The sequence below is a fragment of the Oncorhynchus kisutch genome, linkage group LG15 (assembly GCF_002021735.2).
Source record: "Oncorhynchus kisutch isolate 150728-3 linkage group LG15, Okis_V2, whole genome shotgun sequence".
NCBI lineage: Eukaryota > Metazoa > Chordata > Actinopteri > Salmoniformes > Salmonidae > Oncorhynchus > Oncorhynchus kisutch.
In genome coordinates, this window is record NC_034188.2 from 31357063 (window position 1) to 31428090 (window position 71028).

Here is a 71028-nt window from a genome sequence, read left to right on the forward strand (position 1 = left end):
TTGTGAGGTACAGAGGCTATATTGTTGTCAAGCCCCCCTGCTCTGGCCTGCCCCTTTTTACAGTGGCATGCTATAGAGCACAAGGGACCATCTGGTAAAATCAACAGCCAAAGGAAAAAATGATGTAGCGAAATGCTGCCTTGTGTTTGACAGTTCTACAGTGGTGCCGTTGCTTATTGGCTGTGAAAACAGTAGGACAATGTTGATTGCCATACCCTTCCCCCTTCACACGCCCGGACGAACTCCACGTCCTGTCCCTGACTTCTGTCTAGTGTCGGTCTGTTCATGTGGAATGAAGGAGTCATATGAACTGAAGTAATTTTTCCAATTAGGAGGAGAGGGGATGATTGGAGATGGGAGTGAAGATAGGAGAAAGACTACTGAAGTCAGTGTGTGAACACTCTTTCCCTCATTGACACCCCGCCGTGTGTGTGGGTGTGTGGTGGATGTGTGTGCTTTCATATTGGCTTACTGAACTCTCATAACTCCACTCTCAGTGGGTTTCTGGTTTATAGAAAAAAACAGACAAATAAATGCACACACCTTAACAAATAGGCACGAGTGTACAACCACTTTCACACAGACAGCGACACATCCCATCTGGCTTTCTTCCACTACTGTCTGACTAACCAGACTGTACAGAAAGGCTGACAGATTAAAACATTTAAAAATGGACAAGCCCAGAGTCTGTGGTATCAGTAGCCTGTCCTCAGCCTGTGCTCAACTGTGTGTGTGTGTATGTATGTATGTGTGTGTGTTTGTGTGCATTCACAGCTGGTTTTAATATAAGTGGGACTGACAAGGCAAAAAGGCTCTGCACTAGCCAGAAGCAAGAAGGGGGAAAGGGATTCTGGTAGGCTTAAAAAACAGAGGAAAAAAACATTTTTAAGTCACAACCCCCCTGCCGGTGAACAGCCTTACACATCTATCACTTTTATGATGTTGACACACCTATTACCCAGAGTGCCTGCAGAGGGCCTCTGAGAGAGAGAGAGGGAGAAAGGCAGGAGGAGGAGTGTGAGAAACAGATAGAGCCCAGGCAAAGGGGAAAAGAGAGATGGCTCTCCCAGGGCCTCAGAAATCTCTAGAAAGACAGTCCTCCGCTGCACCACATCACAGCTTCCCTGCAAAGAGTCCCAGCCAATGTCAGGGGAAGCTGGGTACGGCAGCTAGACTCCCCCTCCCCATTACCACCACCACAGCAGCATAGCACAACACCCCAAGAGATGGCCCAGCTGAACCGTGTGGTTCCGTTTCTCTTGGTTGTTAACCCTGGATCGGGGCCCACTCTAACACACTCGACTGACTGACCGCACGTGCCCCGGCTCATGCAATACCGCAAAGTTATTCATCCTGAAACAGTTTTGAGTAGCAATGCTTTCAACAGATGCTGCTTCCCTGTGTCCAGGTCAGTTTCTGGTTATCACCTCACAGTTCAGACCCCTCTCATGACCATCTTGCTCGTCTTCCCTCTGTGTGTTCTTACTAAATCCACTGCCAGACAGAAAACTAGAAGCTGCCAGACAGAGACATGAGCAGATGCATGGAAGGACAAGTAGTTTGGTTTAAAAAGATTAAGAACGGCACTAGGTTTTAGAATAATTCCAGGGGCTTGACGTTTATCGCCAACGTCAACTGGAAACCTGGAGTTCCCTTGGCTATGCGTCATAACCAGATTTTTCCAAAACAGACGGGAGAGAACATATCGAATAATAACAGCTCAACCAAACATTATGACTCAATCATCACGACATGCAAAGCATTTTATATGGGGTCTAAGTCTCAGACAGAATCCAAGAGGCCCAAACTTATTTCCAACACCGGAAGCAACATTAATATGACTCTTTGAACACATTCTAAAACCAATCTGGTGACCGATTACATTTTAGTTATCCAAATCCACATACAGTGATCCATCAGTCACTCGTTCTTATCCTTTGTTAATGTCATTTATGTGATACCGGAGAGTAACTATCAGTCTACGACTTAACCAATTCATTGCAAAAGAACCTCTGAATAATAGATAACGCCAGTCAATCATTATGAGTCAGAGGAAAACTGTTTATATAACAGCCAACATCAACATTTTGCCCTTATAGGATGGCAAAAGAGGTATTAATCTTACCAGTATGGAACTTAACCAGATGTTGGAAGAGTAATATGCCTCAGCCCAGGAGGACACAGCGAGAGTATTGAGTATCTACACAACACTGCCACCCAGAGGTAAGCCACGTGCTTAACTACAGTGTTGGGGAAGATACTCTGAAAACATCATTCAAGCTACCAATCACTTCCCACTGAAAGAATTTAAGCTACCCTTTAGAAATATGGTTGACTTTTTAAAAATGACTTTGAAAAAGTAGTTCAAAACAGCCAAACTATTTCCTGAAAAACAAATCTGCAAGAACAGATCACCTTGGGGTCTTACGTTAAGAAAATTTTTCAAATGAGAATAAGGCAGGTCTGACGACAAAATAAAGGAAGTGATTGCCTACTTCACCTATGTTTTAGCTAAAATGTAGTGTTGTTCCAGTAGTTAGCTACACGGCAAAAAAGTTACGAACTATTGAACACACTACCTAGATTAGAATTTAGTTCAACTACCACCAAGCTACTGCAAAATGTAATTAAATTACTAGTTGAACTACATGTAGTTCATTACTCCCCAACACTGCTTAACTAACTTGATTTCTACTCCCCTGTTCCTTTTAGTAAAAAAAACAAGTAATATTTAAAGCTGTTTATTAATTTACAATACCTTAAAGCAGATCACTTTTTATTTTTTACATTTATTCACATTGAGATAAATTTCATAGCAGTGACATTGGTTGACAAACACTAACCAAAAGACTCACTCAAAGGAAGGAACCACACTGTTTCCATGGAAACCACAGCCACCCAAGACCAATCTGCCCTCCTACTCAACCACCTGCTTAACTATATCCCACAGTTCTCACCCACACACTCACTCAGTATTTAGGCGCACGAGCACACACCTGACAAAACACACACCCATTACTCACTCTAAAACAAACTAAGGCTGGGTTTACGTAGGCATCCCATTTCTGGTATTTTTTTCTCCACTAACCGGTCTTTTGACCTTTCACATAAGATATTTTTGGTCAAAAAAATACCAAGGCCAATAACTGAAATATATATATCCGAATTGGGCTGCCTGTGTAAAACGCAGCCATACTGTCGCACTACCCAGACATTTCCCCAGCCCATCCACTAACACACAGAACATGATCTACATTCCCAGACATATACATACAACCCCTGGAACAAAAAGCATTCAATTAACAGGAGTCAGACAAAAACAGAATAAACAATACAAGATTTTAAAATATACAATATTAATATGATTACAGAATGAATCAAAAAGGCAAAAACAGACAGCATCCAAACAAAAGATGGTAAAAATACATAATTTCCTCATTTTCCAGTTGCTCCCTCCCATGCCTCTAGCCCTTATGTCCTGTAGGAAGCCCTCCCACCACCACCTCACGGTTGACTGGCTCCTGGCGTCGATTCCCTTACTCCTCACTCAGGTCAGACGGGGAGTGGCGAGGATACAGGGCTTCCTCAAGAGACTGGGTGTGGTACAGTCTAAACGGTCATGTTGATCAGAGACGTAAGCCATTCAGAATGACACAAAATGGTCACTCAGAAGCACTCCTTCAAAATATTTTCACTCAGTTTAAAAAAGGAGAAAAAAGAAAAGAAAGCAAGGCTTTACAACCATGGGGAGGACACGTAGGAGTTAGTTTAGATTCTTCTTCTAGCTAAACCAGTTCATCCTCAAGGAGGTGATCCAACATGACAATGTCACATACATCCACTCAGGTGTTGACACAGCTGTCCATTTACAATTTTGAACTCTTCCTCTGTGTTGGTCCAGGAACGAACATGTGTGGCCCATGGCACAGAAAGATGCACCACTCCAGTCCACTGGTGCTATGGCAGACTAAACACTCCCTGCCAGTATGAGGCAACTACTGTACACAGTCTACATCGGGTGGGGGGGACGGCACTTTGTATAACAGTAGGAAATGAATCTCTTCCTCTAAGACGGGAAGGGAAGATTAAGACCATACATAAAACTTACAAAGACACACTTTCAAATAAACAACCCAGTTAAGTGCCAAACCCGTGGGAACTTCCATTTCATTAGCAGAAAGACACATGGAGCAAACTATGCCGACTCTTCAGGGGTAATGCAAACAACTGTATGCACAGTACGGGTCAAAGTTCCAAAGAGTTTGTTAGTGTTTCTTTGTAAGGTGAGTCTTCAAAACCTGTATATCCCCCCCCGGCTACACAGGATATATGCTCCTCCTGGGTAACCACAGATATTATATGTACAAATTCTTACCATGATTTTACAACAGAGAGAAGGAAAGGCAAAATTTGGTAAAAGGGTGAACAAAAGAAAATCGATTTGAATAAATTGGCATGAAAAAAAACCTACATAATTCCTAAGCCACAGATTGGGCCAGAGTGCAACAAACACGTGCAACAGACCGCCCGCTGACAGCTCTGTGACCCATCTTCCTGTGATCTCCCCAAATCCAGGGTTGACGGGCAGACAGAAGCCGAGCATAGGATGAATGTGGGGGAGGGGAGTGAAAGGATTGTTGTTTGTTGTTTTTACAAGAGCAGACAGCAGTTGCTCTCTGTGATCTTCTCCCGGTTACGCTGACCTACAAAGAGGACGATACAAAGAAACTTGACATCAGACAACGAAAGAGAAAATATCACACCAGGCTTTCAGGTTTAAAGGGACAATAAGGCCTACAGCTGTAGTAATTACAGCTCAACAGTGTCCCTGACACTGGTGTTAAGTACTTAAGTAAAAAATACTTTAAAGTACTACTTAAGTAGTATTTTTTTGGTATCTGTACATGTATTATTTTTTACAATTTAGTTCACTACATTCCTAAAGAGAATAATGTACTTTTCACTCCATAAATTCCCTGACATCCAAAAATTACATTTTGAATGCTTAGTAGGACAGGAAAATGGTCCAATTCAAGCACTTATCAACAGATCATCCCTGGTCATCCCCATCTCCTCTGAACTGGCAGACTCACTACACACACATACGATTTGATAATTTGCAAACGAAGTATGTCACATGCGCCGAATACAACAGGTGAAATGCTTAGGGAAATGCTTCCTTACAAGCCCTTAACCAACACTGCCGTTAAGAAAAATAAGTGTTAAGAAAGTATTTACTCAAACTGAAGTAAAAAAATAAATAAATAGAATAATAAATCATTAAAGAGCAACAATACAATAACACGACTATATACAGGGGGTACCGGTACAGAGTCAATGTGCGGAGGCACCTGTTAGTCGAGGTAATATGTACATGTAGGTAGAGGTAAAGTGACTAATTATGTCTGAGTGTTGGAGTATGCCCCTGGCTATCTGTGAATTTAGAAAATGGTGCCATCTGGTTTGCTTAATATAACAAATTTGAAATGATTTAGACTTTTTATACTTAAGTATATTTCACTAATTACATTTACTTTTGATACCTAAGTTTATTTAAAGCCAAATACACTGCTCGCATTACGTGCACTACAAAATATATTTAGAAATCTATATTATTCAATTATTGCACCCACACTGCTCACGAGCGTCTGCGTGGCCAAGGGCTAAAATAGAAGTCAGTTCTATTTGTGACACAGATCACACTGCAAGACCTGCCTCTCCCATCTCCTCATTGGTTTATAGAAGCAGGTACCCAGGTGCCATCTCCATACTGGTTTTACCCACGTGGGTGACTGAAAGACGAATGAGGTCAGTGGCGGTAATGCACCTAATTTATGAAAGTTGCCAATCGCAATATAAAGTCAAGAGAAGAAAAAGACTAGAAGGAGGAGGGATGACTAGAAACAAGTCGGTTGTATTTGTATTTTACTGGGTGACTTTCAGTTGTGTCATTTTATATTAAGGTATTTTTACTTAAGTAGACAATTGGGTATGTTTTCCCACCACTGGTCCATGACAGCTAGGTGATGAGATGAGTCAGACAACCAGAGAGTGCGAGAGAAAGGTTCTCACCATGGGAGTTAGGTTCTGGCAGGGTCTCTCTGGCAACCAAGTGCATGACAGTTGTTCGGCCAGGGGGCAGCTTTAAAGCTTTGAAAACAAAAAGGACAGACAATGAACAATTCATATGCAGAATATATAATCACAAGATAATCCTCTTTAATTTTGGAATTAGTAAGCATGCTCAGAATGTCCATTCTAGGGGCCTCCCGGGTGGCGCAGTGGTCTAAGGCCACCAGAGACTCTGGGTTCGAGCCCAGGCTCTGTCGCAGCCGGCCGCGACCGGGAGGTCCATGGGGTGACGCACAATCGGCCTAGCGTCATCCGGGTTAGGGAGGGTTTGGCCGGTAGGGATATCCTTGTCTCATCGTGCACTAGCGACTCCTGTGGCGGGCCGGGTGCATTGCACGCTGACCAGGTCGCGGTGTTTCCTCCGACACATTGGCTGGCTTCCGGGTTGGATGCGTGCTGTGTTAAGAAACAGTGCGGCTTGGTTGGGTTGTGTTTCGGAGGACGCATAGCTTTCGACCTTCGTCTCTCCCGAGCGGGAGTTGTAACGATGAGACAAGATAGTTACTAACAATTGGATACCACGAAATTGGGTAAAATAAAAACATTTTTTAAATCTTTGATGACATGTCCTCAACTGTGGCACGTTTTAAATCAGACTTCATTTCAAAGGACATACAGTATTCCCTAGTGTATTTTAGCCCGGTAGGATGGTGTGTGTATGTATGTATGAATGCATATATATATATTTAAAGGAGGGTCCATCAAGTACCGCCAAGTGTGACGCTGCCATGCAGGAAGCGTCCCTGGAAGATGAGGCGCAGGATGCTGGCACTGCCCACCTGCTCCTCCTCCCATCCTGATGCAGAGATGAGACAACATTAGAGCAACACTCAGAAGCAGTCTAATATCACTAGCGCCAGACAGCCACTCAGACAGACTTCCTGCAGTGGTTGAACACACAAACATGGCTGCCATCGTCAGTGGTTTGAAGGTGGAGTGTGGAGAGCCAAGGCATTGTGTAACAACTGTCCCTATAATAACTGGAATGTGGTCCCCGTGACAAGAGACAGAAAGCATGTTTTTAAATCCGACCCAGACTAAGAAGAATTAAGAAAGTTGCAAATTTACCTGATTAATTCTGCAATACAACTCAATATAAAAAGACAGTGTTGTGGTTGTTCGTTCCCTTATTCACGTCCCAAAATGCACAAACTCACCCAAGGGCCAGTTATCAAAGACATGCTTGGCGATGTCCATGGCTGAGTCGTTGGGGGAGAAGATGAAGTCTTGTGTCTTCCCACTGACCAGGATAAGACGCAGATTCACCTGAAAAAAAAAAAAAAAAAAAAAAAAAAAAAAAATCGCCAAAATAAAACATCTTAATAATCCTACACATGGCTCTACAAAAATCCCACAAAATTTCAGAATTATACAGTCTACACTTCCACCCCGTCGAGCAATGGGAAGCATGTAGCTTAGCCTAATCACATGGAATCCTTCCGTTTTCTCTCACCTCAAATGACATGAGATGACCCTCGGAAGCCTGCACCGAAATTGACATTCCTGTCTAATTAGATTTCTCTGGTGCAGATCTCTGCCCCGTTTGACTGGGCTGCTTCCTTCAGAAAGGACTGAGCTCGTTGTGAAGTGAGCCCCTATAGCAGAACAATGCACAGATAAGGGTGGAGCTGGGGGGGGGGGGGGGGGGGGGCCTTCAGCACTGTGGGCAGCTCCTCTCTCTGGGCTGTCGGCCTAATGCGATAACCCCAGGTGTCCCAGACAGCCCTGGGCCCCGTTATTAAATTTACATGGCCAATGCGTAACCCAGGGGCATAGCGGTGTGTGTGAAGGAGGGAGGGGGCTGGGGAGTTTTCCCTGCTCTTCTTTGTACCCACCCAGTTCACTAAATGAACCCATTTAAAATAAATTGAAGCAAAAATGTGTTGGCCATGCTGTTGCACTAATTGTACTTGCAACTTACGACATCTTAGCCTTAAAAAGGCAAAAAAAAAAAGAGAAAAAAAAAGGGACCATTTCATCTGTTAGTCAGTCATTCACAGAATCCAAAAGGAAGTTTATTTTTAGGAGACTTGGGTAATTGCATTTTCTTTCATAGATTTCAATCGCTCCTTGGTTTAAGGATTACATCATCAACATGGTGTTTGCGCAGAGTTTGGCTGGGAATAAATGCTCTCATTGAAAACCAAATGAGGACAACAAATGAAGGTAAGGCAGGTTGTTCAGGGTTCTGCAATGAGTCAAATCCCAAATGCCACAGAGAATAAATGAAGAACCCCCCCCCCACACACAACTAATTATGTGGTGAACTATGATTTCTCCAAAATAATAAGTATGGGTATTGAAATCCATTTGGGAAATAGGGAAAGAAACAGCATTTCACATGAAGTAGTGCAACTCAGAGGTTACTGTCAGATGCTCCATGTAGGCTATGTAAACGGCATCTATTATAAAGTCATCAATTCAACAATCATAAAATATCCGCTACCAGTAAGTAGCCTTAAGCATACACGTAAGCTCCTACACAGGAAGAGACCCCTGGCTCATAGCCTTCCCTCCTGCGGTGGCAGCAGCCCCAGGTCAGGACCTCTAATAGTGAAAAAAGCTCTGAAGCATCATTAGCCTATGGCCGGAAGCCACACTCCACCCCTCTTATTCTCTCCATCAGTTGACAGATCGTAACACGCTGCGCACACAAACTTCATCAGAGTAGATATTGGTATCCCACCACAATCCAACAAATGGCTTGGAAATCATGACAAATATCCTACCATTACAAACACTATCATATTTTGGATACCAATATCAAAGTTATGGTAAAAATGTAATGGGTAATTCCCCCACATAATAAAACATGTTAATTTGTCCCTAAACTTTCTGGTGGTAAATCAGGGAAGCCAGAACAAAGAATCTGTGCCACAAGGTGTATCGTAAGGATAGTCCTACACTGAGCTGTTTACAAACACGCCAACCCTACTAAGCAGAGGAAGCCCCTCCCCCTATGCACTGCATAACCTCTGAGTGGGGTTAGATACCAAAGTCATCATTAACAAGCCCCCCCCAGCATCCCTTCAACCCTTTTATCCTCAACCAAACAAAACAAACTCGAATCTGCCTAGCCGCCCTTGGTTCTTTTTTTAACCATCAAGGAAATCCTCTTAGACTATCCAATCAAGAGAAACTAACTTCAAAAACTCAGCTTTGAAGTAACAGAAAAGGTCTGTGCAACACATGTATGCATTGGAAACAGAGAGGCACTTTTTGCTAAGGCCGTATTGCTACTAAGTCACTCTGGATAATAGCGTCTGCCAAAATATCAATGTAAATATGAACAAAATATTTGCAGAAGTGGACAATAACTCTAGAGCACTACAAGCTGGCATTGGTACAACAGGGCAGGCAGCCTAGAGTAGCCTATCAGCCATTTCATTGATTTGAGATCGTTTGTGATTTCAAATTGACTGGTTCTCCTCAGTCACAACAATCAATCTCCTCTTCATCCCTGATTTAACACAACAGTGCCATGGACAAGGTCCTTTGCCTTTACACATGTCAACTGGGTTTGTTTGGAGAATAACAGCATCCAAAATGGGTGATTTTGTGATAAGACAATCAATTAAGGCTCACCTCTAAAATAAATGTGGGTCAATCTCAAAATGTAGTTTGACAGATGGTGATTACAGAAACAGCTATTCTGTTTGTGAGAATAGCTGTACATTGGGGCTCCCGAGTGGCGCAGCAGTCTAAGGCACTGCATCTCAGTGCTAGAGGCGTCACTACAGACACTGTGGTTCGAATCCAGGCTGTATCACAACTGGCTGTGATTGAGCCCCACCGGGAAGCGCACAATGGGCCCAGTGGTGTCCGGGTTTGGCCGGTGTAGGCCGTCATTGTAAATAAGAATTTGTTCTTAACTGACTAGCCTAGTTAAATCAAGGTTCAATTTAAAAATGGAAAACATAAGATTAATTGTAACCATTTTAATAGACATACGGGGCACAGCATTGGATTTTATGCAGTAAGGATTGTGTTGGGTTGCAAACTCACCATATCGAGATCCCTTGCAGTTGTCATGGTTCTGAAGCCGATCTGAACAGAACCGAGTGTACTGCGCTTCGCTGGTTGAGACCAGGCCAACCCCCTGGCATAAAGAGCACTGTGTGCGTTTCACTACTCTCACCCCTTTACTTCTCTGCTTTCAACAGCCTAGCACCTTCTCAAGCGCGCTGTCAACGTGAACAAATCGGTTGCTATATTCGCCCGTTCGTGTGATATCTGCGAACGATGGAGGCTAGAAGCTTATCTGCCCAATCAACCACCGTCTAGCAATCATACACTCACTGCTAGACAGTCGCTATTTAGCTAGCATTTGGCTAGAAATTAGCTAGCTAGCTTGCCAACACGAATACTTAGTTAGCTATTACAGTCACAAACACATTAGTTAGATGGCTCTAACTAAACTCGTTGCTTTAACCTTGACGAGTTTTACTGAAAACCCTCCACTACTGCTTGACAATACGTAACTAGTAACATGGCTAGCTAGCAAGGAGCTAAGTTAACTAGCTAACGTTACTTCTGGGTTGTGGCAATTTACAAGGTTGGTTTCTTGAAGAAAACATATACTTCCCTAACGATTACGTTTGATTGAAGAAGCTCATGACAAATGTTAAGTTAACGTATTAGCTAGATAGTTACCTGGCTAAAATCAAAAAAGCTAGCTAAGGTTAGCTGAAAATATCGGACTGCGGCAGAAAAGCGGAACAGAAAAGACAAACAGCGATATCTCTACTCTTAATCTTACTAATAACCTCACAGTTTCGAAGACTGTACCAGTATAAAACAAGTACTTAAATATTTAGCTCCGCATCCCAACGGTTAAAAGTATCCAATGTTCGAGGGTTTCTTTTGGTCAGAAAACCATCGAACCTAGCTGCTGCTTGTTGAAGAATAATGGCAGGACATTTAAAGACACAGGAAATCAGCTGGTTGTCAACATAGGAAACGAAAATACACCACAACAAAGTATGTCTGGGAGTTGAAGTCTTGCCATAAGATTCCATTTTGATTGAACAAGTTATGACACCAAGGCAATAAACAACATACATTTGGATAATTTGTGTTGAAGCCACCTTTTACAGAAAGTCGGGGAAATTATACTTAAATTAAGCCAGAAATCAGTTTTCATTTTGGATGATTCAAATTTACTTACGAAACATTTATACACAGTACTTTCTCTTGACACATTTACAGATATAAAATAGTTTAAATAGTACATGTTCTCATGTGTAAGAATACAAATGGTCATGAAACTGTCAGTACACAATCTATGTAATTTAGTTAAATACTGTTCTGATGACCTCAAGGTTATGTCTGTTAAAAGCAATGTTTGTAAACATAATGTTGTAACTTACTCCACAAAACATTGTACAGAGACACTTGTGTAATCTGCAAGGCTTTGCAACGTGATGCTGTAACAAGCTTTGAGCCTTTTGGAACCATTTCAAATGGTTAAAGAACTGTAACAAAACAAGCAGGCCAAACAGAAATATAATGTATAATTAAGCAAGAAGGCCTGTGGTATGTGCACGAAAGAGGGTCCAGTACGCACCACTTAGCTAGCCATGGTAGGGAGCTGGCCTCGAAACCTCGACCTTCTAGCCCGAGGTCCGGCGCACTATCGACTCTGCCGCAGAAGCATGCTCGTGTGGCACAGTCGATTTCCGCGCTTACTCCCTCCTTTCAAAGAGCGCGTCCTCGCGCTAACTTGTGACTCTACGTCTTACAGGAACGCGCTCACCGGCCAAGCACAAACAGCAAGGAGCAGGTATTGAACCCTCGACCTTCGAGCCCGAGGTCCGGCGCGCTATCGTATCGCAAAAGCATGCTCATGCGGCAGAGTCGATTTCCGCGCGTATAAACCCAGGGTCGTTACACTATATTGTCAATATAGCACAACCACCCGAGGTGCCTTATTGCTATTATAAACTGGTTACCAACGTAATTAGAGCAGTTGCGTCATACCCATGGTATACAGTCTGATATACCATGAGTTTCAGCCAATCAGCATTCAGGGCTCCAACCACCCAGTTTATATTTTACGAATTGAAAGGGATTAGTAAACTGCTATACACATGTACTTGAAAGTAAACAGTTCAACTGACAAAATAACATTGTAAATGCTCAAAACAGAGAGAATGGAGAAAGTCAAGCACAAACGCTATTCATTGTTAATGAATAACCTCTAATCATAACCTCTCCTTTCAAAGTTGTTTTTTAGAAACAATGACAGTCTGAAAATATCCCCACTTTCACTCACAGCTATTTGTAGGTTGTTTTCTAGCCCATTTTTCAATAAGACCGGACTGTCTTGACCTTAAAATCTTCATTTGATACCAATAATAGCGGATATCAATTGTAATTGATAATCTGTGGAGACAATTTCCACATCAAACAGGCATAGAATACAAATGACAGTTTCATACCCTTGAAGTGAGCAACTGAAATGTAGACTGAGGCACATAGTTAAACAGCAAAAAGTTGATGTAAACAAACACCACACAAAGTTTCTATAAACAAAACTTGACGGAGGCTGGTGGGCTTTTCAGTTCAAGTTATTACTACATTCAGTTAGACACTCAGAGTTAGCGATTAAAACCCAGGCCCCTCTTTCAATGACACAATTATACATGGGAACCAGTCAAGTGGGTAACATGTACCACAAGCCTAAGACCTTCGAACAGAAATGTAACCTGAAAGCCTTTTAATGCAACTCTAGAAATTATACTAGGTTCATGTATTGGAATCCCTTCTCTGCCTTTCACCAGTGTCAGTTTTGGGCTGAATATACAATCCCCCCCCCCTCCCCAGTGTACCTTCCTACAGACATCTCTCTCCATTTGGTAGAGTTTGTATATCATCATGGTACAAAAATAAGTTATTTCTCTCATAACACAATCTCTACCTTTTAGCCTTTGAGAGCATAATTTTAAACCGAATAATTATTTGGGCAGCTCTTAAAAATAAAAAACATTTGAACATACATAAATATATATATATGTCTCTAACAAAAATATACATGCATGTTTCTGTATAAATATTTAAACAAAATTATATAAATGATTGTTTAAAAGAATATTCAAAATTTGAACTTTTGGGTAAGGACTGTCAATTCTGACAATTTAATTTAATTGTCAATCATCTCTCTATAGTGCAGACAGTGAGTTCTGGGGTTGTTTGACATTCTGCTTGGTATTGCCTGTCCTCAAAGAACACAAATAAAACCATAGTGATTGACCTACATGGACAGAAGGACACGCAACACCACGTACACTGTTGATGTGCTTACTGACTCACAGGGCAAAGACACTAGAGATCAGATGTCATTTGGGGGAAAATGGCTGAATTGAAGCAGAAACAACCAGGCACTAGAATAACATGTTAAAGTGGAGAAACTCTGTATCCTTACCATTTGTAACCACCTAAATGACATCATCATTGATACAAAGAACCCTTTCAACATTTAGATATGCAGAAATGTGGCAAGTTCATGTTGACAGAGTATATACAGTGCATTCGGATAGTATTCGGACCCCTTGACCTTCTCCACATTGTTACATCCTTATTCTAAAATGGATTTAAAATAAATTATCCCCTCAATACCACATAATGACAAAGCAAAAACAGGTTAAATTTTCTCTTTTTTTCCCTAAAATTTAAAATAATTATCACATTTACATAAGGATTCAGGCCCTTTAATCAGTACTTTGTTGAAGCACCTTTGTCAGCGATTACAGCTTTGCGTCTTCTTGGGTATGACACTATAAGCTTGGCACACCTGTATTTGGAGAGTTTCTCCCATTCTTCTCTGCAGATTCTCTCAAGTTGTGTCAGGTTGGATGGAGAGTGTCGCTGCACAGCTATTTTCTGATCTCTCCAGAGATGTTCGATCAGGTTCAAGTCCGGGCTCTGGCTTAGCCACTCAAGGACATTCAGAGACTTGTCCCGAAGCGACTCCAGCGTTGTCTTGACTGTGTGCTTAGGGTCGTTGTTCTCTTGGAAGGTGAACCTTCGACCCAGTCTGAAGTTCTGAGCGCTCTGGAGCAGGTTTTCGTCAAGGATCTCCCTGTACTTTTCTCCCTTCATCTTTCCCTCAATCCTGACTAGTCTCCCAGTCCCTGCTGCTGAAAAACATCTTCACAGCATGATGCTGCCACCACAATGCTCCACCGTAGGGATGGTGCCAGGTTTCCTCCAGATGTGACGCTTGGCATTCAGGCCAAAGAGTTAAATCTTGGATTCATCAGACCAGAGAATCTTGTTTCTCATGGTCTGAGAGTCCTTTAGGTGCCTTTTACTGAAGATTGGCTTCCATCTGGCCATTCTACCATAAAGGCCTGATTGGTGGAGTGCTGCAGAGATGGTTGTCCTTCTGGAAGGTTCTCCCATCTCCACGGAGGAACTCTGGAGCTCTGTCAGAGTGATCATCGGGTTCTTGGTCACCTCCCCGATCAAGGCCCTTCTCCCCCGATTGCTCAGTTTGGCCAGATCTAGGAAAGAGCCTAAGTGGTTCCAAACTTCTTCCACACAGTCAACTGTGGGACCTTATATAGACAGGTGTGTGCTTTTCCAAATAATGTCCAATCAATTGAATTTACCACAGGTAGACTCCAATCAAGTTGTAGAAACATCTCAACGATGATCAATGGAAAAAGGATGCACCTGAGCTCAATTCCGAGTCTCATAGCAAAGGGTAAATAAGGTCTTTTTTTTATTTTTTATAAATTTGCTAAACATTTCAAAAAAAATGTTTTTGCCTTTTTCATTAGTGTGTAGATTGATGAGGGAAAACATTAATTTAATCCATTTCAGAAGAAGAATAAGACAGAAAGTTAAGTGTCTATTGTGGCACAATTCCCAGACAGTTAAAAAACAAACAGATAAGAATGTGCTCCTGTTCAAGGCTTGCGTCATATGTCGTTGGGGCAAATACCATCTACTCTACCACTATTCTCCTCTAAGGCATCCTTCCTTCCACCTCATTGTCATCCTCTGCCAGGAAGTTGGGGCTCTTTGATCGGAGGACTGGCTCAAATTTACCGCGGTTGGGTGTGGCCTCTGAGCTGTTCTTAATCCCGTAACCAAAGTAGATGATAAAACCTAGTAGAGAGAGGGAAGAAGGAAGGAAGAAAAACTGATTTAAACAGTGATAAACTACAGCATGCCAAAGGTAAACCTCACTGACGCACTGTACTCGCGTAACACAAAGTTGTGTAACAACACAGATAGGCGCAAGAGGCAAATAAATAATAGGGGTGGCAATCTCACTAACCAATAGTCATCCACACTGCAAAGCGACACCACGTTGGCCCATCCAGCTGCATCATGAGGTAAATGTTGACAAAGATACTGACCAATGGCAACACTGGGAGTAGGGGTACCTGAAGGGAATCAAAATGTGTATTTTGTACATTAAACCACACACTGGACATATTCAAGTCTAACAACTACAAAATATTTTCTAATTCACTTTTATGCGAAGAACTGATGATCCAAGTACAGACAGACCAATTGGTTACCAGGAGAATGAGGAAGACTTTAGTAAACGGGAACTGGTTTCTCAAGAAAAAGTACGTGAAATGAGTCATGTGACTGAAAACTCCCATCATACCTTAAAGGTGAGTGACTGTCTGCTCGGGGGCTGTCTCCATATGATGACCACACACAGGAAGGAGAGGAAGGCCAGTATCGCACATATGGTGACCCACACTGGGTGGCCACTCACCACCTCTACCCCACACACAGACAGCACTATGCACAGCAGGGTGAACACCACAGCTAAAGAGAGAAGAGATTGTTAACTTAGCATGTATAGTGGAATCTTATTAAATCATTTCAATGTATTCTCTCATTTGCATTATCAGACAGCTGCTTTCAGTATGCCAACCCTCTCAAAAACGGCTCACTTAAATATAGCTTTAAACACCATCAACACTTCACCCTGTCAAAAGGGGGAGACTCACAGATGACAGCGGTAGTGATGTAGACGATGAGCCCGGAGGTCTTGGTTGGGACGTCACAGCTGGGCACCAGCAGCATCTTGAGGATGAACCGCTCCCTGAGGGGCCTGGTCTCCCCCTCACTCTCCTGGCCAAACTCATCCCCACTGTCCCCCTCTGCCATGGCTGCCCTCTGCAGACCCACCAGCTCCACCAGCTTCTCACTGGCACCACTGACACCCAGGGTGCCCGGTTGGTACCTGAGAACAAATACACATACAGTTGAAGTCGGAGGTTTACATAGACCTTTCCCAAATATATTTAAACTCAGTTCTTCACAATTCCAGACATTTAATCCTTGTAAAAAATTCCCTGTCTTTGGTCAGTTAGGATCACCACTTTATTTTAAGAATGTGAAATGTCAGAATATTAGTAGAGAGAATTTTTTATTTCAGCGTTTATTTATTTCATCACATTCCCAGTAGGTCAAAAGTTTACATACACTCAATTAGTATTTGGTAGCATTGGCTTTAAATGGTTTAACTTGGGTGAAATGTTTCAAGTAGCCTTCCACAAGTTTCCCCCAATAAGTTGGGCGAATTTTGGCCCATTCCTCCTGACAGAGCTGGTGGAACTGAGTGAGTGCTTGGGGTCATTGTCCATTTGGAAGACCCATTTGCGACCAAGCTTTAACTTCCAGACTTGATGTTTTGAGATGTTGCTTCAATATATCCACATAATTTTCCTCCCTCATGATGCCATCTATTTTGTGAAGTGCACCAGTTCCTCCTGCAGCAAAGCAACCCCACAACATGATGCTGCCACCCCGTGCTTCACGGTTTGGATGGTATTCTTCGGCTTGCAAGCCTCCCCCTTTTTCCTCCAAACATAACAATGGTCATTATGGCCAAACAGTTCTATTTTTGTTTCATCAGACCAGAGGACATTTCTCCAAAAAGTAAAATCTTTGCTCCTATGTGCAGTTGCAAACCGTAGTCTGGCTTTTTTATGGCGGTTTTGGAGAGGTGGCTTCTTCCTTGCTGAGCGGCCTTTCAGGTTATGTCGATATAGGACTCGTTTTACTGTGGATATAGCTACTTTTGTACCCGTTTCCTCCAGCATCTTCACATGGTCCTTTGCTGTTGTTCTGGGATTGATTTGCACATTTCGCACCACAGTACGTTCATCTCTAGGAGACAGAATGAGTCTCCTTCCTGAGCGGTATGATGGCTGCGTGGTCCCATGGTGTTTATACTTGCGTACTATTGTTTGTACAGATGAACGTGGTACCTTCAGGTGTTTGGAAATTGCTCCCAAGGATGAACCAGAGTTGTGGAGGTCTACATTTTCCCCCTGAGGTCTTGGCTGATTTCTTTTGATTTTTCCATGATGTCAAGCAAAGAAGCACTGAGTTTGAAGATAGGCCTTGAAATAAATCCACAGGTACACCTCCTATTGACTCAAATTATGTCAATTTGCCTATCAAAAGCTTCTAAAGCCATGACATCATTTTCTGGAATTTTCCAAGCTGTTTAAAGGCACAGTCAACTTAATGTATGCAAACTTCTGACCCACTGGAATTGTGATACAGGGAATTATAAGTGAAATAATCTGTCTGTAAACAATTGTTGGAAAAATTACTTGTGTCATGCACAAAGTAGATGTCTTAACCGACTTGCCAAAACTATAGTTTGTTAACAAGAAATGTGTGGAGTGGTTGAAAAATAAGTTTGAATGATTCCAACCTAAGTGGATGTAAACTTCCGACTTCAACTGTAGGTAGAATTCAGTCAACCCTTACTTTACTAGTTACGTTGACTGAGAACATTTTCATTTCAGCAAAGAGTTGGATATTTGAGGAATCAAATGTGTTTGTTCCTGACTCTTAAAAAATAAGAAAAAAGTGTGTTAGCTAAAATCCTCTGTGCTAACCTGAGGATAAGCACGCACACAGCCACTAGTGTGTATGCCAGGAGAGTTCCTATCGACATCAGGTCCACCAGGGCTGCCAGATCAAACAGGAATGCCATCAGGGCTGCCGAAAGAAAGAATACGTTTAAATTCTAAGCAGCATAGAGTAGCAGCTAAACAGTTGACAGAAAACGAAATGTTGGTGCACAAAGGAGATACTTAGTAAAGCATGAGCTAAGCTTACCTGCTACAATACCCGACACGATGGTGGCTAACAGGGGGGTCTTGGTTTTGATGTTCATCTTTGAGAGGAAACGGAAAAGCAGGCCGTCCTCAGCCATGGCATAGATTACACGGGGCATGGGGAACATTGAGCCCAGTAAACTGGACAGGGAAAAGAGAGAAAGACTCAGACACAGTAGTCGCCATCACACAGAGGCCAGCCATGTCGCTGGACAGTCCACAGACACTGAATGACCCCGAAATATAAGTTAACACATGAAACAAACACTTTTGGGTTCATATATTCCCCATCATAATTTGTGTCCGTTCCTTTGCCTGCAAATAATTACAAACAAAAAATGAATTGAAAGCACAGCATATGAAAATAAACATCTGTTCAAACCCAGAAATAAATATCTAACCAAAAATAGCCTGCCATCTGGGTGCCTTTCAACCTTTGATAGAAGTGCACACAAGGCCATGAGGAAGTCTCTATGGGAAACTGTCTGTCAGTCACCTGGTGGAGAGTGCACAGAGGGAGCCCACAGCCACGATGTAGCGGGCAGGGTCCCAGTGCACATACTTGAAGGCCTCTGGCAGCGGGCTCTCTTTGTTCAGCAGGTAGTAGGGCATCATGAGAGTGAGGGCTGCAGACACCCCGAAGTAGGCAAAGAAACAGATGAGCAGAGAAGCCACGATACCGATGGGGATGGAACGCATGGGGTTCTTGGCCTCTTCACCTGTGGAAAAAGATTGAGACGGTTTAGATTTGACAGTTGTCAACCACAGGTACATTTTACATGGACTTTTTAGCCATTAAGGGGATGCTCTTATCCAGAGAATACATTTTCATACGGGTCCCCCGTGGGAATCAAACCCACAACCCTGGCATTGCAAGCACTATACTCTACCAGCTGAGCCACACGGAACCAAAACATTAAGAACACCTGCTCTTTCCATGACATAGACTGACCAGGTGAAAGCTATGAACACTTATTGATGTCACTTGTTAAATCCAGTTCAGTCTGTGTAGATGACAACATGGGCCAGCATCCCTGTGGAACGCTTTCAACACCTAGTAGAGTCCATGCCCTGACGAATTGAGGCTGTTCTGAAGGCAAAAGCAGGGGGTGCCGTGCCACTCAATATTACGGGGTTCTTAATGTTGTGTGTAAATCATTGGTGTCAAGAGACGAGAGGAAATTGCCTACTTGTGGTTGCGATGCAGTCGAAACCCACAAAGGCATAGAAGCAAGTTGCTGCACCAGAAAGGACTCCACTGAAGCCGAATGGAGCAAAACCCCCATTGCCAAACTTCTCTTTAATAATCCTGGACAAAGAAAGAGCAGGGGACTGGTTATAATTATTGTTTAATAAAGTTATTGAAGTAGGCTGGAAAATAAAGAAAAACGGCAAAGAGAAAGATAATAATTTCATATTCAGTCTTCAGGAAGAGAACTGGTATCCCTAATGGTTGATGTCTCTAAAGGAGTTAATATATTTTTGTAAACAGGCTCATATATTCAACTACTCCCTTGGGCTGATTTTAAAAAAACAATCCTGCCTAATAAACCACTCCTCATGAACTCTTCTGTCTGTCTGCGGCTGATTGGTGACTCACTCTGTATCAGTGATGTTGGATGTGTTGACAAAGTACTCGACAGTGAGGTTCCAGTTAGTACGGTCTCCCTTCACCAGTCCTGAGATGATGACGAAGCCCAGCACCACCAGGTTGACCCCCGTGAAGATCTTGTTCACCAGGGCCGACTCACTCACGCCAAACGCCAGCAGGCCTGTGTGGGTGTTGGCAAAGTGTCAGGGCCACAGACGTGGGCAGCGACCAAGCACAGCCAATCATAATGCTACACTGAATGGGAAATCTTCGCATGCCCTAAGGCAGGAATGAAGAGCCCTATTATTGTGGCTGTATTTTCGCTGAGGGTGTGTATAATGCTTTCAAATGTCTTCAGAGTTATGTTAAATGAGAGCCTCACCAGTGAGCAGCAAGATCAGGATGAGGGCGAAGAGGTCTGGGTATTCAGCCAGAATCTTCCCAGGGACCTTGATGGACATGGAGGCTCTGAAGAAGTTTGAGATCTTCTGTTCAACCAGGTTGTCAAAGGTGGAGCTCCAGGCCCGAGAAACACTGGCTGTGCCTGAAAGAGGGAGGGAAGAGGAAGGGAGCGAGAGGAAGAGATTTATAATGACAGAAGTTGGAGTCACACTTTCAAGGGCCCTTCTGTCAAGAGGCAATCCTTCTAGAGGACAAATCTGCCTGTAAAACCGCTTCAGCTCAAGTCCTCAACAGAATCTTAATTATTCAACTTCTCAGAATTGCTGATCATCTCAATTGACTGTCTTGGGTATTGCAGTAATATCCCTGCTTAGAGTTATGAGGAAAAATTTCAAGAGATTTATCATTGCTCTCATATCCTGTTTCAACCTCAAATGTGTTTCTTGCAACTTTATAAGATACAAACAAATCAAACGTTCCCTCCCCCCCATTTTGAATCGCATCCCTTCGTAATCTCAAAAATCCCTCATTTTCTCTAACTCCCACTTCTGACTCACCTATGACATAGGAGAGGATGAGGTTCCAACCAGTGATGAAGGCCCAGATCTCCCCCACTGTCACATAGCTGTACATGTAGGCTGAACCAGTCTTTGGCACACGGGCACCAAACTCAGCATAACACAGACCAGCAAGGACGGAGGAGAGCGCTGCGATGAGGAAGCAGATCACAATGGCTGGGCCGGCCTTCTCCCTGGCCACCTCTCCAGCCAGCAAATAGACGCCGGCCCCCAGAGTGGAGCCCACCCCCAGGGCTATCAGGTCCAGTGTGCTCAGGCAGCGGGCGAAGTGGCTCTCTTCCTGGTTACAGTCCAGCGCTCGCCGCCTGAGCAGCATCTTACCAAAGGAAGCTAGCTTCTCAGCCATGGTAGGACAGCAGGTCACCAAGTCAAGAGGAGATGAAGGATCTTCTTACAGCCGGCTGGGGAGGAGGAGAAATAAATCAAATACGCTGCATTCAGAAAGTATTCAGACCCCTTGACTTTTTCCAATTCTTCTTTACATTACAGCCTTATTTCCCCTCATCAATCCACACACACACAAAATCCCCCATAATGACAAGCAAAAACAGGTTATTAGAATGTTTTACAAATTTATTCAAAATAAAAAACTTAAATATCATATGTAAATATTCAGACCCTTTTTTAAAAACCTTTATTTAACTAGGCAAGTTAGTTAAGAACAAATTCTCATTTTCAATGACGGCCTAGGAACAGTAGGTTAACTACCTTGTTCAGGGGCAGAACGATCTTGCAACCTTTCGGTTACAAGTCCAAAGCTCTAACCACTAGGCTACCTGCCACCCCATGCTATGAAATCAAATCAAATCAAATCTTATTTGTCACATACACATGGTTAGTGACAAATAAAATTTGATTTGATTTGATTTGATTTCATAGCATGGGGTGGCAGGTAGCCTAGTGGTTAGAGCTTTGGACTTGTAACCGAAGAGATTTGAGACTATGAGACTTGAAATTGAGCTCAGGTGCATCCGGTTTCCATTGATCATCCTTGAGATGTTTCAATCACTTGATTGGAATCCAACTGTGGTAAATTCAATTTATTGGTCATGATTTGGAAAGGCACACACCTGTCTATATAAAAAGGTCCCACAGTTGACAGTGCATGTCAGAGCAAAAAAACAAAGCCATGAGGTCGAAGGAATGGTTCTTAGATCTCAGACATGATTGTGTCGAAGCACATATCTGGGGAAGGGTACCAAAACATTTCTGCAGCATTGAAGGTCCCCAAGAACAGTGGCCTCCATCATTATTAAATGGAAGAAGTTTGGAACCACCAAGACTCTTCCTAGAGCTGGCCGTCCGGCCAAACTGTGCAATCTGGGGACAAGGGCCTCAGACAGGAAGGTGAACAAGAACCCGATGGTCACTCTGACAGAGCTCCAGAGTTCCTCTGTGGAGATGGGAGAACCTTCCAGAAGGTCAACCATCTTTGCAGCACTCCACCAATCAGGCATTTATGGTAGAGTGGCCAGATGGAAGCCACTCCTCAGCAAAAGGCACATGACAGCCACTTGGGAGTTTGCCAAAAAGGCACCTAAAAGGACTCTCGAAACCAAGATTCAACTCTTTGGCCTGAATGCCAAGTGTCACGTCTGGAGGAAACATGGCACCATCCCTATGGTGAAGCATGGTGGTGGCAGCAGCATGCTGTGGGGATGTTTTTCAGCGCAGGGACTGGGAGACTAGTCAGGACCGAGGGAAAAATGAACGGAATAAAGTACAGAGAGACCCTTGATTAAAACCTGCTCCAGAGCGCTCAGGACCTCAGACTGGGGCGAAGGTTCACCTTCCAACAGCACAACGACCCTAAGCACACAGCCAAGACAACGCTGAAATGGTTTCGGGACAAGTCACTGAATGTCCTTGAGTGGCCCAGCCAGAGCCAGGACTTGAACCCGATCAAACATCTCTGGAGAGACCTGAAAATAGCTGTGTGGCAACACTCCCCATCCAACCTGACAGAGCTTGAGACGATCTGCAGAGAAGAACGGGAGAAACTCCCCAAATACAGGTGTGCCAAGCTTGTATCATCATACCCAAGAAGACAGCTCACACACACACAACAGGAGTGATTTTGAAGGACAAGCCCAGACACTGAAGAGTTTATCACGGCCCAATCTTGGATGAAGGACTGCTTTAACTCAGCGACATTAGTGGGTTTTCAAGCATGAACTGCTCATTCCAAGTCCTGTTACAACTTCTCAAATTGGAATTAGGTCTGGACTTTGACTAGGCCATTCCAAAACTTCACATTTGTTGCTTGAAAACGAGCAGTTCATGCTTGAAAACCCATACATGTCGCTGAGTTAAAGCAGTTCTGCATGTAAGAGTGGGCCAAAATTCCTCCACAGCGATGTGAGAGACTGATCAACAACTACAGGAAGCGTTTGGTTGAAGTCATTGTAGCGAAAGGTGGCACAACCAATTATTATTATTGAGTGTAAGGCAGCAATTACTTTTTCACACAGGGGCATTACTATTTCAGATCCAATCAAAATAAAAGATAGACAGTCAGGGAGATTTTTTTTTAAACTAAATTAATTTAGCATTTTGTTATTTTTGAGCAAAAAAAGAAGAACATTATCCATGGCAAAGTGCATAGAATTGCAGGAAACTAGCTTTAAAACAGCAACAACAAAATAAATCTCAGCTCCATGGCAGAATATGTAGAATCACAGGAAATTCGATTTAAGACAGCAAAAAAAGAAAAGGAATTGGCCTAAAAATGCTAAAATGTCCGATTTTGCCACGACAACGGCCAACCGAGCTCATTGGCACTCTCCACTACCATGACAACCATCTAAGGCCCTTTTTGATCCAGAAACAAACCTGATTGGTACAGATCTGTACCTGGGAACAGAGCTCATTAGAATAAAAGCCAGTGTGTAGAATAATATCCAAACATGCAAAGGAGGATATTACATTTTTCTACCTGTTCAAGATACATCACCATGAAGAGAATGACATTCATAATTATGCATTTCTGTACAGAACAGGGACCCATGATGTCATTACCGGGTGTTAATCTACTTCACTTAGTAGTTCAATAACCAAAAGAGATTTTTTCAAACTCAAGGTGTCATGTTGTAGCTGACACACCATTCTTTCTGACAGATATTTAACTGAGCTTTTGGAAAACGTGGTCACATAAAAAAGTAGGAGATTTTTCAAAAATTCTGTTTCCCAATTTTACATCTGCACTGTTCTTTAATTAAATGTGTTTTTGAAAAATGTTCATTGGGAACTGTTAAAAGTAGTCATTGTGCTTAGAGTTGTATGGTTTGTTTAACTTTGCAATCAATTGTTTTTGTTTGGCATACTTTTAAAGCGAAAATTAGGAGGTTCAGCGTCATTCTGTTAACGTGGAATTGCCCACATGCGTCCTGTGTAAAACCCCATTCTCTCTACAGATCTCCACCTGATACTAGGATAACCTGCTTCTAAAGGCAGGCTGGCTGAATAGTGAATAATGGCAGGCAGCCATTTAGGCATAGACAGTGACAGCTCTGTCCCGACCTCTGGCTGGTGGTCCCTCACGGGAAGAAAGCCATGCAGTAGTGCTGACCAGTACCCTGACCTTGGCAGAGACCATAGTGAATCTGAAACACTAGCTAAGGGAGAGATTTAAGAACCCCATTCATTTGCAGCCAGAAGAAAAACTAAAATAGGAGAACAAAGAAAATAAATAAGAAAAGAGAAGAGGGGGGGGGGAATAGGAGGAATGGCAGCAGCGTTGGCAAAGAAAGCATGGGAGAGAGAGACAGGGGAATGGAAAAACCTGATGAAGGGCCTCTGACTTGACACACCAGACCGATTTAAATTTTAAAGAAGCATAAGAAAAATAGAATCGCCACATCCAACGGTGCCCAAAACAGCTACCGTTAAACAGGAAGGAGTAGTCTAGCTGTCTAAGCCCACTGTTAGGGCGCCATGGTTGGACATAATAAAGCTCTCCTGTCTGGCGATGGCTTCAGGTTGATCCTAGGCGCACACACACACCGGAGAGGCCATGCAAGTTTAATAAGGTCGAGTCTGGGAAATACACCTTATCAGGAGGAAGAGAGCGTCTATGTCAACTCAGTTTGGCTGACAGAAGATAACGCCTACAGGGAACACAGACTACACAGGTGACTGCATAGCATACACACATATCTCAGGTCGTTGTTCTCAATCTGTAGTGTACAGACTATAGACGATGAATGCAACAAATATGCATAACTCAGTCACCAGTTACTACACACACGGCACTTACCATTTGCTAACCATTTGAACAGTAACATATGGCTGACAATAGGGATACAGTCAATGGGATTGCAAGGTCTGCTTGTTTCAATCTACTAGAATCAGTAGGCTGACATACTAGCCAGGAGAAGTTGAGCCAGCCAGACTCTGCGATCACAACTAGGCCTAAATCAAGCATAGAGTTGGCCTTTCTCCTCCATTAAGAGGATAATCGGCAACGTTACGTAAACCTAACCTTCTCGGAAATAAATTTGCCATGACTATGGGCTCTATTCAAGCTGTAAAGCGTTACAGATTCCGCGATAGAAATGTAAAGGTAATTTCCCATTGAGCCGACATATGCAGCGTTTACCGTGAATGAGGTCTCTGCTAAAGCGGGAACATTGCTTTTAAATCTCAATCACGCTGTAAAACTGAATTTAAACGATGCGGATTGAATAGAGAGAGCACTGTTTGTGTAGCCTAGAAAGAGTATGGCGTAGTGTGTGGGCTACACTAACCGAAGTCTTAGAAATAGGTTGTGGGAGCTGAAATAATGAGTCGTTCTGGTCATGTATAAGCAGGTTTATTCTCAATACAATTGTAAAAGATAGAACCAACCATTGTAAACCGAATTTATGACAGAAAATCTGGCCTAGGTGCCAGGACATTTCCGAGTTCAACAACGTTACATTGTTGTCTTGCCATGACTACAACAAGTTGTTCCATGCTCACAAAGAGTTTTAGTAAATAAAGAAAAATAAGTTCTACAGTTCATGATTAAATTTAAACAAGTTAACAGGCCACTTTCAGAAGACCAAGCATCATATGAAAATGGAATCCTTTCCGATGTTTGCTAAGGAATGAGACAGGGCATAATGTTCAATTTGCAGGTCCTGGAATCCAGGACGGGTGTTTCCATGGTTACCTCGCTTCACTTCATCTGAAATGACACCAGTTGGTGCACACTGCATTTGCTATTCATCAGATCCTTTCCTCCAAAAGGGCAATCTAATTATGGGCCATGATGACAACAGAGCATCAGCAGCCACAGCAGCCAGCTTTCTTTTTACTAACGTGCCCATGTCTCCACAATAACGCAATTCACCAAAAGGCTGAAAGATCTTCCGGAGTGCCCATTCTATACATGGTTAACTCTTATAGTAGGCTTATACCATTCATTTGATCACTTCCAAGAGAACTGTTTACCTTATCACCCTACCAACACCACCCTCTCAGCCCGGGGGCACTCACAGGTCTCAAGCAGATGAAACTTACTCAGCCTGGGAATCTCTCAGCAGGGCTCTTTCACACTAGTCTTTCCAGTCACAGTTCTTACTAAAACACGCAAACATGACTTGGAATCCCAACAGAAGGTAGGTGTGGTGGTTAGGTTTCTTGGTTGAAAAAAAAAAAAAAAAAAACTACAGAAATGTTCGACACCGGGAAAAGACATGCCTCAGCAGGTAAATATGAACATAGTTATGCAAACCATTAACATAGAGCCAAGCATTCCACAATAGAAACCGTCAGTACTGCGTTTGCAGATTAAGCAGCAATAGGATATCCAAGGCTATATTTAGTTGAAATATATTGTAGTTGGGGGTACATTATTACCTAGCTAGGCAGGATTAATTACATTCAAGAGTGAACGGACTACAGACTTGCACAGAGTAATGCAGAGGTCAGTGTTTTTACAAGGGACAAAGTAAACAGCCACCCACCTGATTCCAGGGGTACAGATTGCTAGAAAGGTCAAATACATAATGGTCGACACTCAAATATTAATCTAGCTAACTACATAAAACGACAGCCTGATTTACGTTTGGGTTCAGCTAGCTATTGCTGACGATGCGAGTCAGAGCACGCGAGTTTTGTAGCCTGGCACAAAACGTAGTAGCGCGTGGATTGTGGTAGCCATGCTGGGCATCGCGAAAATGTCCAGCAGACCAACCAACAACTGCCACATTCGTTCCAGCTACTGTTATTCACTATACATCTCCCTATCTTGAATGACTGAGTTCATTGATTCCTATCGGTGAGCAGTCGCATTTGGTTCACATAGCTAGCTAATTCAATTTACATTCGATGCCTTTGGTAAATAACTTATAGCTACATACCTGAGGAATTGATGGGCACAGAAATAAATTCTGCGATCAGATGGAACATCTGTCTTTACAGTCTGTAAAAGGTGTGACTAGAATATGACTACTCTAAGTGGCACAACCAATGTATTTTATTTGGCTAACAGTGTAAACATCCCGCCTCTACTCAACTCTCATTGGTTGTCATCCGGGGAAATAGATTAATTTCATTTGTCAGAGGTCATTGGAATGTAAGCAACGTCAATACCTTTTAAAGGTACAAAGTCCACATGGAACTAATTACATTTTAATAGAACGGACGTCTATTTATCTACTACAGTGTAGTAGTACATTCAGTTCCTTTTTTTAAAGTCACTATTACACTAGGTATGGCTATTTCCATCTGGTCTGGTCGCTTTCTTGCCTTGTCCTCTTCTTGACCACTGGTTTGAAAGATAACTGAGGAAAGCAATTTCCACTAAATTGGTGAGAGATTATTGGGCCATAATAAACAGAATATTTTTTAAATGAGGAGACAACCACCGTTGATAGATTTTCAGTGGTTTAATAAACTAACAGTACATTGTGGTCAACAAATTTAAATCAGAAAAAAACAGCCTTTATGCATTTGAATGGTCAAAAACACATGAACATAAAACACCAATGAAATGGTTGGCAACTAGCCATCAGTTTAGTTGAGGTGAGGCCGAGGATGTTTCAGGAAACATATCACAATGAACCAGAAACTGTCTTTGGTGCTTGATTTACAGACATTTCCGGCTACATGAGCCTCACCCCACACATTAAACAGAAGCACCTAAATACCGAATAATATTTCCTTCTAAGACAACCCTGTATCTGCGAGTGTAAGCAAAATAAGTATCCTGCTCGACATTCTTGTTATTGATTGAGCTTTATTTTACCAGGTAAGTTGATATCAAATATTCTCATTTACAACAACCTACAATAGTGTTGCAGTAGAGGAGAGAGGTTGGAAATGATTCAAGAATCTAGGTTGGGAGTTTTCCCAACACATTGGGGTTAAGATCCCTACTATTACATCAAGTGCAATGGAGTCTTTGATGACCATTGAGGTGGTACGAATGAATATTTGTCCCCAAGACTTGACCCTGATACTTGGCAATTTGTTCTATTACACTATGGAATCATTCCTCTATCAAGAATCGTAAATAAGTTGTCAAGTAATGTAAAAATAATCTTAATGGAAAGTAATAGAATGCTGTGTGTTGGTGAGTCAGGTTGGCCAGGTTTCCCTTCGGAGATCGATCTTTAACTGAGAAACTGGTTGCTCAGGGGAAAGTATTTTTGGCAGACTCATTTTCACATGAGAAATGTACACAATTATATTTCACCAAGCAGAATTAATGAGTTAGGAAGCCAACTTGTGTTACTAAAACAATATTTTCTCATTCCAAAAATGTGTTATAATTATTACCAACGCCTACTTACTTAATAAGCCTCAAGTTTAACTCCAGAAAAATCATGTTGTTTCATAAAGGTAACTTACTAACTCAATCGTTTTATAAATTCACCTTCCCCACCCTCAGGCTTCTGCTACAAGTTAAATGCTCTGCATGTGAATACCCCCAGAGCTTCCCCAGACCAACTACAAATAAGATATGTATATATGTACACAGTATTTACAGAGAGTTCCAGCAGATGCAGTTGTCTAGGAGGATGGGCCACCTATTGAAGAGACAGCGTGGGCTCTAGTGATAAAGCCAAACAGCCAGGGGGTGTAGGGTTGAGAAGATGGGCTGAGTAGACATCATTTTCATCTCTGGGGCTGCTATAGAAAAGAAACAAATCACAGGTATTCATGGTCTTATTTGCATCTGAGGATTAGTGTTGCCAGTCTCACTACACTTATGTAGACCAAGACTTTAAAAAGTCTAAACAAAAGGCATATAGACCTTTACTGTTCTACAATGTCTATAACATAGTTACTACTATCAAAAAAAGGGTAAGAGTGTGTAGGTTAGTTCTAGGCTCTGATACAATGGCTAGGTTAATGGAATCTTCCTTTTAAAAAAAACATGTTTTTATATGATCAAGGGTATGTTCCATTATTGCTAAAGAACAGGTTTGAAATCAAGACTTCCTTTTCATCACAATTGAAAAACTGGTCAATGATTGAGGCATTCTGTTACCAGTATCAGCATACAGCATCCAACAGATTTTAGGGTGCTGGAGATGAGAGCATTTTGATGTAAACTGGTAATTAAAATCTTAACTGCATGTAATCTGTCATTAAAAAACAAAAGCAAGGTCTAGCCATACATTCATATGTATGTTAGATACTGCTCTCTAGGTCTCAGTTACTGCTGCCATGAAAGCCTGCATGACTGGTTTAAAGGGACATTCCAAAAATGTTCAACTTCATATTCCTACTCATAAATTGACGCATACCGATGATGTCATCAGAAACACTTAACTTTTTTTTTTAAAGCATCATTTTAAAATGTTGCGGTGCTGTAGATATATAAAATATAAAGTTGAAAAACAGTGACATTTCCCTTTAAGCCAAAAGGGGAAGTAATGTATTTTTACGAAAGATTAACTGTAAATATTACCCCATGCATGCATGCAACCATATCATGGCAACAGTTACACTTACTCAAGGAAAATTTAAAAAGGAATAAGTGGTTGATTGAAAAAGAGGGAAGTGAAGAGATGAGCGTAAATGCATTAATGTATTATTGGTAACCCGCTAAACCAAATCTGAATTGACACACACAAAAGCGGTTGGAAAATGATCACAATTGTATTAATATGAATAAAAAGCATAACCAAACTTACTTTATTCACACCTAAAAAAAAAAAGAAAATGGGGGGGGGGGGGGGGGGGGGACATTGTAAGACACAAAAACCTCTGATACTGTTCTCTGTATGTTCAGGTTCCTTAAACAACTGTAAAATGTAATCTGACATTACAGAACATAATCCCTTTGTCCCCTTGCTAAGCTATAGCTTCTTAATTTTCACATTTAAAATTATGAGAAACAGTCATCACCAGCCAGATTTCCATCCAATTGGAGACTTGCGAATATTCTAAAATCTGCATAAAAACAATACACATCCCACCAGAGATGCGTTTATCATATTGACCTGTTGCGGATAAAAAGCTGTGCGTGATGAAGGAGTGCACATAAAGATGACTTTTACTGTTAAATTCCCATGTAAAAAAAAAAAAAAGGAAGTTGAATGGGTTTCCATCGCTTTTTCAACTCTACTGGTGGTTTTGTAAAATAAAAAGTTGCATTTTACAGCAAATGTGCCTACTCTGGTCTTGGCACGTGTGCTCTAACCAACACCTTGCAGATACAGCGCGGGTAGGCTACTTATATTATAATGGATAAGACTGAGATTTGTATTTGTCAAACAGCAGCCAAGCATTGATCATCACGTCACCAGAATAAGACACTGTGTTTATCTGAAAGGAGCATCAAGCTCATCACCGTGCACGTTCAGCTCCTGGTGAAGTGCATCATAAATTATTTCATCTGTAGCCTAATGAACTGCAAGCTTTCCCCGAGTCGTAGTGGGAGGACCACACAACATAGCATCGGGTGACTCCAAGATTGTTATTACAAAGGCATTTCCGCCGCCATTTCTCATATCATTAATTTTACCAATACAAAAAGAGCCCACCTTGTCTAGTTTATTTTGTTTTGTAGATATTTGGACATTTTCCAGACAAATTTGCCATTTCCATCAGCCCTGATATTTTCATCCGACATGTACTTCACTCACGTATGTTGGATGGAAATCTGTTACAGACACATTTACACAATAAATATGCATTTAGGTTATACAAAGTTATCTTATATAATTTCACCCTATTATGCTTCTTGTAAGCACAAAATTAGTGTACTAGGTAAGTCTAGACTTGATAGCGGAGGTCATATTGTGTGTGTTATATATAATTTAGTGTACAAATAAAATGCTATTCCCTTGCTGGGAGAGAGATGGAAACCGCTAAGGAACAGCCAGCACACCCCACCTACTGCCACACCCCTCTCCAACACAGCCACCCTGTCGGCTCACGCAAGTTGGCTGTATCTGTGCCAAAACGCAGGTATTTTTCATCCTTTAGCTTGTTCTCCTTTTTTTGTCAGCACTTTTATTTCCCTGACTGATCAAAACTCATTCTCTCATGCTGCATCTTGTCTCTCTGCATAGAGTATATCCAAAATTAGGAACACCTTCCTAATATTGAGTTTTCCACCCCCCCCCCCGCTCTCAGAACAGCCTAAATTCATCGGGGAATGGACTCTACAAGGTGTCGAAAGCGTTCCACAGGGATGCTGGCCCATGTTGACTCCAATGCTTTCCACAGTCAAGATGGCTGGAAGTCCTTTGGGTGGTGGACCATTCTTGATACACACGGGAAACTGTTGAGCATGGAAATACCCAACAGTGTTGCACCTGGCACCTAACACTACACCCCATTCAAAAAGGCACAGAAATATTTTCTTGCCCATTCACCCTCTGAATGGCACACATACACAATCCATAACTCAATTGTCTCTAGGCTTAAAAATTATTTTTTACCCGTCATCTACACTGATTGAAGTGGATTTAACAAGTGACATCAATAAGGGGTCATAGCTTTCACCTGGATTCACCTGGTCAGTTTATGTAATGGAAAGAGCAGGTGTTCTTAATGTTTCACATACTCAGTGTATAATAAGCACTATGTTTGGAACATTAAATCGCAATCAATATCAGCACCTAAGAATTGTGATATCATATTGTGAGGTCCCTGGCAATTCTCTTCCCTAGATGGCAACTCAACCCTGCCCATCCTACTGGCGTACTTTTCCAGGAATGTAGTTCCGGTCAATGGACTCATCCTGAAGGAACATGTGAAGACAGCGCTCATTCTGGGCCAGGGGATGACCTGCGAGTCTGGTGATAGTGGAGAAAGAAGTAGGTTTCAGGTAATTAGCAATCATAATTGCTTATTAGTGGAGTCAAAAGGCAGATGGCTGAGAGTTAATTTGACAATGCATTGAAATGGAGACAGCCATACAGAGAGAGAGAGAGAGAGAGAGAGAGAGAGAGAGAGAAATACCATTGGCAGAAACATTACACACCTGTTGATAAACTGTTCCAAGCCTACCCTCCGCTCCTCAATGAAGGAGTCCTCAAAGATGCCCTCATCTCCTCGGAAGGGCAGCTGTCTCTTCAAAGCTTTGCCAGGGAGAGGGGGCACCACAATCTGTAGAAAGGGCACCCCTTATCAGTAAATTAGTTACTTAGAAACAAACACAGGAATTCCAACAAAATAAATTGCCATTATACTGGTGAGACATACAGGCAATTAGTTATGCAGTGTGAGAGCCTACCTTACTGTCTCTCTCCAGTTCATTCTTCAGCCACTCAAAATCACTGTACCTTCTTCGCACAACAGAGTCCTTAAGTTTGAAGATGGGAAGGTTTGTCTGCACGTGATAACAATTATATTAATCACTACATTAAAATTACAGAAATACAGATTGGGGGTATTTCCAGTACAGCATGTCCAGTGACATGGTGAGACTTCAGTACTTACACCCTTCATAAATGAATAACTTCATCAGCATCTTGTCTCACTCTGTGAACACCACTGTTCAATTGTGAAACTGGCATGGTGTATTTAGTGATAGTGGATGGTTCATAATACAACCCCATCTTTTGGGTGTAGGGAAACCCAGAGGAGTGTCCATGAGATTGTTGCATTAAAACATTTTTTATTTACCTTTATTTAACTAGGCAAGTAATTTTTACCCTGTCGGCTCAGGGATTCGTGTAACCTTTTGGTTACTAGTCCAACGCTCTAACCACTAGGCTACTTACCGCCCCATGCAGTGTGAGAGCCAGGTAATTAGGTGAGGTCTGTAGTAGTATGGGTATACACTGGCCAACTTATGTCTATCCCTCAGCCCATATAGTCTCTAGACCACAGGTATCAAACTCATTCCATGGAGGGCCTAGTGCAGGGTTTCCTAAACTCTGTGCATGTTTTTGTTTTTGCCCTAACACTACACAGCTGATTCAAATAATCATGACATGTTTATCATTTGAATCAGCTGTGCAGTTTTAGGGCAAAAAACTAAAAGGTGCACAGATTTTAGGAAATGCTGGCCTTGTGTCTGTGGGTTTTCACTTCTCCCTTGTACTTGATGTCTTAAGGTCACTAATTAGGAAGGAACTCCCATCACCTGGTTGTATAGGTCTTAATTGAAGTGAAAAACCCAGACACTAGGCCCTCCATGGAATGAGTTTGACAACCCTGCTAGACAGACAGGTTGTCTCCCATAATGTACCAATGTTGAAGCAGGCCCTAGGATTTGTGAGACTAGCTCAAGTTCAAACACCTTTCTATACAATGAAGGTTTAACACCCCACTGGCGGTCTGCTCATCTCATAACACCCCTCATAGCCTGGTTTCTTCCTAGGTGCTGGCCTTTCTAGGGAGTTTTTCCTAGCCACTGTGCTTCTACACCTGCATTGCTTGCTGTTTGGGGTTTTAGGCTGGGTTTCACGTTGTGACATCAGCTGATGTAAGAAGTGCTTTATAAATACATGTGATTCATAACCACAGTACTAACTGGCCAATATTTTTAATATTTAATATCGAGCCTGGGGATTCCAAGGGTGGGCAGGGTTTTCTTCTGGGTTGGAGAAAAAGCCTGCACATCCTACATAATTGAATAAACGAGCTAGCTATAGCCTAACATACTGACTAGCAAAGGCTACCTGCAGAAACACTACCTAACCTGACAACCTTTCACATGCTGGCTATGTAATGTTTGTGGTAGCCATATTAGTAACGACTGCATGAGGAATTTGGATGATTATTATTTAACATGACAAAGTGAAAGGCTAAGCATTTGAAGAGCAAAAAGTCGAGTCTCTCCAAAAACACGTCCCAACCCATGTTCCCACACCATACTAGCGTCACCTACACTAGGCCCCGCCAAAATCACCGGCCTCGATTTCAATACTGGCGCTCCTCACCTGCATTCTCACTTCATAAGTGGTAAATCGGTTCCGGCCGACTCCAATAGTTTGTGGGTCATAAACGTCGATTTCAAGAAAATTGCTTGGGGGGCCATACGCATCTGTAAGATCCTGCGGTTTAGAGTTTAATCGGCGAGTGTCTGCAACCGTGGGATCCGACATTTTCGGTTTCTGCTGCTAATCTCGAGTCGATAAACTGGGATCGTCACTAGTTAACACAACCACAAAGTCCTAATTATGGATAAACTCCGCCCATTTCTAAAATTGATCTTCTTAAAATCTGATTTTCAAGCACACTGTTAACATTATGCCTAACCTTAAATTAAGACTAAAATGCTAATTTGTTTATAGCCAATTTAGACTGTCTCTTTGGAATCTGACTTTGTAGCTGTGTTATGTAGTGGAAAGACAGAAATTGGGGCGTTCGTCTATGGCCAAGTCATAAACCCCGCCTATTTATACAATTGATCTTAAAATTTGATTTTAAACCTAACATTTTAGTCACTTATCAAACGCTCTTGTCAAGAGCGATTTGCAGGAGGAATTCGGGTTAAGTGCCTTGCTGAAGAGTACATTGACAGAATTTTCACCTCGTTTTGGCTGTGGAATCTGACTGTATGGCTTTGGAATCGGACTTTGTGGCTATAGAAGCTAGTGGAAAGGCAAACTGGTGGTGAAGGTTCTTGTTCCGCAGCCAATCGAAGCAGAGCAAACGCATTTATCGTGGTTTATTTTGACCAATAGCAGAGAATGAAACAATTGTGCCAAAATTAAACAAGTGTGAAACAATAATCATGCTGACAAAATGGGATTTGAAAGTCTTACAAATCTACAGAACGGCTTATACTATTGCAAAAAAAGTATACGTTTCCAGAATAAAGATTTAAAGTAAATCAGACCAGATGTATATGTTCGCTGTAGATAGATATATCTCTACTGTATAGCCTTTTATTCTGTTTACATCACGCGCTGCATTCGCCAAAGGGTTATTCGGCCAACCACTCCCCAAACAAAGTTCTACTGTAAAATACACTGGGAATTGTAGTTCTTGTGCACACTCAGCTAATTGTTAAAATAAACACACCATGAGATTTAGGCAGGTCTTCAAAATGTCGTTAAATTAACAAATATTGTATTTCTATGATTTTCTATGTTGGCACTGATATTCTTAAAACATGTTATACTGAAATGAATCTTCTTCACAGATCGTCCTAGGCACACAAATCATTATTTTTGAATGTAACTGTACAACAATGGCAACCTTAAAGTAACCTGTCGACAACCTACTTTTTAAAGACCATGCACTGTACACCGACACACCGGGACTATTGCTGAAAGTTTGCATGTCAAATGAAAGAGGGATGCATGTGCTTCAACACGAGATGGGGTCTGAATAGATCTGTAGCCTAAACCTACAAGTCTGCGCTACTACTTGGTCAACTGAAATCTGATTTACGATAATTCACGGGTAACTTTCCAGTTTTGGCTTAGGTGGTGCTTACACTTTATGAAGTGATGCATAATCATGATTTTCAGCGCCGAAGTACCTCTTTTAGCTCGCCAGTCGTTCGTTGTTTATTCTTGTGCTTTGAATCGTCACATGACTGACTGCATTTCCCAGCAATCCACAACACGCAAGCGCAGTACACGTTGTCTGGCAGTGGTAAACAGACGTCAGAAGGGAGTCTTCGCCTCAAGTCAAAACAAAACAAAAAAATAGATACGATGACTGAATATTTTGACATCCATAATGGACACAAGTCAAGCAAAACTATCTACTGAAAGGGGCAAATTCCAAAGGAAGGTACTGAAGGCATTTTTCCGACTTTTGAAAGGATTTTAAACTCCGAAATAACTGGAGTTAGCCAGCTAGCTAGGTGGCTATTACGCTATTTCCACAACTTCGTTTGGTGTGTTGAGAGTGCAGCCGATGTGTAAGAGAGTAAACTTCAAGAAACCGTGGATTCCGAACCGTGCTTTAACGTATCCAGGGGACGAGGACTGACTCAAGTTAGGCACATTCTGAAGGTTTGTGCCCGCGTGAGCATCGTGTGCTGCCGCTCCTCGGTGTAGAGAAACATGGCAGATGGCGACACGCGCTTGCCCACAATGTGGAGGAGAGTGCAAACCTGAACCAGAAAACCACGGACTTTCTGATCGATTGTTTTCCTCAAATTCTTGTTACAGACCATCAAACTGTTCAGTAAGGTTTTGCTCTCAACATTTATTTTTGTCGGTCGACTTAAATTACTAAACTAGCCAAGTAATAATGCTGTAGCGGAAAGAAACGACATCCAGCATAACATTACTGTTTTGACTTATTTTCAGCAGTAAACGTGGCATTGGTTAGATAATCAAATATAGCATAGTTTTTACTTGAAATATTGATCATCTTATTGCTATAGCTCCATGAATCCACAAAGTGACATTGTTTCACAGGTATGAGTGACGGCTAGATGTATTGTGCATTTTGTTATCAATTAGTTGTTGTTTACATATATATATATATATATATCACAATTAGAATTGTGATATAAATATTGTAACTTTTTATCGGCTCCAGTATTATATTGGAGCGCGAGGTTATTTCTACGTGCGAAGGAGCGAGACGGCACGTTGTTTACAAGGGCAGACCGAGGCATCGTTAAATTTAGCTAGTTGACCATTTGTAACGAACGCTCTTTTGTGACAGTGACCCACTGTGTAATCCTAATTTGTGAGTTCTTTTCAAGTATCTGTTCTTGGGGGCGACTCTATTTAAAAAAAAAAAATACTCAAAGGGCAATTTTTTTTTTAAAGGAAGACACAATAAATAAACATTTCAGTTTATAGTGTTGTGATACTTAGAATTTTATAGCTACTTTCCCTTTAATTAGCTCACATTTTCACAAACTTCGCATAGATTTACATTGTCTCCAACAAACTACCAAAACTAAACTGAGAAGTTTTTAAATTTGATATATATATATACCCCACAGCAACGTTTTACCATAACACGTTATGTGGGCCATCAATTGCATTGTATTCTGATTGCAATCCAGATGTTTTGGTGTGCATTCCTCCCTGAGTTCCCTTTGTTCTTTTATACAAACAAAAGAACCCTCATCACAGCCTTTCTTTGCTCTATGTAAATAGGAAGGTTTATAATAGTTACTATTAAGGAGATTATTTGGGTCCCCTAATCTCCAATCTCAGGATTAACAGATGCTATATTGGTGTATCCAGATTGTGTCTTTCTTCTACGAGTCCCCTTAATAGAGGATGGAAAATTGAATTTTTTTGTACAATAATTTAAGTTTATATTGAACTTTTGGTTATACAATAATTTTATTAGACAATATAGTTTGAACATAGACTCATCAGATAATAATAATAATAACAAGCATTTCGCTACACCGGCAATAACACCTGCTAAATATGTGTATGTGACCAATAACATTTTATTTGATTTAATAGGTCTACATTTTGGTGTGCCTGTTACAAACACGTGTTGACAAACCTCCCCAGATTATATATTTGTTTTATTTTTATTTAGTAGAGATTTTTCAGTCTGACTTATTTATTTTGACGTTTTATATTTTAAGTATTATTTCTTAGTAGTCAACATTTAGAATAGTTCAGAAGTGAAGCAAATCTTTTGTGGAAAATCTCTTACAATGGAGGATTCAAAGGTACCCAAGATTGACCCAGATTTTGAGCCGCAAAGCAGACCTAGGTCGTGCACATGGCCTCTCCCCAGACCCGACATCTCAGCTGTTAAACCGGAGGGGGCAGACGGACCTGAATCCGCTGCGGGAACCCCGCCCGCCGACGAGGATAAGCAAGAGCAACAGCAAATCGTATGTGAGCCTGAGAAAGTTGTGGTCTCAGAGGGAGGAGTTGTAGCCGGAGTGGGTGGAGCCACGCCCCGAAAGGGATCATCCCGGCGCAATGCATGGGGGAACCATTCCTACGCGGACCTGATTAGCCAGGCTATTGAGAACGCTCCAGAGAAGCGCTTAACCTTGGCACAGATATATGACTGGATGGTGAAAACCGTGCCTTACTTCAAAGATAAAGGAGATAGCAACAGCTCAGCAGGGTGGAAGGTAAAAAGAAAATGATGTTTAACCTTAAAGCACTTCATTATTGTTATACACATTGTTATAACTATGTTATATAGACCCATTTGATGTGATCACATGATACATTATTACACTGCATTAGTTTTTTAAAAGTTTTTTTTAGTGAATAATAGAAGTAATTACTTGAGATCTATGGTCATCATAATGGAAAAATTTATGTAATAGATGTAGTCAACGTCACTTTAAACAATGCCACTTCATATAATGTTTACATACCCTACATTACTCATCTCATATGTATATACTGCACTCTATACCATCCACTGCATCTTGCCTATGTCGTTCTATACCATCACTCATTCATATATTTTTTTTTAATGTAAATATACTTATTCATTCCTTTACACTTGTGTGTATAAGGTAATTGTTGTGAAATTGTTAGGTTAGATTACTCGTTGGATATTACTGCATTGTCAGAACTAGAAGTACAAGCATTTCGCTACACTCGCATTGACATCTGCTAACCATGTGTATGTGACAAATATATATATATATATATATATTTTTTTTTAATCAAATGAAGTTGAATAATTTCCTAAGTTACAAGGCGCCAATGTTAAACAAAACCCTTTTTCTTTTCCCTTCCCAATACCTCAGAATTCAATTCGCCACAATTTATCACTCCACAACAAGTTCCTGAGAGTTCACAATGAGTCCACAGGCAAAAGTTCCTGGTGGATGCTCAACCCAGAGGGGGGCAAGACTGGGAAAGCCCCCCGGCGCCGTGCTGCCTCCATGGACAACAGCAGCAAACTGCTAAAGAGCCGGATGCGGGCCAAGCAGACCAAGAAGGCAGCAGCAGGCTTGGGCGGGACCACCGGGGGAGACGGTGATGGTGTCGCAGACAGTCCCAACTCCTCCCAGCAGTTCCCCAAATGGGGGGTGAACAGCGGCAGCCCCTCATCCCGCGGTAGCCTAGACGACCCTGACATGTGGACCAGCTTCCGTCCACGCACCAGTTCCAACGCCAGCACCCTGAGTGGCCGGCTGTCCCCCATTGGTCCCGGCCAGGAGGATGAGGATGACCTGCCTGAGGAAGGTCTACTGGGCTACTCCACGGGAAACCTGCCGCCAACCCTCACCGAGACACTCATGGAGGAGCTGGACCTGATCGATGGCCTGACGCTGATGACAGAGCAGCAAGGAAGGGCTAGTCCCAGCACGGCCCCCATGGTGCCCTCCACCCCTCTGCCCTCCGCTTCCACCTTGCTTCCCCGGGGGTCCGGGTTCCCCACATTCTGTCAGCTGCAGCCACCCAACCTCTCCCAGGCCACCAATCAGATTGGGGGACAGTCCTCAGGCACACAATCTGGCAACAATAACAACTCCAAACCCTCAAACTATGGCAACTCCCTCTTCAACCCTATGCCTACCCCCGGCTCCCATGGGACTGGTCACTATGGCACCCATGTAGGCTCCAGCTTGGAGGCATTGCTCACTTCGGACTCCCCGCCTCCCAGTGATGTCATGATGACCCAGGTGGATCCGCTGATGCCCAGTCCGGGTGGAGTGGGGATGATGGGCATGGGGGGGCCCATGGTGGGAGGGCGGGCCAAGCCCAACCAACTGTTGCTGGGGAAGGGGCTTGAGCCCAACACTGTGGCACCCATGGGGATGCAATCTCAACTCCAGTCCCAGCTCCAGCAGCAGCACTCTCAGCTGGGCATGAGCCTGTCAGGCATGGCCCAGGACTCTCCACAGTTCTCTGGCCTCAAAGCCCAGCATGCACAGCTGCCAGGTATGGGGCTTCACCACGGAGGGGGCCTATCCGCCAATGCAGGAGGAGGTCTGCCAGGGATGGGCCAGTTCGGAACGCCGAGCTGCTTCCTGCCCAGTCAAGACCGCTTGCCCACCGACTTGGATATCGAGATGTTCACAGAGAACTTGGACTGTGACGTTGACTACATCATCAACAGCGACCTCATGGATGGAGAGGGCATCGATTTCAACTTTGACCCCATAATCCAGGGTGGCCAAAGCTACTCCGGCCCTGCGACCACGCAGAGCTCCGCCCACAACTGGGTACCCAGCTAACTTCCCAGCAACCCTTGCAGTGTTAGCCAGGTACGCTGAAATTATACTTTCAGGTTCTAACTATACCCTTGTTTCCCTCACCTTCACTCACTACCTGTATCTTTTGGTTTGTGCAGGAGATTAATCAAGAACATCATGAAGTCAACATTTGTCTTTGACTCTTTGTTGCGGGTAAGGATCCCAATCACACAAAACTCAACGACACTCACAACAAAGATCACACCTGGTGCATTCCCATTCCTCGTCTCCCTATTGGCTGAAGATCCGAAGCAATTTTTTTAACCTTTGCGTTTGTACTTTTGAGTTTTCTTTGGATTTAAGGACGAAACAAGACCTCAGACATCCATGTCACGTGCCAATACAAGTGGATGGTCAGGAGATCCACCATACATGAGACACACCCCCCCCAGACACCCTAGTAACACTTGCAACTTTTGGGGAGTTTGCCGTATGTATTTTCTTGGAGTGTTTTTGAGAGAAGTATGACAGAATTTATTTAGAGTAAAAAGACAAAACACAACAAACAACTCTAAACTACTTGGAGTTAATATAACAATGAATATTATTACTATACCAAAGTAGTTTAAGGATTGATATGGTACACCTCATTGATGTCTTTGATATTGAAGGTAAAATGGACGGGGCACACAGGAAAACATGGCCAGTTTTCGTATAAATTGTAGGTGGTAAACGATTACCGACTACCCCCAACTTAGACATAAAATGAAGCTGCTGCATCTGTATATATGGAGGGAATGTGGTTCAAACACAAAAACACTCCTCTGTACCTTCCCCAATGAAAATATTGAGAAGTTGCAGCTGGACTATGGACGGGTTGGTTGTGTGGCAACAAAACCAACGGGCAAAACAGAAAGGGCTGCAGCTGCGTGGGCCCAGGCCCATCCAATCAGATTGAGCAAAAAAATAAATGATAGTAATCGTCTTTTTACCTAAACATGCAAACACCATTAGATAGAATTCATAGCAAGCAATTTTCGGTCAGTTTTGTTGCCGACTAACTAACCCTCATTAACCGGTCAACAAATGGTTACATTTTTCCCAAACAGTAAAATGACATGACCAACAGAAAATATCCTACTATGCATGCATACAAGGAACGGACATGTTTCATTGTGAACTTAATGGAAACATGCAACAACAGCAAGCCTATCGTCTTACAGTCAAAAGGCTATAATGTCTATTATTGAAAGTTCAACTCCTGTAATGAAGCAGTTAATAAAACCTCCATTTCAAACATTTGCCAAAATGCAATTCGCGGGAAAACCACATTCTAAACAGCACACCTAATGCAAACGGTTCCATATGTGACAGATATGAAACTTAGAATGATGGGGAATCTAATAGCAACAACTAAGATGGTTTGCTAATATGACTACAATTGTGTCTTTAGGTTCTGGACAACGAAAGAAAGATATGAAAACCAATAGAGCAGTAGAAAATGATGGTTAATGGCATGAGGAAATCTTTATAAAATAATATTTTCCTCCATGTTTCTATGGTTGGATTTTGGCAAGGCTACTTTGAAGCAAGGTAAGACATGCCTCGTTATTTAAAGTAAAACGATCAGGTTTCAAACAATTATGCTGCCTCAAGCTCACATTGTAAAGTGGTGGGTGACACGCTGATAGCCTGCCTACCGTTGACTATAGCATATGCACTCAAATGGCGAATGGGAGGTGCACTTGAATTATGAGTTGAATTTGAGAAATAAAAATTGATATTTTTAGCTGTGGCCATCAAAACAGTTAACATGCAATGACTGGGCTTATAAAATAATATTTCACTCTAGTACCAGCTTTTTGAGGAGCTACTCTCGCGCTGTCTGACAGGTGGTAGGCTATTCTGCTCCTCAAACTAGACTCTGTATGCTGTGCTTGTGATAACTAAGATGCATGACGACTAACAAAAATACACACACCAATTTAATTTCACAAAATTATGCAAATGAACCTATAGACCGATAAGCATGACTGGTCAAATGTATTTTCGGCGGCTAACCAATTAACCCGTTAACATCCCTACAAGAAGTGCACTGGAATAACATTCAGATGAACTGCAATGACATTCACTCTCATGGGATGGGTGGCCAAAAATAACTAACTAACTGAAAGCCACACTCCCAATAAGCCATGAATATGACCGCATTGAGGCATATGTCACTGTGCTTCTATGACTATATGCACTATATAAATGCACCATACCACTGCCTACTTTGTTCATTTAGCAAACAAGACCGCTCATAATTCAGTGCCTTTATCACAGTCAATACACGTATATGAGTTTTAAAAATGCAAATTTTTCTCTCTGCCTCATGACAAAATAAATAGAATTGCCGTAAATTAGGGGGGAACCAATTCATTTCTGGCTGCACTACTGCATGGTTGGCTTAGATTGTTGACAACATGTAAACTATATTTAATCTCAATGTTTATTGAAAACATAAATACATTTGCACAATGAGCGCTTGTCTCATAGATCGTTAAAGTTGTTGATTAGCTAGCTCATTTTAGCCATATTAGCATTGACATGAAATCAGTCAAAACACATTAAAACAAGACACGGTATCAAGAACAAGATAAAACTAGCTGAAATGAGCCACCTACGATTCCCCACATGGCAACTTCTTGTTATTGTTACTAGCCATCTGACCATTCAGAATCATAACAAAGCTCAGCTTCTGGCCCCATTGTGCGTCATTTTCGTGACGTCAGCCAACCTGTATGACGCGGGCAAAGTGTGAAGATGTTAAAGGTCATTGTATGAGACTGAGTTAAGGATGCACGATTTGACATTGGACTCTGCAGGTTGACCAAACTTAGTTGAGCGTTTGGTCGCTTGATGGTACGAAACATGTGCTTTTTGTTTATTTTTCATTGAAGAGACTGGAGCTACAAGGTAACTAGGAGTTATTTCAGTGGTAATTCAGTAATTGAACAGTGCGGGGTATGTGATTAGGGCCGGGCCGACACCAGTATCGCAATACTCTTTAGTATCGTGGCAAGGAAATAAAACACAAAGCAGATTGAACTTCTTTATCAAAACTATCATTATGTTGTCATCCAGGGTCACATGTATTTATTTTCCAAGCTAAAGCACACAATATTTTACATACAGCAGGTTTTTAAAGGACCAACAAGTTGGTCTGCTTCGTGTTTTTATTTTTCGTCCCGGCCACATATGTGATATGCATTTACAGTTTGGCATTCGTGACTCTGCTCAGTGTGTGCTAAAGCGCAGGGTGGAAATAACTTTGGGGGAGTATTTTTTTCTCTCCTGATGTGTAATTTCACCAACAATATGAAGAAATGTGAATTGTGAACTTTTTACAGGGGGCATTCAAAGGTAATTTTATTTGCCGACAATTGATTTGGTTGGCCAAGTGTTATATCATTGAAAGCAGTATTCCTCCACTGCTGTATGGGCCACAGGTTTTACATGTTGTGTTTCAAGGCACTTGGGAGTATTCCTGTCAGGTGGCAAGCATACTCAAATGGCAAAAGAAGAGCCGAAATCCAAGTTAGGTTGAATCATTTCATCAGAGGAGGAAGGTTGTATACGTGCTATGCACATAGACATGACATGCTATGCAGATCAATCAGGAGAAGTAAAAATAAGTCTTGAAGGAAATTAAGATCTCCTTTTGAAGGGTTTTGCTATTTAATGTTTTCCTTAAATGTTATATCGCTTTAAGTAAGGGAAAACGGGGCTTCATGTGGGAATAATTTCTCACTAATTACACTTTGTTATACATTACTAACCATTTTTTAAATGAAATTAATACAATGTGTGAAGTAAAAAAAAAAAAAAGACCTATATTTGACTAGTTTAATATACAATTTAGATGGAGGTTATAAGTGAAATATTAACAGATATTAATATATTACTAATCAGAAGAAGAAAAACATTTAAATTGGAAAAACTATTTCAAAGATCATTTTTAACAGTCATTTTCTATATATTCTTTTATTTTTGTAAAAGATGAGATGCATGTAGTTTTTATACATAACCAAAGGAACACTAAGAATTGCATGGCAGATAAGGGGGTGCTTGGGACAATGTATTTCAGTGCAGATAAGCTTTGCAAGTGGAGCCTGTTCAAAGACCTGTCGTTTTAACAAATGACAAGGCAGGTGAGGTGAGGCCAAGTGCATCCGTGGACCAGTATAACTTGATTTTTCAAATTGACTTGCCACTTATTTAGTTCATTTGACTTGACTATTGTGAAATTTAAATCCAAATAAAAACCTCACATGGAATTTACACAATGGAGGACATTTTGCTTTCAGCAGTGATCTCTCAGGGTCATTCAAAAAGAATAACAATGGAAACATCTTCGTTAAGGGGGTAATCGGATAATCATCAGAATAACAACATTTAAGGTGAATTTCTTTGTTAAAATAGAAGACTGGAAACCAACAGCCCCTCATGTTCTGCTGTTTTCTTGAGTATGGCATCCTTGACACAAGTGTCTTGGATTCAAGCCACTTTCAATTTAAAACTTTAAAATAGAAATTCTAATTTTACTGTAAGACGGAAGTACACAAGATATCTTTGGTCGTATATCATAATAATAGTCTCGTTCGAGGTTGTTAAACTGCCAATATTGAACACTAGAACATGTTACTCAATAGCAAGATGCACCATGTAATTTTCCACGTTTTTTTCTTTCCTTTTGAAGATGTGTTTTGTGTTAGGTAGAAGTTTGTATTTAATTCTTTGTTCATGTCAGAAAAAAGGTTTTTGTTTATTGTAAAGTTTTTTGTTGTTGTGTGTTGACCAGTTTTTCATCTGAAATGCATCCCAGATGGAGTTTTACATGATTGTTAATAATGTCACTGTAACCATGTGAATACATTAGCTTTTAATTTTTATAAAGCACCCTTTTCTCACAAAGATTTTCCTATTGATCAGTGCTAGTTGTCATTTATGACATACATTAAGAGGGCCATAATGTAATGGGTGCATATTTAGATCACTTTAGGGCCTTGAATCATTTGTATGCATCACAGAGATCTTGAGTGAGTATAAAGGTATTGATTTGTTAAAGGTCCAATGCAGCCATTTATGATTAAGTACCTTACTGTGATTATTTTTTCCCCAATTAAAACAGTAAAAAATGTACAAAAAAATTAACCAAAATAGCTTCTTAGCAAAGAGCAATTTCTCAAGCAAGAATTTTGCTAGGACCATCTGTGAGTGGTGGGGAGGGGAAAACTAGCTGTTATTGGCAGAGTTTGAGTTTGGAACTCTCTTTCTTATTAGTGTATACTAATGTCACCAGGCAGGCCAAAGCCCCATCCCACCAAGAGGCAGTCATTCAAATCTTTTCAAACAGCTTTTACACTGAAAGGGTATATCACAACCTCATAGTGTGGAAATATTTATAAAACAATTGGACTAGTAACCGGAAGGTTGCAAGTTCAAACCACCCGAGCTGACAAGGTACAAATCTGTCGTTCTGCCCCTGAACAGGCAGTTAACCCACTGTTCCTAGGCCGTCATTGAAAATAAGAATTTGTTCTTAACTGATTTGCCTACTTAAATAAAAGTAAAATACATTTAAAAAAAACACAGGAAATCAAGTTATTTACTGCACTGGGCCTTTAAAGAAACAAACCTTTATTATTATTTTTGTTATATATATATATATAGTGATCCCCAAACTTTGTCACTTAAATAGATTTGAAATCAAAGTGAATACCGTGTAGTTTGAGGTATTTTAATAAGCATGTATGAAAGTCCCATTGATAAACAGCAAATAATTTTGGTTGCTGTGATGGATTCCGCAGTGATACTCAAGTCAATGATGGCATAATGGGTGGACTGGCAGCCATTGTGAGTGTACACATAGGAGCCATGCAGGAAGTAAATCAATATGTGCTGTAATTCGTTGATTCAACTTAACTGACATTAGAAAAAATACATTCCATTGCATGAGCCACATCAGTGAAAATCATTTGAATGAACATTCTACATTAACATGGAAAATATTGCGTCACAATACCAGGCAGCCGTTGCGAGTGTACCAATGTCAAATTGGCAGGGTTAGAGGTTCCAAGCCCATTCTATTTCTATGGTCATACTATTAACATTATTGTCTGGGTCTTTGAAAGATGTCCTCTCCTTATGCATCTTGTGGGTGTGAGTGTTTGATAGGAGTGACCGAATGAAAGGGAATGTGTCATTGTTGGACAGTGGTGTAACTGTTTTAAGTGTTGACTGAAAGTGTGATGGCCGTGTTTAAAAACACAGTGTATAGGGGACATCCTTCCCATAGGCTGTATTTGCTGGGTCCTTGACCTTGAATAATCTGCTGGAGTTTCCCCCACTGTCAACTACAATTGTGGTCTTTTGACTTTTTATCCCCTAGTACCAGTAACATTTCCTTTCTTAATATTTTTCTTCAATTTCTTTAATACTAATTTTCTCATGATAAAAGTAGCTGTTAGTAATCTCCTTTAAAAACTTTTTTTTTTTTAAATGGCCCCACTTTGATAATACAGTATTTTAGTATGTGGACAGTAAATCTTTTTGTTTGGTTTTTAGAAGGGGTGGGGGTTATCAGAGGGGTTGATGAGTTGTGCCTAGCCAATATGTGTTAATTACTTTATTTTGATCGTTTTTGTCTTATTTCTCTCTCAATCTTACTTTACATATTGTAAAGTCAGCCAAAGATGGCATTGGAAACAGTTCTGGAAAGTGGAAATAAACGTAATCTGTTTAACCATATTAGCCAAATCGTTCTTTATTATTTTATTGGTTCACCAGTATTCACATTTATATTGTTCATTAACTTCATGATATCAACGAATATAACAGTGGGATGTTTTTCACTTTAAAGGTCCAATACAGCCATTTTTATCTCAATATCAAATATTTTCTGGGTAACAATTAAGGTTACTGTGACTGTTTGAAAATGGTTACAAAGAGCAATTTCTCAAGACAGAATGTTGCTTGGACTGTCTGGGAGTGGTTTGACTAGGGAGGGGAAAACTGAAAACTATCTGTTATTGGAACGCTCTTATTGGTCTACACCCAGATTAGCATTTTACTGCACTGTTAGGCACTAGTAATGCAAGCATTTCACTGCACCCCCTATAACATCTGCTAAACTGTGTACGCAACCAATAAACTTTAATTTGATTTATAAAACAAAGAAAATCTCGTTTTTGACTGCATCCGGCCTTTAACATTAATGCACAATGCTTAATATCTTCCACTAGAGGGTCTAAGTGTATAGAAAAGGTTTCTCCGGTGCACCTCCATCCCCAGATTTCTGAGGAACTACTAACACATTAACATGTTCTGACGTTATCCAATAAACTGCCATGGTTTAATCATGTTGTCACAAGGGATGGAGGCCTTTCAAATATATGTAGGAAATTACCATATGAATTAATTCAGGCCTCTGTGGCAACCTGTTGGCCTTTGTTTCCGAGAATCAGAAAATAGGAGCATGTGAGGACACTGGTGTGAGTGGAATGGAGAATAGAATAAGAAAAGAGCTGAACCAAGTTAATTCGTCTTTCATCCTGTCACTTATAACCGGCCTCAAAAGCAATCAAATCAACAAAGCCGTTAAAAAATAAAAATGGTAACAAGAATGAAGCTATAAACAGGGAGTACTAGTATCAGATCAATGTGCAGATGTCATACTGACTTTGCCGATGTTCGTGACAGACATATCAACTGTTAGCAATATGAGCACAACTGTGTGGTTGTTCCTTATTGCACAACAGCATGATAGGTTAAATGTGGATTTCTCAGTAAGATGATCACAGGGGTGAGGGATCAGAAGGGAACTCGGCCAATGGTTGGGGATGCGTGTTGAGTTGATTTCAGGCATGCTCAAATCACGATGCCGTCTGTCTCAGATTCTGTTATGGATCCAGGCTAGCCTCATCCTTACTCCTCCTCAATGATCTAAGACAACCATCCTTTTAACTGTAAGGACACCAGCTTTGTATTATATTTTTTGGGAAATATGTGCTATTTACATTTCTGAATGTATATATTTACAATAGTACTGTGAATGGTATGACTAAACTGGTTTCCTTGAGGTACTACTGTAGTCGAGTCCTTCAGTTGTACACACTGTTGATTTAGATTTGAATATGAGAGGAGTGCAGCATATGGCAAATGTGAAAGCACAATTAGGTAACCCCAGTAAAAAGAAAAGAAGTGGAAACACACTCGCTTGATAGAACATCTTTATAGAAAAAATAAGTCTTCACATTTCCAAAAACAGTTTTTTTTGTTTTTTTAACTTATGTTTCACTTTTTTTTGTGTTTATTTTATTGTCCATTCATTTACGTGGTAAATATTGAACAACTGTAACATCCATCTCTGTGTCAGTGGCTCTTATCGTTTTGGTTCCTTGGCCTGGTGGTCGGAAGCTTCAGACAGGAACAGACTCTTCCGCTCCTGCATTTGGAGCCATAACGATGTCATAGAGGTGTTGACGAGCAGCCAATGAGGACTGTAGCGCTCTTTTGCGCTACAGTACATCTACGTCAACTCATTTCAATGCATTTTCCCGGAAAAAGGTGGGTAGCAGACGAGCCACTGTGCATACTTGTGTCCAGTGGTTATGGCACTGGCCGTTCTATATGGGCCACAGAACACTGTTCCTGAGGAGCCATCGGGGCAGTCTGCTCTAGCAAGGCCCTTACTTAGCCCAGAGTAGTCATGTCTGCCCACTCAAGCACCAGTCCAGTTTGGCCTAAAGGCACCTGCACTAAAAAGCACTTCTGTTGATATGCACTTTTTTCTTCTTCTCTCCTGTCGTTTCAAAACGGTCGAGCCTATTGAAAAGGGTCTTCCACCCTGCTGCCTCTAAAATATTCAGGATGCAGCGCAACAGGCAGGATATAGCAGCGAACCCAGAAGCAACATCAAGAACTCAACAATTATAGTACTGTAATGCAAAGTTGACAAAAAAAGTGTAAAACAAAAAAAGGATATAATTGCATTTTAAAAATCTAGTTTGCAGTACCTACCCACGCTGTTCTGCAAATTGTACCATGAATCAGCATTTTTATTTTAGGTCATAAAGCTTGCCAAATAAATAATTGAAAAAGACAGACCTACTTTTCACATGCATAAGATCGTACACAGACCATTGATGACATTTTATCCTTAGTCTACATCTTCTGTAGCATAGTAGAGTATGCTTAACATCAATTCAAACTCAATGCAGGTCACTTGCAGGGACTTTTATGTTGCAATATTCCAGTTCAGAGTTCTACAGACCTTCAACAACCACTTAAATGCATCAATGCAGTTTTAGGGATGGTTTTCTTTGAAATGGAGATTCCTTCATTTGATCTATGCCAGAGCACATCAATATAAAAATTGACATTCATATGGCTGAGCTTATTTTTCACTCTACAAAACATTACTTTGGCCACCTCTTTGCGTTTCTTAAAGTTAAAATATATATTTTAAATAATCATAGTGATTGCAGATTTATCGAAGATACTGAAGTGAGTTCTGATCTCCTTCAGATCTGGAGCCATGGCCTGTCAGGACCACGTGAGTCCCTGCACTACTCCACATACACAAGACGACTAGGGTTACAGGGTGACTAGGAGTGGAGATCAGCTGATCGGAACACAGAGGGACCCAAGAAGCAGCCTCAGGATCATTAAGTAATGAGGCCCAAGGGGATGTGGTATATGGCCAATATACCATGGCTAAGGGCTGTTCTTATTGATATTATAAGCTGGTTACCAATGTGATTAGAGCAGTGAAAATAAATGTTGTGTCATACCTGTGGTATATGGTCTGATATACCACGGCTGTCAGCCAATCAGCATTTTAGGGCTCGAACCACCCAGTTTATAATTTCTATTAGACACCATACAGTGGAAAGAAAAGACAGACCAACATGGATCTCCATCTCTGCGCTACCTACAATATATATCTATATATCTAAAAAGTGCTTTTAAAAAAAAGGAACTATAGTTGTTAGATATCATCTTGCAGTGTTTGGGTTTTGTTCTTGAACCTTCAGTAAAAATGTGAAACGTTAAGGGAGCTACGATGAACAATTGTCCATCACCTTTACCACCTACACCAACAAGGACTGTAACAAGACAAACTATGGCAATATCTCACCAAAACATTCACTCAATCCAATAAAAAGGGATAAACAATTGGTTTTGAACAAATGCAATGTTGAAAAGACAAAAATAATCCCAAACCAAGAAGGAGGGTATTGTGTTGGCCATGGGTATACATCTCCTTGCTACACTGCAGAACCAACCATCTGCTTTCATCACAGTCATCAGAATCGAGACATAGCTAAACAATACATTACTAAAAATGAAAATAATGATTATCTATTATAATAGTAATATAATTGCACATTAACCATCAAGAGCAGATATGTTTGATAAGAGGAAAATACATCAAATTAATTGGACAGACCAACCTCGCAGAATGGAAAATGAGAAGGCAGAGAGAGGGGAAGAGAGGGATTGCTTCGACTTTGGCAAAGAGCTTTCCACTGCAGTGTGCATATCACGCAAATAGAGCTTAAATGATTGCATTATATATATTTCCCTAGTTTTTAACTGCAAAATAGGACAGAGTCACACATTTGCAGGATATGGCTGCATTGCATGCTGCTCTTTCTCCCTCATAATTGCCAGTCTCTTCCCCATATCCCTGCCTGCTGTAAAGAGGTTCCCAACCCTGAGGCCTCCTAACTGGGTCTTTCTGTACCGTTGGCGATTGTAACTTTGTGCCTCTCCCTCTCACCAACTGACCTAAGCTATCATATACTGGGTGATGGCTCTCAGAGCATACAGAAGCTCAGCCTGTAACCGAGCCTCCATTATAAGCAAGTTCACATGGATCTAAGAGAGAAAAAAAAAGAGGATCATATCATTAGAGAGCTGGAAGAGATGGAATGTGGTGGAGGGTGAAACAGAGAACACAAACTACCGCTTTGCATTTGATGCGGTAGATTTACTTCCAGTATATAGTTCAGCTGTATATGGACGCAGGGTGTATTGGTATGAGTTGGGGTGCGTACCCTCTCAGAAGGTTTGAGTGGTGCCCAGGGCAGGGGACACAGCGGGGTCTTGGTGGCATCAGGGTAGCAGGCCACAGACTTGATATAAAGCTTCAACTCCTTCTCCAGCAACTGGTTTACCTCCCCATAGTCATAATCGTCGTACCTGCGCGCACACACAAACGTGAATCAAGCGGGTCCTTTGCAGCGAATCACAAACATTGAATCCTAGGACCAACCTGGCTGCAATGCATATGATTATGATAGCATCTCACTTTACAATAACTCTCTGTGAATGCCGTGTGTGTATATGTCTGATGTGCGCTTGTGCCATTGTGTGTGTGCAGACTGGTAGCGTGATCTCACCTAATCCCCAACATGCAATGGATGTAGTTCCAGGTGGCTCTCTTCAGGTCAGGCCCGTGGGACGAGGGGAGGGCCGTGACGCTGCGGAAACGGTCGTCCAGCAGGTGCCCGATGTCCGAGTACAGCCGGTTGACCAGGGAGAAGCCGTGGTCCTCCCAGGAGTAGTCCTTTCCAGACAGAAAACACACACAGTCAAACAAACCTGAAATACTCACATGGTTCCTGTTACACCTCAGCTAACTATAGACCCATAGACATATGAGACAGTATATTGTACTCATATTCTATGAGGGCTGATTCCCTACTTTACTGACATGGACACCTGTCGCCTCCCAGAAGGGTGTCACATATTCCAACATATAATATCAGCTGTGTACTTACCTGCACCCGGAACACTTGGAAGTGGTCTTCCTCTCTACGGGCAAACTCCTGGTAGCCAAACTCAGGGTCTGTTATGAAACGAGAGGGGTCTGCAGAGTAGGTCATCTCCTCCTCATCTTCCACATCTGGGAGGTGACAGTGAGAGTGTCAATGAACATAGTTGAGGAGGGATCCGTCACTCAATGTTCACCCATGAGTTTAACTCTCACAGCATCGGGTGTGAAAGTGAGGGGGAACAGTGTACCTGTGTGCTGCAGTGTCTGGGTGTATAAAAGATGCTCCCCCCTCCTCTCTTTCTCCTCCTGGGATTTCTGGATCCTCTCTTTCAAACACACCATCTCACAACTGGAGTCCAGAGACTGCCAAGAGAAGGAGAGAGACAATAGAGTGAAAAGACATGCGACTGTGGTTTCAGGCAACGATCTGTTGTGGAATAGCTCGGACGTCATATTCAGTCTGATACGGCACACAACACTTACCCGTCGTCGTGTTGTGTGTTCTGAGGGTGAGGTGAGAGGCTGCGGCACGCTAACGTTGCCGTTGGCAGCGTCACAGAGGCAGTAGCCCGGGGGGGTGCCGTTGGGGGCTCTGGGAAGGGGGACGGGGTCGGTGTCAGTGCCCGAGCCAAAAACAAAGCTACAGAGGGAGTGGCAGTGGGCCAGGAGCACTACAGCCTGAACCAGCTCAGCCAGAGACCAGCACTGCTCTCCCGTCTTCAGCAACGCCTGGTGGGGGAAGGACACAGCAGAGAGTAGGCCTCATGGTGGAGATTAGACAGTGTTGGTCCAGTAACCGTAAGGTTGCTGGTTCGAATCCCAAAGCAGACTATGTGAAAATCTGCCGATGTGCCCTTGAGCAAGGCACTTAACCCAAAATTACTGATGTAAGTTGCTCTGGATAAGAGTGTCTGCTAAATGACTAGAATGTAAGTGTACTGATCAGGGATATAACACTAAAAGCACAAAGCTGACATCCAAATATCTGATCTGTAGGAATGTTACATTCTTTATAAGAGCTGGTTCCTGTGGTACCTGTATGTGTGAGTGGGCGGTGAGCCAGGGTTGGTGGGCAAGAACCTTGTTGAGTTGGTCAAGGTGTTGTAGGCGAGGAGGGACGGCCTCCAGCCCCTGTAGCCACAGCGGGTCACCCCCCACCCTGAGGAAATGGGCAGAGTGCAGAGACACCAGGTAGCCACAGTGATGCCGTGCTGCAGCCTGGGAGAGATGGGGAGAGGACTTAAATACAAGTACATCTAGAACAGTAACAGGCTTGTCTCCAGCATGTTGACCATGTTTCTGTCATTGTGCGTGGGTGGGCCAAGCCGAGTACGGGTGACTGTTTATGTATATGAAAGTGCTTTGGTGTCCTTGAGTGTGGGCGGAATGAGGTGTTTACATGTCTGTGCAAGTGTATGCAACTATGTGTGGGTGTGCATGATTGGTGCAGATACAAGATGCATTTCTGTGCATCATGCGTGGTTCCAGTGGCCTCACCATGATGGCGATGTAGTGGCGGTACTGCAGGGGCAGGGGGCCGTCCATGTGGAGGATGTAGTGCTGGGTACGGAGGAAGCTCTCCAGGTACTGGGGGTGAGAGGCCATCTGCTGGGACACGGCGTCCACACACCCCCTGCTGGCCAGAGCCTTCATGCACCGCAGCGACGCCCGCTCCTTCTCGGCGTTCACCTTCATCACCTGGACAGGACCAGAGGAAGAGGACGGTGAGACAGGTGGCAGAGACAATATGTCACCGACTGAACGCACACAGCAAGTGCCAACAAGGTCTATGCATCTTCCTCCTTGCCAGGTGAAAATCAATGTTGATAACAAGATGGAAAATAAAAAAATGGCAGGATTTTTCACAAGCAGGCTGACAGCCTCTGTTTTGAAGGTCCCTGTGGTGTCAACCTACACTCAGTCTGTGCATCTCAGGCACGTCAGGACTGAGCTGTGGGTTATGAACTTTGAATCAATCCATCGACAGGAGCCTTCTTGTAACAGCAGCAGAGATTTTGTACCACTAGACATTCCTCACAATATTCCCCTGCGAAACACAAACAAGGCCGCTCTGCACACTCTTCAGGCAGAGAAAGACCTGCCGGTAAAGGAAAAAAAAGAGCCCGGCATCCCACACATTCACAGTACCAGGGAGGATATACCAAAAGACAAACAGATCGATAGTCATAGGAGGATGCAAAGAGACGACAGTGAATTAAAAGTGGTACCCTGAATAATGCCAAAAGTGCTCAAAACCCTCAATTTTAAAATGAGAGGAGCTGATAACCTGAGTAGAGAAGAGCAGAGGAACTCGGGTGTATGGGGAAATTACCAGACTGGAACTGGATGAGGCCTCAATGAGGGAAGAACCACAGCAACGAAGGAGGAATAAAGAGCGAGAGACTGGCTGGGGAGGAGAGACATCGGCCAAGAGAAATATGGACTGATAGTGCCTGGTTTTGTAAAGGCTAAAGACATTTATTACCTCTCTCACACAATGGCTTCTAGGAAAAGTTGTTAGCACTGAGGGAGGGGAGAGAGAGAACGAGTGAGAGAGAGAGGCTGAGAACAGGTCTTGAGTCTGTTCCCCAGTGTGTGAAATGTGAGAGGCAAGGCCAGCTTACCTAGGTGCCAAGTGGCTCAGCAACCTCTGCTGGCAGAGCCTAGTGTTTTCAGTAACCCACCACTGTGGAGAGTTATGACCCCTGTCATACCAAAGCTATATCAGTAGTCGTTATTTAGTTCCACTGCCTTATGGAATAACTCCTTGGCATTTGACCATCATGTTAACATATCTCCCTGGCTTCGCAGTTTCATTATAAAAAAAACACTTTGCACCTTAACCAGCAGATGGCGCTGCTCTTCCTCCAGCATTAGTTACAAAGCCTTCCAATATAAACTGAATACAACATGCTGTTGGATGTCAAGAGGGGGAACAGGATAGGCATAGGGGGTTTAATCACTCCGCTGACAGTCCATGGAATTGATTGCCTCAATGATTAAACGTTGCATTCCATGTCTTTGTCCTTCAAGTATGAGTCCTCGTTCACAACGCAACAGCTATTGCCTGTCAATCTGATGGTAGGCCTATATAGAGCATGCACAGTATGGATGTGTGGAGGCCTTTGGAGAGCGAGAAGATGAGGAGGTTCAGTGACGGAGAGCATAGCAAACAGGAGTGAAAGCTCTAACACGCTGACTTGGACCCCGACCCACTTTCAAGTAAAATGGGAACTCAACTCTGACTGTGGCCTCGCCTGTCTAATACCAATATCTCTGGCACAGGTGTTTGTTACTCACAACCCTACAGACATGAGTCTGCGCACGCGCACACAACTGATTTGTGGCCCCACACTCCTTGATGGGGTTCTCTGGCTTCAACAGGCATCAATAAACAAGCCTCAAGAAACTCCCACTAAGAATTCAGTCCAACCAAGCCTCCAAGGAGATTTCGAGGAACTTTCTGAGAATCAAGTTCCATACAAGCGAATAAAACACTTCCGAGTTGAATTTCAGTGGGTGGGGAATCGTGGCAGGGCTCTCCCCAGGCTTTATAAAGCCTGCCATGGTGCTGTGGCCATGACACCATATTAATGTGTTTTATTAATATTGTATGTCCAATCGTTGCGTTAAAGCTGGAATGACAACGCTCCAGACCAGTCAGTGTCCCAGATAGAACACCATTCCCAACCAAGACGCTCTGAGCTTGAGACTCCATGCCCCACTCCCCCTGTAAATATATCCCATTTCAGCAGGGCCTGATAACCAAGCCTGACGACACCCCACCTCGCGGCTGACCCAGAAAAACAGGCTCCCAGAGCCGCAGTCAAGACAAATACGTTAGGCATGCTCAACAGGTCAGTCACCATTTAAAAGGCACGATGAGTGGTGTGATTCTGAAGACATGGAACTAGTCTTTCTGTTCATTGTTGTCGGCATTATTTAAAAATGGGTCACTAATGAATCAAACCAGACCAGAAAAATCCCAGACACTTCAAACTATCACACCGGCATACATTTGGCCTACATTTTCTATAAGGGCTGGGTAGATTCATTGAACATTTTGGTATGCTCTAATAGGGATATCAATCTCCAACATGTTTGGACATGTTCCAATATAAAAAGTTGCCTAGTCAAATTGAAACGGTATCAGTCCCAGACAGGAAATTACAATTTACGTCAGTTCTACATACATCCATACATTTGTTTACTGATCAGAGAACATCACAGGGTATAAATAAGATGCAAAAGAACGTGTCAGTCGTGAGGGGGTGGGAGGGAAAGATGTAGAAGAAACAAACAAAGATGGGAAAAGGGGTTAAGGAAACAGACAACAATGGCCTATAAATTGTTGAGTACGAAAGAGGAAATGAGAGGTATGCAGAGATGAGAACAAAGACAAGTAGAAAAATTATGCCAGTAGTCGTTCCAAGGGTAAATGTGACAGAGGGAGGGAGTGAGGTAGCGGATGAGGTAGTGCAGGGGGCTGCAGGGGAGGGGGTCAGCTGCAGATGGAGGAGGAGAGAGTGGATATTCAATCTGCATTCTGAGTGAGGCTGAAGGGGTCCGTCCTTGTCATGTGCTGCTCTGCTAGTGTCCCAGCTGCCTGCCTTTAACAGACTCGTCCCTCTTCACCAGAAACACAAATGGCGAGACCTGTTTTTGGCTCTGCAACCTGAACCCAGGGAGGAGTGCAAAACAGCCAGCTGCAGCCCGTAGGGGGAGAGGAGGGGGGAGCTGGGCAGGACAGCAGCCATAGACCACCAACACAAACATGCCAGAATTCATATGGAGACACAGGCAAACTTGTATAACAAAACAAAACTTCAGATAAAGGCGACAGACAGGTAAAGCCAGATTATATGGTGCCTACATAAAAAGACAGGATAACAAACACAAACAAACCTGTACTCTTGCCAGCCTACATAGAGCTGAAAATAAAGACTAGAAACACAAGTCCTAATGCACACAAGGTATTTGAGAATATCAGGTTACTTTACTTACTTTATCTGTTGTAACCTGGTTAGGTACACATTCATAATCCCCCCCCTTTCAACCCTCTCTCTGACTTGCTTCTTTTTCAAACTAAAACAATGCCTAAGAATGGCCAATGAATATGCATGGAAGCAGATAAGACCGTTTTCGCCACCTGCCATTTATCTGTGGCACTTTAATTGAGAGGAGATAAGGGGAGCAATAGCCTAGAAGGGGACCCTACTTTGGGCCAGTGTGCGCACTTTGCAGCAAGCTTATTTATGATGTGATGTTTTTGATTCTGCGCAAAGAGAGAACACCCAAATACATGGTGCAACAATATGTCGGTTGTTTTCTCACCAGTGCGGCAACAAATGTCCAAACTGTAAACATCTTATTTATTCAAATGAGATATATACACCTCACATAAACATGATCAGCATATTGCTCCTGTCTAGTCAAATCTGCAAACGCTTTGTGCAAATCTCTTAAGGTATTTATCATCATTTTTAAAATTTAAGACAGGTTTGCTGCAGGACATAAAAGTGATGCACCTGACATGTACATGAATTGCATTGAACATAGGTCTCTAAACCCCTACTTGCAAGTGCACTTGTAGACAAAGCATAGGTCAAGTTTATCTTCATATCAAATATTAAGGAATTCATGTCACTGATCACATTCCTCTATTGTTCTAGCAACTTCTGAATGTTGAATTGCAGTAAACAAGTTATCCTATCCGCACTGCCCCCTTTCGGCTGTACATGGTAAAAACAGCATGGAAAAGAGAAAAACAAATTTGATTGGCAGTGCACCCAGCATCACAGAGCACAAAGAAGTCAACATCTTAGTGAAAAAAAAGACACACAAAACAAATATATTTACCAAACGTGTTACATTACGGCAGAGAACAATGCATTAGGCCGATTGAAACAACAGAAAAATCAGCTCCTCGAATTCTGATTGTCAACGACAACCTTTGTTCGTTAGCTAGCGAGATTCTTTGTAAACCGTCATAAGAGACTGACGCCATAATTATAGAATGACATTGTATTAGCAGACACTTTCTTGCACGAGCAAATCTCTAGAGATAATGTCAATATCACGTTCTTCCAGAAAAAGAGTAGGCGGCTGATAGCACTGCATATCAAACCTGGCCTGGAAAAATACGATTATAATGCAAAGACATCAGGATGAAGGGTATTATAGTTAGCATATTAACAGATGTTAGTTGCCAATCCATTTTGGCTAGCTACATTCTAGGTAACCACTCAATATCATTAAATTTAGTTGAATGGGTATGTCCTGTCCACATAATTTTGACATTTCGCTTAACTGATTAGCAAGCTTTTTGACTAAACCATTTTGCAACAGCAACTTCCCATTCATTGACTGAGAACATTCTTAAAATCGTATATTTCCCTCAAGTAGCTAGTTATCTAGCCAGACTGACAATGTATGGCCGTTGGCACATTGGCTAACGTTAGTTAAACTAGTTAACTACCGTAGCTATGTTATTTCAGAGACGAGAAACAATAAGTCACTAGGTAACGTTAGTAGTAAACTAGAGCAAACTTAATACCTCGCTCATGTTAATTGGCAGACTAGCTAAACTACGAGCCACTAGATAGTTAGCTGCTCACCTGCCCCTGGTCAACTATCGTTGGGTTAGCAAGACAGTTATCTAGGAAATTTAAATAATTACCGCTAGATAAAGTAAAAGTTTAGCTCGAGCCTAAAACCAACATCATATGAAGTGGTTCTGACTGCAGCCATCTAACGTACTATTGTATTTAACGTTAGTTGTACATTCGTTTCGTGAAAGGAGACAATATCTGCCTCAAGTTTTTTTCTGGGCAAATGAATGAACAACACAGTCGACTTAACTTCATTACTAGCCAGCTAGCTAATCGTACATTTGAATGTTGACTGGCTTTTTAGTAGCAAGAAAAATACCTGGTTCTGGACGCGCTGACATTGGGTTCCGAGGGGGTAATCCATTTTTTTCGTACAGATGATCATTTTCCAACAAGTTAGTGCATGGATACGGCTCTATCTCTCTTGATGTTCACCTACCCAGTTAACAATGCGGATCCGCTACAAAATCAAGCTACATGTCTGGGCATTTAGCTAGAGGTAAAAAAAAAAACTTGCAGTACATTGCAAACTGCTCCAGTAACAGTGTGCCCAATCAAAGAATATAGGGGCGGAGTAAAGAAGAGGCTGTGCAAATTCTAAAGGCCAATCAACTTACAGAGATGGCATTTCAGGCTTCAATGCTTTGACTGAAAGGTTGATATGAAAGTCAGTCACTGCTATGATATGGTGGATTTTGTTATTGTTGATCTATTCAACTTTTAGGTCAATTTGCAGTGTATTTTTCTTTATTACACAATCGATATATGCATACCCAGCAGGGCATCAGCAAGTGTGTTTATAGGTTGGTATATGAGAGAGAAAGAGCACGCAATAGAGAACAATAGATTGTGTATGTGTGCAGGTGATAGTGTTGAGGAACTAGATAACATTCCTTATATGTCACTCCAGATACACATTCCCTATATGCACTAGTATCTCAGGAGGCTGGTGGCACCTTATTTGGAAAGGATGGGCTTGTGGTAATGACTGAACCGGAGTTCATGGAATGGTATCAAACACATGGTTTATATGTGTTTCATGCCATTCCATTTGCTCTATTGCAGCCATTATTATCAGCCGTCCTCACCTCAGCAGCCTCCACTAGATAACATTCCCTATATTTCACTCCAGATACACGATTCCTAGTAGTATCACAGGAGGCTGGTGGCACCTTAATTGGGAAGGACGGGCTCCTAGTAATGGCTGGACTGGAATTAATGGAATGGTATGAAACACATGGTTTATATGTGTTTCATGCCATTCCATTTGCTCTATTACAGCCATTAATATGAGCCGTTTGCATGCATCAGATATCATACAAAAGTTCAATTAACCTGAAATTCCGTAAGAAAAGTACAATGACAGGCATTATCAATTTCTCCACTACTTTCTGTTACATGTTAACTTGTCTTCTTAGACTATTACTATGTTAAAATTGAATGGGCTCAAAGAAATTTGAGCTAAAACACTTTTCTTCTCTCTATACTTATTCATATATTTTACTTTGGTAAGACATGTCCAGGCATGTTTTACCAGCCAGTTGCACTATGCTTTTCTGAGAGCTAACTTTTACTATATCACAGGTCGATATAGTCTACCAGTCTAACTGTCCACTATCCACCATTCATAGTGACAATACTGGTAGGTGGATCGTGCTTCTACACCTGCATTGCTTGCTGTTTGGAGTTTTAGGCTGGGTTTCTGTACAGCACTTTGAGATATCAGCTGATGTACGAAGGGCTATATAAATAAATTTGATTTGATTTGATCGTTTGTCCAGGTCTGCAATAGGCTAACTAACAATCATACCACACATAAAATAATTCAAAGCTGCATCATTTTTAAATATGAATCCACAAGAACACATAGGAACAGCTGATAGGGAGCGGAGAGGCCAGGTGCATCATTGTGCATGAAAGAACAGTGAAGACATGAGACACGCTGCTCAACAAACTCCCCTATTGATATTGTTTAGTGAAAATACAATTACCTAGACTAGCCTACAACACCACAATGCAATGAATAATTGCATTATTATTTTCAAGCGAGTACAAAATTCTACTCTAGGCTGTAGTGAAACTGTCCTTTGAATAACGGCGCAAATTCCCTGTGATTTGAATGTTTAATTCAATTTGGATCAGTTGTGGATCTACTCTCGACAGTTTATACAGTCTAGAAAGACACTGTAGTAGACCAGTCTGTGTATTGTTTTAACTTCCGATACTGAGATGTCTTTTGTAGATCATCCTTCTCCCAGATCGTCCTATAATAATGTGGCCAGATACGCTCCAGGCAGGCCTAGTTATTCAGAAAAGTTTAACGTGTGTGCTGCCTCCTCTACAATCTACGCGGCTATTCCTAACGCAACAACTGTCAAATGCTCCCTGAAACACTCCAGCGAGCAGGCCTTTCTAATCGACCTGGCCGGGGTATCCTGGAAGGATATTGATCTCATCCCGTCAGTAGAGGATGCCTGTTTTTTTTTAAATGCCTTCCTAACCATCTTAAATAAGCATGCCCCATTCAAGAAATTTAGAACCAGGAACAGATATAGCCCTTGGTTCTCCCCAGACCTGACTGCCCTTAACCAACACAAAAACAGCCTATGGCGTTCTGCATTAGCATCGCACAGCCCCCGTGATATGCAACTTTTCAGGGAAGCTAGAAACCATTATACACAGGCAGTTAGAAAAGCCATGGCTAGCTTTATCAAGCAGAAATTTGCTTCCTGCAACACTAACTCAAAAGAGTTCTGGGACACCATGAATAAAGAATAAAAACACCTCCTCCCAGCTGCCCACTGCACTGAAGATAGGAAACACTGTCAGCACTGATATATCCACTATAATTGAGAATTTCAATAAGCATTTTTCTACGATTGGCCATGCTTTCCACCTGGCTACCCCTACCCCGGTCAACAGCACTGCACCCCCCACAGCAACTCGCCCAAGCCTTCCCCATTTCTCCTTCTCCCAAATCCAGTCAGCTGATGTTCTGAAAGAGCTGCAAAATCTGGACCCCTACAAATCAGCCGGGCAGACAATCTGGACCCTTTCTTTCTAAAATAATCTGCCGAAATTGTTGCCACCCCTATTACTAGCCTGTTCAACGTCTCTTTTGTGTCGTCTGAGATTCCCAAAGATTGGAAAGCAGCTGCGGTCATCCCCCTCTTCAAAGGGGCGGACACTCTTGACCCAAACTGCTACAGACCTATATCTATCCTACCCTGCCTTTCTGTCTTCGAAAGACAAGTCAACAAACAGATTACAGACCATTTCGAATCTCACCATACCCTCTCTGCTATGCAATCTGGTTTCAGAGCTGGTCATGGGTGCACCTCAGCCACGCTCAAGGTCCTAAACGATATCTTAACCGCCATCGATAAGAAACATTACTGTGCAGCCGTATTGATTGATCTGGCCAAGGCTTTCGACTCTGTCAATCACCACATCCTCATCGGCAGACTCGACAGCCTTGGTTTCTCAAATGATTGCCTCGCCTGGTTCACCAACTACTTCTCTGATAGAGTTCAGTGTGTCAAATCGGAGGGTCTGCTGTCCGGACCACTGGCAGTCTCTATGGGGGTGCCACAGGGTTCAATTCTTGGACCGACTCTCTTCTCTGTATACATCAATGATGTCGCTCTTGCTGCTGGTGAGTCTCTGATCCACTTCTATGCAGACGACACCATTCTGTATACTTCTGGCCCTTCTTTGGACACTGTGTTAACAACCATCCAGGCAAGCTTCAATGCCATACAACTCTCCTTCCGTGGCCTCCAATTGCTCTTAAATACAAGTAAAACTAAATGCATGCTCTTCAACCGATCGCTGCCTGCACCTGCCCGCCTGTCCAACATCACTACTCTGGACGGCTCTGACTTAGAATACATGGACAACTACAAATACCTAGGTGTCTGGTTAGACTGTAAACTCTCCTTCCAGACCCACATCAAACATCTCCAATCCAAAGTTAAATCTAGAATTGGCTTCCTATTTCGCAACAAAGCATCCTTCACTCATGCTGCCAAACATACCCTTGTAAAACTGACCATCCTACCAATCCTCGACTTCGGCGATGTCATTTACAAAGTAGCCTCCAATACCATACTCAACAATTTGGATGCAGTCCATCACAGTGCCATCCGTTTTGTCACCAAAGCCCCATATACTACCCACCATTGTGACCTGTACGTTCTCGTTGGCTGGCCCTTGCTTCATTCTCGTCGCCAAACCCATTGGCTCCAGGTCATCTACAAGACCCTGCTAGGTAAAGTCCCCCTTATCTCAGCTCGCTGGTCACCATAGCATCACTCACCTGTAGCACGCGCTCCAGCAGGTATATCTCTCTGGTCACCCCCAAAACCAATTATTTCTCTGGCCGCCTCTCCTTCCAGTTCTCTGCTGCCAATGACTGGAACAAACTACAAAAATCTCTGAAACTGGAAACACTTATCTCCCTCACTAGCTTTAAGCACCAGCTGTCAGAGCAGCTCACAGATTACTGCACCTGTACATAGCCCACCTATAATTTAGCCCAAACAACTACCTCTTTCCCTACTCTATTTATTTCATTTTATTTTGCTCCTTTGCACCCCATTATTTTTATTTCTACTTTGCACATTCCTCCACTGCAAATCTACCATTCCAGTGTTTTACTTGCTATATTGTATTTACTTTGCCACCAATGGCCTTTTTTGCCTTTACCTCCCTTATCGCACCTCATTTGCTCACATCGTATATAGACTTGTTTCTACTGTATTATTGACTGTATGTTTGTTTTACTCCATGTGTAACTCTGTGTCGTTGTATGTGTCGAACTGCTTTGCTTTGTCTTGGCCAGGTCGCAATTGTAAATGAGAACTTGTTCTCAACTTGCCTACCTGGTTAAATAAAGGTGAAATAAAATAAAATAAAAACTAGAACCTAACGCTTCAGTATAGCCTAAATTTAGATTATTTAACTTTTAAAATATATTGCCTTTTATATGTGGCATATCACAATGTTTTGGCAGTCACAATGTTTTAACCTGATTAGGCTACTTCAAAGGTATCCTGTAGTCATGTGGACATTCGTTCAAAATATAATTTCAGCATCCTCAAAATTGCTTCACATTAACCAGGTTTCCATCCAACCTTTTAATGTGAGTAAAGTACAAAAACCGTACCAAAAAAAGTCACGACATCATGGGAAAGCATGCAGTTTATTAGGTGATATATGAAATAAATAATAATGAACTTCACAGAGTGGCGAAAGTGCATGGTGATGACCTTGATGCTCCTTTCAATACACATCGAAGGTCTTATTCTGATGACATGATGATCGATGGTTGGCTGCCGTTTGACAAATACAAATAAATCTATCACTTTTGCCCATAATAGTCTCATCTTGGAGGCTATACCCGCACTATATCTGCGAGCTGTAAATCCCAGACTTTATTGTGCACACACAGTCACTTTTACAAATCTTTTTACTGAATGGAAATAATATACACTGACTGTACAAAATATTAAGAACACCTGCTTTTTACACGTAATAGATTGACCAGGTGAATAGAGTTGAAAGCTATGATCCCTTATTGATGTCACTTGTTAAATCCACTTCAACCAGTGTAGGAAACAGCCAGGGAGAGTGAGCTTGTCTGTGGTGGTCAGCAAACCGCATCGAATGTGCCACAAAATGATGCTGAAGTGGCAAAGTCGATATCCACGTTTATAAACACAAGGTCGTCACAGTTATTTGTGTTCCTAAACATTTTTTTGTTGGTTCTATGAGGGGGGAGGGTGTGCAATTTATTTGACAGTACAAGGGGAGGGTCATGTGGAAATATTTGTAATATTGTGAGGGGGGTGCAATTTATTTTATGACACCTTGAGTTGGGACCCCCCTCCCCACAGTGCATTTTCGACCTGTCCCTAACTAATTAATCCATACGGTTCAAAATGTGACCCCTAACATCACAAACGCAGACTATAACAACAGAAAAGTAGTTGATATACAATATAGTAACAAGACAACATGATATAACTAGAAAAACACAAGATTATGTTTTTTCAATGCTAATAGTTTCATTGGTGGTAATATGTTAGCTTGTTTTATTTGGATTAAGGAATAGGGAACAATATTAACCTTGCGTGGAATCTGACACCAAACTGGTTTTGCTTGGCTGGGAATCTGTAATAATGTTCTCTGTAGAAGTTGATTCATACACACTGACTCAATACAAATGCTCGCCAAGAATATCATAATTTATCCTCCTTACTTTATTTCACATGTTCTAAGATTTTACTGACTTACAGTTCATATAAGGAAATCAGTCAACTGAAATTCATTAGGCCCTAATCTATGGATTTCCCCTGACTGGGAATACCGATATGCATCTGTTGGTCACAGATACCTTAAAAAAAAGGTAGAGGCGTGGATCAGAAAACCAGTCAGTATCTGGTGTGGCCATCCTTTTCCTCATGCAGTGTGACACATCTCAATGGGTGACATGCCTGGTGAGAATGCAGGCCATGGAACTGGGACAATTTCAGCTCTGGAAATGTTCAGCTCTGGAAATGTTTTGAGGGAACGTGCCCATTGCACATTTTAGAGTGGCCTTTTATTTTCCCAGCACAAGGTGCACTATGTTACGATCATGCTGTTCAATCAGCTTCTTGATTTGCCACACCTGTCAGATGGATTAATTATTTTGGCAAAGGAGAAATGCTCACTAACAGGGATGTAAACACATTTGTGCACAACATTTTTGAAAAATAAGCTTTTGTGCGTATGGAACATTTCTGGGATCTTTCTGGGATCTTTTATTTCAGCTCATGTTGCATTTATATTTTGGTTCAGTATAACTAGTCTACAGAAACTGAATCATGAAACGGTTCACCCGAGCCCAGAACTCTATAATGGCTGGCATAATTCAAACCCCTAGGAAAAGCAAAACAGGCTGAGACAACAATAAACAGGGTAATCCATTTATTGCTTGATATTAAATGATTACATTAAATCCTGCCCTTTCATAGCACTGGTAGCAGGGCCCCAGGGGGGACTCTAGCCGAGGAGTACTCTTGCCTGTCTGTATTTAGTACATTTGTTTCAGAGTCTGATGTGCTCTCCAACCTGGAGAAATGTGTTTATTTAATTACCCTTTATTTAACTAGGCAAGTCAGTTAAGAATAAATTCTTACTTACAATGACGGCCTACACCGGCCAAACCCTAACCCGGACGCTGCTGGGCCCTATGAGACTCCTGATCACAGCCGGTTGTGACACAGCCTGGAATCATACCAAGGTCTGTAGTGATGCCTCTTGCACTGAGATGCAGTGCCTTTGACCACTGCACCACTCAGGAGAAAACAATATCTCAGTGCACCACTGGGATTATACTATGTTGGTTGGACAATAAATTATATAAATTCCTTAAAGAATCAAATCTTTGTCAAACTAGATTAAGTTGCTACTGCAGCAATGTCCCCAATCCATATGAATGAGTATGAGGCGTAGTATGATTGTTGTTGTGTAAAAAAAACAAAAAAAACAAGTCAACCATTTCAAATATTTCCTGTTCAAGTAAACACATTTGAGAGAGGGTGGACCAAGATTCTGGCATATGTCATCAGAGCCACAGAGCTAATACAGATTTGTGAAATAGACCCCCTTTTCCCTGCCTCTTCAACATGGCCAAAAAGTGGGTGGGCCCTGTCTGTAAATGCCAGGTTAGATCACAGCCATTCATGGTTCCATGCTACTGTTGTCTGGAGATAAACAATTATCATAGCTCTCTCCCCAAATGTCACATCTACCAATGGCTACTGCCTTCGGATAGAATTATTATGTTTATTGACCTTCTGCCCAGTTGTTGCTTTCTGCTTGGACTAACTCAGCCCCCACACGGGTCTTCACTGAATAGTGCTTTTGTTCTAAAACAGTAATCTGGGCATCATTCAGTTATGTCCTGCTAAATTAGAATGTTTTTGTTCTTTCTGGATGCTGGGATCCACAAGACATTTGTCAGAGACATGCACATTCCCTCCTAATTCCCTACCTTCTGTAGCTTTTGCCGTTTATAAAATACTCTTCCTTAAGCAAGAGATTATCAACTGTCCAGTGCAGTCAAAAACCTGATTTCCCTGTGTTTTATAGATATTTCCACAATATGAGGTTGGAATGACTGTGAAATTGTGAAAATTATGAACACCCTTTTAATGCATCCCTATGCTTCCCATCCGAAACAGTTCGGAACAGTTTGTGCATATATTATGATGACATTTTGTGAAATATTTGTTCATTTTGGCCTCCGGCAAGGGTTTTTATCCACAGCAAAAAAAATCTTGAGGCTGTGATTGGTCAACAGTAGGGATTCTTCAATTGAATGTTTATTGTCATTCAACGTTAAGGGACTTGATTTCATGTAAATTTTTCACTTGAGAAATACTGCACCAAACATCTTAGTTGCTAAGATCTCCACGGCAAAAGAAATAATAAAAATTACGACAGATTTCTTTTGTTATCTTAGATAAGGCCATCATTGTAAATAAGAATTTGTTCTTAACTTACTTGCCTAGTTAAATAAAAAATGTATTAATTCTGACTATTTAGAGGAAGCGTATACTGGCTACGGCATCTCAAGATGGACAAACAGTTCTACCGAAGGTCTTTTAACTTCTACAGGATTGGTGGGTCCCCCAATCGGACGGTTGAGCTAATGTAAGCTAATGTGATTAGCATGAGGTTGTAAGTAAACAAGTACATTTCCCAGGACATAGACATATCTGATATTGGCAGAACGCTTAAATTCTTGTTAATCTAACTACACAGTCCAATTTACAGTAGCTATTACAGTGAAATAATACCATGCTATTGTTTGAGGAGAGTGCAAAGTTATGAACTTGAAAATGTATTAATAAACCAATCAGGCACATTTGGGCAGTCTTGATACAATATTTTTTTTTTTTTATGATCTTTTACCAGATCTAATGGGTAATATTCTCCTACATTAATCTAACATTTCCACAAACTTCAAAGTGTTTCCTTTGAAATGGTATCAAGAATATGCATATCCTTGCTTCAGGTCCTGAGTTACAGGCAGTTAGATTTGGGTGTTACTTTAAGAGAAAATTGAAGCCTTTAGTGTAGGAGCTGTTTGGAAACACTGCATGACATTTCGGCTCGTTTTGGTGGGGATACAGTTTTGGCCTGTTAGTTAATAGACAAATAAAAAATAGAGTTCCAAACCTCTCTGGCAATAACAGGTAGTTTTCCGTTTTCCACTCCCCACTCAGACCACTCCCAGAAAGCAAATGCTTGCTTAAGAAACTGCTCTTTGCTAAGAAGCTAGCTTTGTTTCTTTTTGACCATTTTAATAGAAATCAATCACAGTAAAGTGCTTAATTGATTCCCAGAAATGATTTCATTTTGAGATAAAAATGGCTGCATTGGACCTTTAAAGAAAAAGGGTCTTTGAGACACAAACAAGACTGTTATTGAGTTGTTTTTATTTTATTTGTATTGTCACTACACTGCACTGTTAAGCATTTACTCCCCACTGTACCCTGTGCATATGACGAATAAACTCAGATTTATGTATATGTTATTCTAAAGTTTTAAAAAATTGTTTTATTTTTACTGCACTGTTGAGAGGAGTAAGCATTTCCTCCTTGTACCGTTTACACCCCACTGTATCCTGTGCATATTACGAATCAACTTAGATTTATGTAAATGTAATTCTATCTAAAGATTTTAAAAGTAGTTTGTTTTATTGCCAAAAGTAGCTTTTTACACTATTGGCCTACTAAGCAACAAGGCTGAGGTAGAGAAGAGAGGTGAAGTGAGAGACCTACAGGGAGTGTGAGTGTGAAAAGCGTCTGTTTACTTCAAGGGAACATGTGAGGTCTAAATATTTTCCATGTCTGTCATTGCAACAAGCCGGCTGAGTTCAAAGGCCTTGACCCCCCCCCCCCCCCCCCTTCAGATATCCTCCTCAACCAGTCTGTACTCTTAACCCCTTGACAGAACAATACATTAGCATGTAGATTTTAAAACATTGGAAACTGGGTAACACTTTAAAAAGCAAGAAAAAACACAGGAGAGGACTAGAACTATTTAGCAAAGCACTAGAGCAATAAACCTTATCATAAATCAACAAGCAGAACATAAATAATCCTGATAGGTATCAGTCTGGTGTTTACTGTAATTACCTTAGTGATCACTGTTTTACAGCCTGTGTTCGTAATGGCTGCTCAGTGAAACGACTTGTCCTGATTTGTCATAGACGCTTTCTAAAAAACTTTAATGAGCAAGCCTTCCATCATGAACTGGCCTTTGTAATTTGGTATAAAATCAGTTTGATCCCCTCTGTTGAAGACGCTTGGACCTTCTTTTTTGATATTTTCAGTGTTATTGTTAACAAACACGCCCCCATAAAGAAAATTCGAATTATAAACAGGTTCAGCCCCTGGTTCGACCGTGATCTTGTGGAGTTACTCCACATCAAGAATTGCATTTGGCGAAAGTCTCTGCACACGCATACTCAAGCTGACTGGCTATCGTTCAGGCAAATGAGAAATAAGTGGACTCAGGCTATCCGGAAGGCCAAAGTTAGTTAATCTATAGTATTCTCTTGGGTATACAATCTGGTTTCCACTCAGGTTATGGATGTGTCACTGCAACCTTAAAGGTCCTCAATGATGTCACCATTGCCCTTGAGTCTAAGCAATATTGTGCTGCTATTTTTATTGACTTGGCCAAAGCTTTTGATATGGTAGACCATTCCATTCGTATGGGCTGGCTAAAGAGTATTGGTGTCTCGGAGGGGTCTTTGGCATGGTTAGCTATCTACCTCTCTCAAAGAGTGCAGTGTATAAAGTCAGAAAATCTGCAGTCTCAGCCATTGCCTGTCACCAAGGGAGTACCCCAAGGCTCAATCCTAGGCCCCACACTCTTCTCAATTTACACCAACAACATAGCTCAGGCAGTAGGAAGCTCTCTCATCCATTTATATGCAGATAACAGTATTATATTCAGCTGGCCGCTCCCCGGACTTTGTGTTAAATGCTCTGCAACAAAGCTTTCTTAGTGTCCAACAAGCTTTCTCTCCCCTTACCTTGTTCTGAACACCTCCAAAACAAAGGTCATGTGGTTTGGTAAGAAGAATGCCCCTCTTCCCACATGTGTTATTACTACCTCTGAGGGTTTAGAGCTTGAGGTAGTCAACTCATACAAGTACTTGGGAGTATGGCTAGACGGTGCACTGTCATTCTCTCAGCACATATCAAAGCTGCAGGCTAAAGTTAAATCTAGACTTGGTTTCCTCTATCGTAATCGCTCCTCTTTCACCCCTGCTGCCAAACTAAACCTGATTCAGATGACCATCCTAACCATGCTAGATTACAGAGACATCTTTTATAGATCGGCAGGTAAGGGTGCTCTCGAGGGGCTAGATGTTATTTACCATTCGGCCATCAGATTTTCCACCAATGCTCCTTATAGGACACATCACTGCACTCTATACTCCTCTGTAAACTGGTCATCTCTGTATACCCGTCGCAAGACCCACTGGTTGATGCTTATTTATAAAATCCTTTTAGGCCTCACTCCCCCCTATCTGAGATATCTACTGAAGCCCTCATCCTCCACATAAAACACCCGTTCTGCCAGTCACATTCTGTTAAATGTCCCCAAAGCACACACCTCCCTGGTTCGCTCCTTTTTTCAGTTTGCTGCAGCTAGCGACTGGAACGAGCTGCAACAAACACTCAAACTGGACAGTTTTATCGCAATCTCTTCATTCAAAGACTCAATCATGGACACTCTTACTGACAGTTGTGGCTGCTTTGTGTGATGTATTGTCTCTACCTCCTTGCCCTTTGTGCTGTTGTCTCTGCCCAATGTTTGTACCCATGTTTTGTGTTGCTACCATGTTGTTGTTATGTTGTGTTGTTACCATGCTGTGTTGTCATGTGTTGCTGCCTTGCTATGTTGTTGTCTTAGGTCTCTCTTTATTTAGGATTGTGTTGTCTCTCTTGTTGTGATGTGTGCTTTGTCCTATATTTATATTGTATTTATTTTATTTTTTTAATCCCAGGCCCCCGTCCCCGCAGAAGGCTTTTGTCTTTTGGTAGGCCATCATTGTAAATAAGAATTAGTTCTTAACTGACTTGCCTAGTTAAATAAAGGTTAGATTAAATAAATAAACTGTGGGACCTTATATAGACAGATGTGTGCCTTTCCAAATCATGTCCAATCAATTGAATTTACCACAGGTGGACTCCAATCAAGTTGTAGAAACATCTCAAGGATGATCATTGGAAACAAGATGAAGCTGAGCTCAAT

The 71028-nt window shown here is 41.8% G+C and overlaps 5 protein-coding genes across 13 annotated transcripts; 1 reads left to right on the plus strand and 4 right to left on the minus strand.

The window, feature by feature from the left end:
- Positions 1–3110: 3110 nt before the first annotated feature.
- On the minus strand, positions 3111–11076 carry LOC109905168 (ubiquitin-like protein 3). Its single transcript, XM_020502396.2, has 5 exons — positions 10138–11076; positions 7290–7398; positions 6842–6928; positions 6073–6150; positions 3111–4703 (listed from the first exon to the last, which is right to left on the minus strand). Exons 1-5 carry the CDS (start codon positions 10162–10164, stop codon positions 4651–4653), a joined length of 354 nt encoding a protein of 117 aa, XP_020357985.1. The 5' UTR covers positions 10165–11076; the 3' UTR covers positions 3111–4650.
- LOC109906011 (cationic amino acid transporter 3) lies at positions 4543–27307 on the minus strand. The gene is made up of 16 exons (XM_020503650.2): positions 27155–27307; positions 20790–21211; positions 20213–20374; positions 19840–20011; positions 19430–19548; positions 18736–18958; positions 18241–18380; positions 18018–18120; positions 16110–16345; positions 15758–15924; positions 15419–15527; positions 11699–15246; positions 7290–7398; positions 6842–6928; positions 6073–6150; positions 4543–4703 (listed from the first exon to the last, which is right to left on the minus strand). Exons 2-12 carry the CDS (start codon positions 21154–21156, stop codon positions 15104–15106), a joined length of 1941 nt encoding a protein of 646 aa, XP_020359239.1. The 5' UTR covers positions 21157–21211; positions 27155–27307; the 3' UTR covers positions 4543–4703; positions 6073–6150; positions 6842–6928; positions 7290–7398; positions 11699–15103.
- Positions 27308–27667: 360 nt separating this feature from the next.
- Positions 27668–34571, minus strand: LOC109905170 (sorting nexin-12-like). 7 transcript variants are annotated; one of them, XR_004203034.1, is made up of 7 exons: positions 34145–34544; positions 32491–32586; positions 32239–32363; positions 31960–32050; positions 30791–30909; positions 29939–29949; positions 28785–28925 (listed from the first exon to the last, which is right to left on the minus strand). XR_004203034.1 is itself a non-coding variant. In XM_020502399.2 (6 exons), exons 1-5 carry the CDS (start codon positions 34307–34309, stop codon positions 29944–29946), a joined length of 483 nt encoding a protein of 160 aa, XP_020357988.1. In that variant the 5' UTR covers positions 34310–34544; the 3' UTR covers positions 27668–28928; positions 29939–29943. The 7 variants fall into 7 exon arrangements, 5 of the variants coding, with proteins under 5 accessions (XP_020357988.1, XP_020357986.1, XP_020357987.1 ...); XR_004203033.1 differs by having other exon boundaries at positions 28785–28928; XM_020502399.2 differs by lacking the exon at positions 30791–30909 and having other exon boundaries at positions 27668–28928.
- A 1208-nt stretch (positions 34572–35779) lies between these two features.
- LOC109905171 (forkhead box protein O4-like) lies at positions 35780–47050 on the plus strand. 2 transcript variants are annotated; one of them, XM_031790107.1, is made up of 4 exons: positions 35780–36350; positions 37810–38235; positions 38869–40335; positions 40422–47050. In XM_031790107.1, the coding sequence occupies exons 1-3, from the start codon at positions 36234–36236 to the stop codon at positions 40303–40305; spliced, it is 1980 nt and encodes a 659-aa protein (XP_031645967.1). In that variant the 5' UTR covers positions 35780–36233; the 3' UTR covers positions 40306–40335; positions 40422–47050. The 2 variants fall into 2 exon arrangements, with proteins under 2 accessions (XP_031645967.1, XP_020357990.1); XM_020502401.2 differs by having other exon boundaries at positions 35780–38235.
- LOC109905173 (sestrin-3) lies at positions 41321–59250 on the minus strand. Of its 2 annotated transcripts, XM_020502402.2 has the most exons (9): positions 59021–59248; positions 53588–53788; positions 53126–53308; positions 52574–52819; positions 52339–52453; positions 52095–52219; positions 51714–51880; positions 51369–51513; positions 41321–51189 (listed from the first exon to the last, which is right to left on the minus strand). In XM_020502402.2, the coding sequence occupies exons 1-9, from the start codon at positions 59084–59086 to the stop codon at positions 51100–51102; spliced, it is 1338 nt and encodes a 445-aa protein (XP_020357991.1). In that variant the 5' UTR covers positions 59087–59248; the 3' UTR covers positions 41321–51099. The 2 variants fall into 2 exon arrangements, with proteins under 2 accessions (XP_020357991.1, XP_031645968.1); XM_031790108.1 differs by having other exon boundaries at positions 52339–52819; positions 59021–59250.
- Positions 59251–71028: the final 11778 nt, after the last annotated feature.

Coding starts and splice junctions, on each gene's coding strand:
- LOC109905168 (XM_020502396.2), bottom strand. CDS start 10,164: ATGACAACTGCAAGGGATCTCGATATG. Junction 6,151..6,841: donor TGGCAGCGTCACACTTGGCG/GTACTTGATGGA, acceptor TTGTTTTCAAAG/CTTTAAAGCTGCCCCCTGGC. Junction 4,704..6,072: donor GCCAGAACCTAACTCCCATG/GTGAGAACCTTT, acceptor TCCTCTTTGTAG/GTCAGCGTAACCGGGAGAAG.
- LOC109906011 (XM_020503650.2), bottom strand. CDS start 21,156: ATGGCTGAGAAGCTAGCTTCCTTTGGTAAGATGCTGCTCAGGCGGCGA. Junction 16,346..18,017: donor GTGTGCGTGCTTATCCTCAG/GTTAGCACAGAG, acceptor ATTTGTTCTCAG/GTACCAACCGGGCACCCTGG. Junction 15,528..15,757: donor GACAGTCACTCACCTTTAAG/GTATGATGGGAG, acceptor GATTCCCTTCAG/GTACCCCTACTCCCAGTGTT.
- LOC109905170 (XM_031790109.1), bottom strand. CDS start 34,309: ATGTCGGATCCCACGGTTGCAGACACTCGCCGATTAAACTCTAAACCG. Junction 32,587..34,144: donor CTTATGAAGTGAGAATGCAG/GTGAGGAGCGCC, acceptor TATCACGTGCAG/ACAAACCTTCCCATCTTCAA. Junction 32,364..32,490: donor AACTGGAGAGAGACAGTAAG/GTAGGCTCTCAC, acceptor CCCTTTCTACAG/ATTGTGGTGCCCCCTCTCCC.
- LOC109905171 (XM_031790107.1), top strand. CDS start 36,234: ATGGCGACACGCGCTTGCCCACAATGTGGAGGAGAGTGCAAACCTGAA. Junction 36,351..37,809: donor ACAGACCATCAAACTGTTCA/GTAAGGTTTTGC, acceptor CTTACAATGGAG/GATTCAAAGGTACCCAAGAT. Junction 38,236..38,868: donor ACAGCTCAGCAGGGTGGAAG/GTAAAAAGAAAA, acceptor CCAATACCTCAG/AATTCAATTCGCCACAATTT.
- LOC109905173 (XM_031790108.1), bottom strand. CDS start 59,086: ATGATCATCTGTACGAAAAAAATGGATTACCCCCTCGGAACCCAATGT. Junction 53,789..59,020: donor GTCAGCGCGTCCAGAACCAG/GTATTTTTCTTG, acceptor GGTCCTGTCCAG/GTGATGAAGGTGAACGCCGA. Junction 51,190..51,368: donor CACTCAAACCTTCTGAGAGG/GTACGCACCCCA, acceptor TTTCTCTCTTAG/ATCCATGTGAACTTGCTTAT.